The sequence below is a fragment of the Chenopodium quinoa genome, unplaced genomic scaffold (genome assembly GCF_001683475.1).
Source record: "Chenopodium quinoa cultivar QQ74 unplaced genomic scaffold, ASM168347v1, whole genome shotgun sequence".
NCBI classification, from domain to species: Eukaryota; Viridiplantae; Streptophyta; class Magnoliopsida; order Caryophyllales; family Amaranthaceae; genus Chenopodium; species Chenopodium quinoa.
The window spans coordinates 1,082,594-1,154,682 of NW_018744311.1; positions in this window are offsets into that span (position 1 = coordinate 1,082,594).

Genomic DNA, 72,089 nt, shown 5'->3' on the forward strand with positions numbered 1-72,089 from the left:
TCTCCCGGCCGTCTGCAAGGTGACACCTGTAACGGGCCGTCGCCTATCACCGTGCGACACCTGTCACAGGCGACACGTGACCAGTCGCGTGCCACCTGTGAGGGGCAAATGATTAGGGGATTTTTATCCACCAAGCGCCGTTTGACAAGTGGACCAACCAGGTTCCGCCACGCGTCCTCCACGGACCACTTAAGACACGCCACGTGTCCACCCATGCCAAATGGGACAACCGGCCATCAAGGCCCATTTCAGTCTAGAAGCCCGTTCGGCCCTAGGTTTACCTTAAACCTAGAGAGTTGCACGCTTCCCAAGGCTATAAATACTCGATTAATCCTCATTAATCAAGAGACCGAATACATTACGGAACACACTAATAACCGGCTGATCTCGCTAGCAAAGCAGATTACCTACATTAAATACTCTCACCTAGAGAGACCTTATTACTTTAATTTCTGTATTAATTACTCCTTAATCAGGTACTAACTTGACCGTTGGAGGCGGAGCTCTCAGGAGTCTCCGTTATTTTGCAGGTACAGGCGTCCGGTTCCAGTCTCGGAATTGTAACTCTCCCGCAGGACATCAGAAAACCCCGAAACATAATGCATTCTACAAAGCTAATTGAATCAAATGAATGTTAAATGCATTCTACAAAGCTAAACGAATCAAATGGAAGTCAAACACATTCAAACAAAGCTAATTGAATCAAATGAAAGTCAAACAAATTCAAACAAAGCTTTTTGAATCAAATTAAAGTCAAACACATTCAAAGAAAGCTTATTGAATCAAATGAAAGTCAAACACTTTCAAACAAAGCGTTTTAAATCAAATGAAAGTCAAATACATTCAACAAAGCTAATTTAATCAAATGAAAGTCATATGCATTCTACAAAGCTAAGTGAATCAAATGAAAGTTAAATACATTCAAGCAAAGCTAATTGAATTAAATGAAAGTCAAACACATTCAAATAAATCTTTTTGAATCAAATAAAAGTTAAATGCATTCAAAAAAAGCTGATTGAATCAAATGAAAGTCAAACACATTCAAACAAAGCTTTTTGAATCAAATGAAAGTCTAATGCATTAAACAAAGCTAATTGAATCAAATGAAAGTCAAACACATTCTAACAAAGCTAATTGAATCAAATGAAAGTTAAACACATTCAAACAAACCTAATTGAGTCAAATGAAAGTCAAACACATTCAAATAGAGCTTTTTGATTCAAATGAAACTCAAATGCATTCATCAAAGCTAATTGAATCGAATGAAAGTCAAAACACATTCAAACAAAGCTAATTGAATCAAATGAAAGTCAAACACATTCAAGCAAACCTAATTGAATTAATTGAAAGTCAAACACATTCAAACAAATCTTTTTGAATCAAATAAAAGTTAAATGCATTCAATAAAGCTAATTGAATCGAATGAAAGTCAAACACATTCAAACAACGCTTTTAGAATCAAATTAAAGTCTAATGCATTCTACAAAGCTAATTAAATCAAATAAAAGTCAAACACAATTAAACAAAGCTATTTAAATCAAATGAAAGTCAAACACATTCAAACAAACCTAATTGAATCAAATGAAATTCAAACACATTCAAACAAAGCTTTTTGAATCAAATGAAAGTCAAATGAATTCATTCAAGCTAATTGAATCAAATGAAAGTCGATAACATTAAAATTCAAATAAAGCTTTTTGAACCAAATTAAAGTCTAATGCATTCTACAAAGCTAATTGAATCAAATGAAAGTCAAACACAATTAAACAAAGCTATTTAAATCAAATGAAAGTCAAACACATTCAAACAAAGCTTTTTGAATCAAATGAAAGTCAAATGCATTCAACAAAGCTAATTGAATCAAATGAAAGTCAAACACATTCAAACAAAGTTAATTGAATCAAATGAAAGTCAAACAAATTCAAACAAAGCTTTTCGAATCAAATGAAAGTCAAATGCATTCTATAAAACTAATTGAATCAAATGAAAGTCAAATGCATTCAACAAAGCTAATTGAATAAAATGAAAGTCAAACACATTCAAACAAACCTAATTGAGTCAAATAAAACTCAAACACATTCAAACAGAGCTTTTTGAATCAAATGAAAGTTAAATGCATTCATCAAAGCTAATTGAATCGAATGAAAGTCAAACACATGCAAACAAAGCTTTTAGAATCAAATTAAAGTCTAATGCATTCTACAAAGCTAATTAAATCAAATAAAAGTCAAACACAATTAAACAAAGCTATTTAAATCAAATGAAAGTCAAACACATTCAAACAAAGCTTTTTGAATCAAATGAAAGTACATGCATTCAACAACGGTAATTGAAACAAATGAAAGTCAAACACATTCAAATAAACCTAATTGAGTCAAATGAAAGTCAAACACATTCAAACAGAGCTTTTTGAATCAAATGAAAGTCAAATGAATTCATTCAAGCTAATTGAATCATATGAAAGTCAAACACATTCAAATAAAGCTTTTTGCATCAAATTAAAGTCTAATGCATTCTACAAAGCTAATTGAATCAAATGAATGTTAAATGCATTCTACAAAGCTAAACGAATCAAATGGAAGTCAAACACATTCAAACAAAGCTAATTGAATCAAATGAAAGTCAAACAAATTCAAACAAAGCTTTTTGAATCAAATTAAAGTCAAACACATTCAAAGAAAGCTTATTAAATCAAATGAAAGTCAAACACTTTCAAACAAAGCGTTTTAAATCAAATGAAAGTCAAATGCATTCAACAAAGCTAATTTAATCAAATGAAAGTCATAAGCATTCTACAAAGCTAATTGAATCAAATGAAAGTTAAACACATTCAAGCAAAGCTAATTGAATTAAATGAAAGTCAAACACATTCAAACAAATCTTTTTGAATCAAATAAAAGTTAAATGCATTCAAAAAAAGCTGATTGAATCAAATGAAAGTCAAACACATTCACACAAAGCTTTTTGAATCAAATTAAAGACTAATGCATTAAACAAAGCTAATTGAATCAAATGAAAGTCAAACACATTCTAACAAAGCTAATTGAATCAAATGAAAGTGAAACACATTCAAACAAACCTAATTGAGTCAAATGAAAGTCAAACACATTCAAATAGAGCTTTTTGAATCAAATGAAACTCAAATGCATTCATCAAAGCTAATTCAATCGAATGAAAGTCAAACACATTCAAAAAAACCTAATTGAATCAAATGAAAGTCAAACACATTTAAACAAAGCTTTTTGAATCAAATGAAAGTTAAATGAATTCATTCAAGCTAATTGAATCAAATGAAAGTCAAACACATTCAAATAAAGCTTTTTGAATCAAATTAAAGTTTAATGCATTCTACAAAGCTAATTGAATCAAACGAAAGTCAAACACAATTATACAAAGCTATTTAAATAAAATGCAAGTCAAACACATTCAAACAAAGCTTTTTGAATCAAATGAAAGTCAAATGCATTCAACAAAGGGAATTGAAACAAATGAAAGTCAAACACATTCAAACAAACCTAATTGAGTCAAATGAAAGTCGAACACATTCAAACAGAGCTTTTTGAATCAAATGAAAGTCAAATGAATTGATTCAAGCTAATTGAATCATTTGAAAGTCAAACACATTTAAATAAAGCTTTTTGCATCAAATTAAAGTCTAATGTATTCTACAAAGCTAATTGAAGCAAATGAATGTTAAATGCATTCTACAAAGCTAAACGAATCAAATGGAAGTAAAACAAAGCTAATTGAATCAAATGAAAGTCAAACAAATTCAAACAAAGCTTTTTGAATCAAATTAAAGTCAAACACATTCAAAGAAAGCTTATTAAATCAAATGAAAGTCAAACACTTTCAAACAAAGCGTTTTAAATCAAATGAAAGTCAAATGCATTCAATAAAGCTAATTTAATCAAATGAAAGTCATATGCATTCTACAAAGCTAATTGAATCAAATGAAAGTTAAACACATTCAAGCAAAGCTAATTGAATTAAATGAAAGTCAAACACATTCAAACAAATCTTTTTGAATCAAATAAAAGTGAAATGCATTCAAAAAAAGCTGATTGAATCAAATGAAAGTCAAACACATTCAAACAAAGCTTTTAAAATCAAATTAAAGTCTAATGCATTAAACAAAGCTAATTGAATCAAATGAAAGTCAAACACATTCTAACAAAGCTAATTGAATCAAATGAAAGTGAAACACATTCAAACAAACCTAATTGAGTCAAATGAAAGTCAAACACATTCAAATAGAGCTTTTTGAATCAAATGAAACTCAAATGCATTCATCAAAGCTAATTGAATCGAATGAAAGTCAAACACATTCAAACAAACCTAATTGAATCAAATGAAAGTCAAACACATTTAAATTAAGCTTTTTGAATTAATTGAAAGTCAAACACATTCAAACAAATCTTTTTGAACCAAATAAAAGTTAAATGCATTCAATAAAGCTAATTGAATCGAATGAAAGTCAAACACATTCAAACAAAGCTTTTAGAATCAAATTAAAGTCTAATGTATTCTACAAAGCTACTTAAATCAAATAAAAGTCAAACACAATTAAACAAAGCTATTTAAATCAAATGAAAGTCAAACACATTCAAACAAACCTAATTGAATCAAATCAAATTCAAACGCATTCAAACAAGCTTTTTGAATCAAATGAAAGTCAAATGAATTCATTCAAGCTAATTGAATCAAATGAAAGTCAATAACATTAAAATTCAAATAAAGCTTTTTGAACCAAATTAAAGTCTAATGCATTCTACAAAGCTAATTGAATCAAATGAAAGTCAAACACAATTAAACAAAGCTATTTAAATCAAATGAAAGTCAAACACATTCAAACAAAGCTTTTTGAATCAAATGAAAGTCAAATGCATTCAACAAAGCTAATTGAATCAAATGAAAGTCAAACACATTCAAACAAAGTTAATTGAATCAAATGAAAGTCAAACAAATTCAAACAAAGATTTTCGAATCAAATGAAAGTCAAATGCATTCTATAAAACTAATTGAATCAAATGAAAGTCAAATGCATTCAACAAAGCTAATTGAATAAAATGAAAGTCAAACACATTCAAACAAACCTAATTGAGTCAAATAAAACTCAAACACATTCAAACAGAGCTTTTTGAATCAAATGAAAGTCAAATGCATTCATCAAAGCTAATTGAATCGAATGAAAGTCAAACACATTCAAACAAAGCTTTTAGAATCAAATTAAAGTCTAATGCATTCTACAAAGCTAATTAAATCAAATAAAAGTCAAACACAATTAATCAAAGCTATTTAAATCAAATAAAAATCAAACACATTCAAACAAAGCTTTTTGAATCAAATGAAAGTCAAATGCACTCAACAACGGTAATTGAAACAAATGAAAGTCAAACACATTCAAACAAACCTAATTGAGTCAAATGAAAGTCAAACACATTCAAATAGAGCTTTTTGAATCAAATGAAACTCAAATGCATTCATCAAAGCTAATTGAACCGAATGAAAGTCAATCACATTCAAACAAACCTAATTGAATCAAATGAATGTCAAACACATTTAAACAAAGCTTTTTGAATCAAATGAAAGTTAAATGAATTCATTCAAGCTAATTGAATCAAATGAAAGTCAAACACAATCAAATAAAGCTTTTTGAATCAAGTTAAAGTTTAATGCATTCTACAAAGCTAATTGAATCAAACGAAAGTCAAACACAATTATACAAAGCTGTTTAAATCAATTGGAAGTCAAACACATTCAAACAAAGCTTTTTGAATCAAATGAAAGTCAAATGCATTCAACAAAGGTAATTAAATCAAATGAAAGTCAAACACATTCAAACAAACCTAATTGAGTCAAATGAAAGTCAAACACATTCAAACAGAGTTTTTTGAATCAAATTAAAGTCAAATGCATTCATCAAAGCTAATTGAACCGAATGAAAGTCAAATACATTCTAACAAAGCTTTTTAAATCAAATGAAAGTCAAATGCATTCAACAAAGCTAATTGAATCTAATAAAAGTCAAACACATTCAAACAAAGTTAATTGAATCAAATGAAAGTCAAACACATTCAAACAAAGCTTTTAGAATCAAATTAAAGTCTAATGCATTCTACAAAGCTACTTAAATCAAATAAAAGTCAAACACAATTAAACAAAGCTATTTAAATCAAATGAAAGTCAAACACATTCAAACAAACCTAATTGAATCAAATGAAATTCAAACGCATTCAAACAAAATTTTTTGAATCAAATGAAAGTCAAATGAATTCATTCAAGCTAATTGAATCAAATGAAATTCAATAACATTAAAATTCAAATAAAGCTTTTTGAACCAAATTAAAGTCTAATGCATTCTACAAAGCTAATTAAATCAAATGAAAGTCAAACACAATTAAACAAAGCTATTTAAATCAAATGAAAGTCAAACACATTCAAACAAAGCTTTTTGAATCAAATGAAAGTCAAATGCATTCAACAAAGCTAATTGAATCAAATGAAAGTCAAACACATTCAAACAAAGTTAATTGAATCAAACGAAAGTCAAACAAATTCAAACAAAGCTTTTCGAATCAAATGAAAGTCAAATGTATTCTATAAAACTAATTGAATCAAATGAAAGTCAAATGCATTAAACAAAGCTAATTGAATAAAATGAAAGTCAAACACATTCAAACAAACCTAATTGAGTCAAATAAAACTCAAACACATTCAAACAGAGCTTTTTCAATCAAATGAAAGTCAAATGCATTCATCAAAGCTAATTGAATCGAATGAAAGTCAAACACATTCAAACAAAGCTTTTAGAATCAAATTAAAGTCTAATGCATTCTACAAAGCTAATTAAATCAAATAAAAGTCAAACACAATTAATCAAAGCTATTGAAATCAAATGAAAGTCAAACACATTCAAACAAAGCTTTTTGAATCAAATGAAACTCAAATGCATTCAACAACGGTAATTGAAACAAATGAAAGTCAAACACATTCAAACAAACCTAATTGAGTTAAATGAAAGTCAAACACATTCAAACAGAGCTTGTTGAATCAAATGAAAGTCAAATGAATTCATTCAAGCTAATTGAATCATACGAAAGTCAAACACATTCAAATAAAGCTTTTTGCATCAAATTAAAGTCTAATGCATTCTACAAAGCTAATTGAATGAAATGAATGTTAAATGCATTCTACAAAGCTAAACGAATCAAATGGAAGTCAAACACATTCAAACAAAGCTAATTGAATCAAATGAAAGTCAAACAAATTCAAACAAAGCTTTTTGAATCAAATTAAAGTCAAACACATTCAAAGAAAGCCTATTGAATCAAATGAAAGTCAAACACTTTCAAACAAAGCGTTTTAAATCAAATGAAAGTGAAATGCATTCAACAAAGGTAATTTAATCAAATGAAAGTCATATGCATTCTACAAAGCTAATTGAATCAAATGAAAGTTAAACACATTCAAGCAAAGCTAATTGAATTAAATGAAAGTCGAACACATTCAAACAAATCTTTTTTAATCAAATAAAAGTTAACTGCATTCAAAAAAAGCTGATTGAATCAAATGAAAGTCAAAAACATTCAAACAAAGCTTTTTGAATCAAATTAAAGTCTAATGCATTAAACAAAGCTAATTGAATCAAATATAAGTCAAACACATTCTAACAAAGCTAATTGAATCAAAAGAAAGTTAAACACATTCAAACAAACCTAATTGAGTCAAATGAAAGTCAAACACATTCAAATAGAGCTTTTTGAATCAAATGAAACTCAAATGCATTCATCAAAGCTAATTGAATCGAATGAAAGTCAATCACATTCAAACAAACCTAATTGAATCAAATGAATGTCAAACACATTTAAACAAAGCTTTTTGAATCAAATTAAAGTCAAACACATTCAAAGAAAGCTTATTGAATCAAATGAAAGTCAAACACTTTCAAACAAAGCGTTTTAAATCAAATGAAAGTCAAATACATTCAACAAAGCTAATTTAATCAAATGAAAGTCATATGCATTCTACAAAGCTAAGTGAATCAAATGAAAGTTAAATACATTCAAGCAAAGCTAATTGAATTAAATGAAAGTCAAACACATTCAAATAAATCTTTTTGAATCAAATAAAAGTTAAATGCATTCAAAAAAAGCTGATTGAATCAAATGAAAGTCAAACACATTCAAACAAAGCTTTTTGAATCAAATGAAAGTCTAATGCATTAAACAAAGCTAATTGAATCAAATGAAAGTCAAACACATTCTAACAAAGCTAATTGAATCAAATGAAAGTTAAACACATTCAAACAAACCTAATTGAGTCAAATGAAAGTCAAACACATTCAAATAGAGCTTTTTGATTCAAATGAAACTCAAATGCATTCATCAAAGCTAATTGAATCGAATGAAAGTCAAAACACATTCAAACAAAGCTAATTGAATCAAATGAAAGTCAAACACATTCAAGCAAACCTAATTGAATTAATTGAAAGTCAAACACATTCAAACAAATCTTTTTGAATCAAATAAAAGTTAAATGCATTCAATAAAGCTAATTGAATCGAATGAAAGTCAAACACATTCAAACAAAGCTTTTAGAATCAAATTAAAGTCTAATGCATTCTACAAAGCTAATTAAATCAAATAAAAGTCAAACACAATTAAACAAAGCTATTTAAATCAAATGAAAGTCAAACACATTTAAACAAACCTAATTGAATCAAATGAAATTCAAACACATTCAAACAAAGCTTTTTGAATCAAATGAAAGTCAAATGAATTCATTCAAGCTAATTGAATCAAATGAAAGTCGTTAACATTAAAATTCAAATAAAGCTTTTTGAACCAAATTAAAGTCTAATGCATTCTACAAAGCTAATTGAATCAAATGAAAGTCAAACACAATTAAACAAAGCTATTTAAATCAAATGAAAGTCAAACACATTCAAACAAAGCTTTTTGAATCAAATGAAAGTCAAATGCATTCAACAAAGCTAATTGAATCAAATAAAAGTCAAACACATTCAAACAAAGTTAATTGAATCAAATGAAAGTCAAACAAATTCAAACAAAGCTTTTCGAATCAAATGAAAGTCAAATGCATTCTATAAAACTAATTGAATCAAATGAAAGTCAAATGCATTCAACAAAGCTAATTGAATAAAATGAAAGTCAAACACATTCAAACAAACCTAATTGAGTCAAATAAAACTCAAACACATTCAAACAGAGCTTTTTGAATCAAATGAAAGTTAAATGCATTCATCAAAGCTAATTGAATCGAATGAAAGTCAAACACATTCAAACAAAGCTTTTAGAATCAAATTAAAGTCTAATGCATTCTACAAAGCTAATTAAATCAAATAAAAGTCAAACACAATTAAACAAAGCTATTTAAATCAAATGAAAGTCAAACACATTCAAACAAAGCTTTTTGAATCAAATGAAAGTAAATGCATTCAACAACGGTAATTGAAACAAATGAAAGTCAAACACATTCAAACAAACCTAATTGAGTTAAATGAAAGTCAAACACATTCAAACAGAGCTTTTTGAATCAAATGAAAGTCAAATGAATTCATTCAAGCTAATTGAATCATATGAAAGTCAAACACATTCAAATAAAGCTTTTTGCATCAAATTAAAGTCTAATGCATTCTACAAAGCTAATTGAATCAAATGAATGTTAAATGCATTCTACAAAGCTAAACGAATCAAATGGAAGTTAAACACATTCAAACAAAGCTAATTGAATCAAATGAAAGTCAAACAAATTCAAACAAAGCTTTTTGAATCAAATTAAATTCAAACACATTCAAAGAAAGCTTATTAAATCAAATGAAAGTCAAACACTTTCAAACAAAGCGTTTTAAATCAAATGAAAGTCAAATGAATTCAACAAAGCTAATTTAATCAAATGAAAGTCATAAGTATTCTACAAAGCTAATTGAATCAAATGAAAGTTAAACACATTCAAGCAAAGCTAATTGAATTAAATGAAAGTCAAACACATTCAAACAAATCTTTTTGAATCAAATAAAAGTTAAATGCATTCAAAAAAAGCTGATTGAATCAAATGAAAGTCAAACACATTCACACAAAGCTTTTTGAATCAAATTAAAGACTAATGCATTAAACAAAGCTAATTGAATCAAATGAAAGTCAAACACATTCTAACAAAGCTAATTGAATCAAATGAAAGTTAAACACATTCAAACAAACCTAATTGAGTCAAATGAAAGTCAAACACATTCAAATAGAGCTTTTTGAATCAAATGAAACTCAAATGCATTCATCAAAGCTAATTGAATCGAATGAAAGTCAAACACATTCAAAAAAACCTAATTGAATCAAATGAAAGTCAAACACATTTAAACAAAGCTTTTTGAATCAAATGAAAGTTAAATGAATTCATTCAAGCTAATTGAATCAAATGAAAGTCAAACACATTCAAATAAAGCTTTTTGAATCAAATTAAAGTTTAATGCATTCTACAAAGCTAATTGAATCAAACGAAAGTCAAACACAATTATACAAAGCTATTTAAATCAAATGAAAGTCAAACACATTCAAACAAAGCTTTTTGAATCAAATGAAAGTCAAATGCATTCAACAAAGGGAATTGAAACAAATGAAAGTCAAACACATTCAAACAAACCTAATTGAGTCAAATGAAAGTCAAATGAATTCATTCAAGCTAATTGAATCATTTGAAAGTCAAACACATTTAAATAAAGCTTTTTGCATCAAATTAAAGTCTAATGTATTCTACAAAGCTAATTGAAGCAAATGAATGTTAAATGCATTCTACAAAGCTAAACGAATCAAATGGAAGTAAAACAAAGCTAATTGAATCAAATGAAAGTCAAACAAATTCAAACAAAGCTTTTTGAATCAAATTAAAGTCAAACACATTCAAAGAAAGCTTATTAAATCAAATGAAAGTCAAACACTTTCAAACAAAGCGTTTTAAATCAAATGAAAGTCAAATGCATTCAACAGAGCTAATTTAATCAAATGAAAGTCATATGCATTCTACAAAGCTAATTGAATCAAATGAAAGTCAAACACATTCAAGCAAAGCTAATTGAATTAAATGAAAGTCAAACACATTCAAACAAATCTTTTTGAATCAAATAAAAGTGAAATGCATTCAAAAAAAGCTGATTGAATCAAATGAAAGTCAAACACATTCAAACAAAGCTTTTTAAATCAAATTAAAGTCTAATGCATTAAACAAAGCTAATTGAATCAAATGAAAGTCAAACACATTCTAACAAAGCTAATTGAATCAAATGAAAGTGAAACACATTCAAACAAACCTAATTGAGTCAAATGAAAGTCAAACACATTCAAATAGAGCTTTTTGAATCAAATGAAACTCAAATGCATTCATCAAAGCTAATTGAATCGAATGAAAGTCAAACACATTCAAACAAACCTAATTGAATCAAATGAAAGTCAAACACATTTAAACAAAGCTTTTTGAATTAATTGAAAGTCAAACACATTCAAACAAATCTTTTTGAACCAAATAAAAGTTAAATGCATTCAATAAAGCTAATTGAATCGAATGAAAGTCAAACACATTCAAACAAAGCTTTTAGAATCAAATTAAAGTCTAATGTATTCTACAAAGCTACTTAAATCAAATAAAAGTCAAACACAATTAAACAAAGCTATTTAAATCAAATGAAAGTCAAACACATTCAAACAAACCTAATTGAATCAAATCAAATTCAAACGCATTTAAACAAGCTTTTTGAATCAAATGAAAGTCAAATGAATTCATTCAAGCTAATTGAATCAAATGAAAGTCAATAACATTAAAATTCAAATAAAGCTTTTTGAACCAAATTAAAGTCTAATGCATTCTACAAAGCTAATTGAATCAAATGAAAGTCAAACACAATTAAACAAAGCTATTTAAATCAAATAAAAGTCAAACACATTCAAACAAAGCTTTTTGAATCAAATGAAAGTCAAATGCATTCAACAAAGCTAATTGAATCAAATGAAAGTCAAACACATTCAAACAAAGTTAATTGAATCAAACGAAAGTCAAACAAATTCAAACAAAGCTTTTCGAATCAAATGAAAGTCAAATGTATTCTATAAAACTAATTGAATCAAATAAAAGTCAAATGCATTCAACAAAGCTAATTGAATAAAATGAAAGTCAAACACATTCAAACAAACCTAATTGAGTCAAATAAAACTCAAACACATTCAAACAGAGCTTTTTCAATCAAATGAAAGTCAAATGCATTCATCAAACCTAATTGAATCGAATGAAAGTCAAACACATTCAAACAAAGCTTTTAGAATCATATTAAAGTCTAATGCATTCTACAAAGCTAATTAAATCAAATAAAAGTCAAACACAATTAATCAAAGCTATTGAAATCAAATGAAAGTCAAACACATTCAAACAAAGCTTTTTGAATCAAATGAAACTCAAATGCATTCAACAACGGTAATTGAAACAAATGAAAGTCAAACACATTCAAACAAACCTAATTGAGTTAAATGAAAGTCAAACACATTCAAACAGAGCTTGTTGAATCAAATGAAAGTCAAATGAATTCATTCAAGCTAATTGAATCATACGAAAGTCAAACACATTCAAATAAAGCTTTTTGCATCAAATTAAAGTCTAATGCATTCTACAAAGCTAATTGAATCAAATGAATGTTAAATGCATTCTACAAAGCTAAACGAATCAAATGGAAGTCAAACACATTCAAACAAAGCTAATTGAATCAAATGAAAGACAAACAAATTCAAACAAAGCTTTTTGAATCAAATTAAAGTCAAACACATTCAAAGAAAGCTTATTGAATCAAATGAAAGTCAAACACTTTCAAACAAAGCGTTTTAAATCAAATGAAAGTGAAATGCATTCAACAAAGCTAATTTAATCAAATGAAAGTCATATGCATTCTACAAAGCTAATTGAATCAAATGAAAGTTAAACACATTCAAGCAAAGCTAATTGAATTAAATGAAAGTCAAACACATTCAAACAAATCTTTTTGAATCAAATAAAAGTTAACTGCATTCAAAAAAACTGATTGAATCAAATGAAAGTCAAAAACATTCAAACAAAGCTTTTTGAATCAAATTAAAGTCTAATGCATTAAACAAAGCTAATTGAATCAAATATAAGTCAAACACATTCTAACAAAGCTAATTGAATCAAATGAAAGTTAAACACATTCAAACAAACCTAATTGAGTCAAATGAAAGTCAAACACATTCAAATAGAGCTTTTTGAATCAAATGAAACTCAAATGCATTCATCAAAGCTAATTGAATCGAATGAAAGTCAATCACATTCAAACAAACCTAATTGAATCAAATGAATGTCAAACACATTTAAACAAAGCTTTTTGAATCAAATGAAAGTTAAATGAATTCATTCAAGCTAATTGAATCAAATGAAAGTCAAACACAATCAAATAAAGCTTTTTGAATCAAATTAAAGTTTAATGCATTCTACAAAGCTAATTGAATCAAACGAAAGTCAAACACAATTATACAAAGCTATTTAAATCAATTGAAAGTCAAACACATTCAAACAAAGCTTTTTGAATCAAATGAAAGTCAAATGCATTCAACAAAGGTAACTGAATCAAATGAAAGTCAAACACATTCAAACAAACCTAATTGAGTCAAATGAAAGTCAAACACATTCAAACAGAGCTTTTTGAATCAAATTAAAGTCAAATGCATTCATCAAAGCTAATTGAACTGAATGAAAGTCAAATACATTCTAACAAAGCTTTTTGAATCAAATGAAAGTCAAATGCATTCAACAAAGCTAATTGAATCTAATGAAAGTCAAACACATTCAAACAAAGTTAATTGAATCAAATGAAAGTTAAACACATTCAAACAAAGCTTTTTGAATCAAATGAAAGTCAAATGCATTCTATAAAGCTAATTGAATCGAATGAAAGTCAAACACATTCAAGCAAAGCTTTCTGAATCTAATGAAAGTCAAATGCATTCAACAAAGCTAATTAATGAAATAGAAGTAAAATGCATTCTACAAAGCTAATTTAATTAAATAAAAGTCAAACACATTCAAGCAAAGGTAATTGAATCAAATGAAAGTGAAACACATTCAAACAAATCTATTTGAATCAAATGATAGTCAAAAGCATTTAATAAAGAAAATTGAATCAAATGAAAGTCAAACAAAGTCAACCAAAGCTTTTTGAATCAAATGAAAGTCAAATGAATTCATTCAAGCTAATTGAATCAAATGAAAGTCAATAACATTAAAATTCAAATAAAGCTTTTTGAACCAAATTAAAGTCTAATGCATTCTACAAAGCTAATTGAATCAAATGAAAGTCAAACACAATTAAAAAAAGCTATTTAAATCAAATGAAAGTCAAACACATTTAAACAAAACTTTTTGAATCAAATGAAAGTCAAACACATTCAAACACAGTTAATTGAATCAAATGAAAGTCAAACAAATTCAAACAAAGCTTTTCGAATCAAATGAAAGTCAAATGCATTCTATAAAACTAATTGAATCAAATGAAAGTCAAATGCATTCAACAAAGGTAATTGAATAAAATGAAAGTCAAACACATTCAAACAAACCTAATTGAGTCAAATAAAACTCAAACACATTCAAACAGAGCTTTTTGAATAAAATGAAAGTCAAATGCATTCATCAAAGCTAATTGAATCGAATGAAAGTCAAACACATTCAAACGAAGCTTTTAGAATCAAATTAAAGTCTAATGCATTCTACAAAGCTAATTAAATCAAATAAAAGTCAAACACAATTAAACAAAGCTATTTAAATCAAATGAAAGTCAAACACATTCAAACAAAGCTTTTTGAATCAAATGAAAGTCAAATGCATTCAACAACGGTAATTGAAACAAATGAAAGTCAAACACATTCAAACAAACGTAATTGAGTCAAATGAAAGTCAAACACATTCAAACAGAGCTTTTTGAATCAAATGAAAGTCGAATGAATTCATTCAAGCTAATTGAATCATATGAAAGTCAAACACATTTAAATAAAGCTTTTTGCATCAAATTAAAGTCTAATGCATTCTACAAACCTAATTCAATCAAGTGAATGTTAAATGCATTCTACAAAGCTAAACGAATCAAATGGAAGTCAAACACATTCAAACAAAGCTAATTGAATCAAATGAAAGTCAAACAAATTCAAACAAAGCTTTTTGAATCAAATTAAAGTCAAACACATTCAAAGAAAGCTTATTAAATCAAATGAAAGTCAAACACTTTCAAACAAAGCGTTATAAATCAAATGAAAGTCAAATGCATTAAACAAAGCTAATTTAATCAAATGAAAGTCATATGCATTCTACAAAGCTAATTGAATCAGATGAAAGTTAAACACATTCAAGCAAAGCTAATTGAATTAAATGAAAGTCAAACACATTCAAACAAATCTTTTTGAATAAAATAAAAGTTAAATGCATTCAAAAAAAGCTAATTGAATCAAATGAAAGTCAAACACATTCAAACAAAGCTTTTTGAATCAAATTAAAGTCTAATGCATTAAACAAAGCTAATTGAATCAAATGAAAGTCAAACACATTCTAACAAAGCTAATTGAATCAAATGAAAGTTAAACACATTCAAACAAACCTAATTGAGTCAAATGAAAGTCAAACACATTCAAATAGAGCTTTTTGAATCAAATAAAACTCAAATGCATTCATCAAAGCTAATTGAATCGAATGAAAGTCAAACACATTCAAACAAACCTAATTGAATCAAATGAAAGTCAAACACATTTAAACAAAGCTTTTTGAATCAAATGAAAGTTAAATGAATTCATTCAAGCTAATTGAATCAAATGAAAGTCAAACACAATCAAATAAAGCTTTTTGAATCAAATTAAAGTTTAATGCATTCTACAAAGCTAATTGAATCAAACGAAAGTCAAACACAATTATACAAAGCTATTTAAATCAATTGAAAGTCAAACACATTCAAACAAAGCTTTTTGAATCAAATGAAAGTCAAATGCATTCAACAAAGGTAATTGAATCAAATGAAAGTCAAACACATTCAAACAAACCTAATTGAATCAAATGAAAGTCTAACACATTCAAACAAAGCTTTTTGAATCAAATGAAAGTTAAATGAATTCATTCAAGCTAATTGAATCAAATGAAAGTCAAACACATTCAAATAAAGCTTTTTGAATCAAATTAAAGTTTAAAGCATTCTACAAAGCTAATTGAATCAAACGAAAGTCAAACACAATTATACAAAGCTATTTAAATCAAATGAAAGTCAAACATGTTTAGGGTGAAAATACCCTAAGACACGTGGCCCAATAAAGGCTTGACACGTGTCAATCTTTCAACGGTCTGCAAAGGCCCAATCCCTTTGCGACACGTGTCCCTTATACCCTAATTGAGGTACAGTTCTCCCTTACTATAAATAGTAAGGGTAGACCTCATTTATGAAGAACACACATTAATTGCAACCACACAAAAAACAAACAAAGCCCAAACCTACTGAAACGCTCTCGAACCGAGAAGCTTTTATTGTTCTTATTCCACTTCGAAAAGATACTAACTTAATCTTCGGAGGCGGAACTCCCACCCCCATCCGGAGTCTCCGTTACTTGTGCAGGTACAGGCGTAAGAAGGAAGTCTGCTAGGAAATTGTAACTCTCCCGAAGGACATAAAATACCCCCAAACATCTGGCGCCGTCTGTGGGGAGAGTACTTTCTAGATGACATCTGAGCCTATACTACCTGGTAAAGGCAATCTGCCTACTGGGGAGGTTGAGGTCCATTCGGACCAAGATACAGCCGATAACTATGACTTGGAAGCCTACACTGCTGCGGATGGCTCTTTAAGGACCAAGAACACCCGTTCCAAAGATAAGAGAGAACGGGAAGGGAACCAGGCGGCTCCTAGCAAGCCAACTAGGGGGCCGCTTGGGTTAACCTCTACCGCTGGAGACTCCCCAGTCTCCAGAGATGAGCTCATGAATATGATGATGAGCTTCAAAGGAGAGATCAAAGGCCTTCTGGACTATACAGCCGGCCCCCGTAAGGGTCAGGCGGAAGAAAGGCGTCACGGTAAAAAGACAGCCAAAACAGTAAAGGGTAGAGCATCTACCCCGCATCCGAAGTCAAACATGCCGGCTAGGCTCTTTGATTTCTCAAAGATGCACACTCCTATAGATGGAGTCAGAAAGCCCGTCCGGCACATTCAGCCGGATGGAACCAAGAAAGTCTATTTTGACGCCCGGACGCTCATCCAAGATAAAAAGACTCAGCGATTCGAGTCGGCATCAACATCGACCTTTCGAGACAGCTTTTTGAATCAAATGAAAGTTAAATGAATTCATTCAAGCTAATTGAATCAAATGAAAGTCAAACACATTCAAATAAAGCTTTTTGAATCAAATTAAAGTTTAATGCATTCTACAAAGCTAATTGAATAAAGCGAAAGTCAAACACAATTATACAAAGCTATTTAAATCAAATGAAAGTCAAACACATTCAAACAAAGCTTATTAAATCAAATGAAAGTCAATCACTTTAACAAAGCGTTTTAAATCAAATGAAAGTCAAATGCATTCAACAAAGCTAATTGATGTGGATCAAGAGGGAAATTCTTTTGAAGAGCCAATCATATTGGTTTTAAGGCCAATAGGGTTTGAGCTTGGAGTAAAGAATCAAGAATGGTTAACATGCGCAGCCATTGAAGAAGAAGTCAAGGTCCAGTTGGGTTCCGACGACGGCAGCGGCGGCGACGCGCCGATCTGGGTGCCACGCGCCGGCTCCCTAGCTCCGGCCTGAGTCCAGCTACACGGCGGTGGGGCGCGTGTCGATGATGGCGGCGCGTGAGACGGTGGTTCGGCGGCAGTACGAAAAGAAAGATTTTCCTAACTTAGTTTTTTCTAGAGTTTTTGCTTGCAAGTTTTTACCTTTCACTTGAAAGGGTTTTTCTTGGTTTAAGCAATTAGGAATCTTCTTTTATTTCTGTTTTTTTTGTCTTATAATTATGGAGGAAGCTTTGAGCAAACTCATGGATGAATTTGCAAGATTGCAAGATAATACGGAGGCACGTTTTAATGCTTTTTCACAATTATTGCTTGATAAAAAGAAAAAGAAGAAAAAACGGCATGATAGTGATAGTGATGCTTCTAGTAGTGATGATGACACTCATAATAAGAATAAGATCGATGATAAAGGTATCAAGCTTGATGATTTTACGGGTCTAGGAAGCCCCGAAGATTTTCTTGAGTGGGCGAGACACTTAGAGAAAATTTCAGATTATAAAGGTTTTGATGATTCTCAACGTTTCAAAATTGCTTATATACGACTCACTAAGAATGCGGGAATTTGGTTCGATAATTTAAAGGCTCGACGTGCTAGAGCAGGGAAGGATAAGATCAAGACATGGACAGTTTTGAAGAAGAAGATGCGTTCTAAATACCTTCCACATGATTTCGAACAAATTCTATATGTGAAACTCACTATGTTGACACAAGATACTAAGAGTGTTAATGAATATATTGCTGAATTTGATAAACTAACCTCTCTTTGTGATTTGGAGGAGAAAGAACCATTGCGGATTGCTCGATTCCTTAAGGGTCTTAATCGACTTATTGCTAAGAAGATTGAATTGAGTACTTATGAGTCATTCAATGATGTGTGCAAACTAGCTTTAAAAATTGAAAGTCATTGGCTCGAAGATAAGAAGAGCACAAGTACAAAGAGTTTTGGTACCAAGTCCTCACAAGGGACCGAAACAAGCAAAACTTTCAAACCTTCTAAACCGAGTTCCTACGAGTCTAAGGGAGAAAGCTCAACAAGTGGAGAAAAGAAATTTGTTAAGATATCTAAAGAAGAGTTCGAATCCCGAATTAGGTGTTTCAAATGTCAAGGAAAGGGACATAGGTCGGATCAATGTCCTTCCAAGAAAGCTCTCACAATAAGACAATACGAACAACAAGTAGAAGAAGAGAAACACATAGTTTTTGGGTGTGACGATGAGGAATCCGAAACTAAGGCAACAAGTAGTGAGGAAGAGAACGATGAGATTGATCCCGAAGATGATGAAAAAGTGCTTGTGTTAAGGAAGATCCTCCATGCCGAAGCAAACCCTAACAAATCTCAACGTGAAAACTTATTCCATACTCGTTGCAAAGTAGGAGATAGATCATGCAAGGTGATCATTGATAGTGGTTCATGTACCAATGTGGCGTCCACAGAGATGGTTACTAAGCTCAACCTTCCAACAAGAGTACATGAGAATCCTTACAAGTTGAGTTGGCTTGATGATTCTAAGGGACTTCATGTGAAGAAACAAGCCTTAGTAAGCTTTTCCATTGGCAAATACAAAGAAAAGTTATGGTGTGATATTATTCCTATGAGTGCTTGTCACCTTCTTTTAGGGAGACCTTGGCAATTTGATCGTCAAGTTACACATGATGGTGAGGCAAATACTTATTCGGTCAAAATAGGAAACAAAAGGTTCAAACTCAATCCTCTACCCCCTAATTCAAGCTACGGTCATACCAAAGATAAAGAGAAGCAAGTGCCGAATTTCTTTTTGAATGCTAAGGAACTTGAGAGTGAAGTAGAAAAGGGAGCCACGGTCTTTGCCTTAGTGATAAAAGAGGCGAAATCCACAAGTTCCTCAACAAACATGCACATAGAAGAGTTGCTAGATGAATTTAAGGATGTGTTCCCAGAGGAACTTCCTAAAGGTCTACCTCCTTTGCGTGGAATAGAGCATGCTATTGATCTTATTCCCGGAGCTCCTCTACCTAATAAACCAGCCTATAGGTGCGATCCTACGGCTTCCCAAGAGCTTCAAAGACAAATAGAGGAATTGATTGAAAGAGGCTATGTTCGTGAAAGCATGAGCCCTTGTGCGGTTCCAGCTTTACTAGTTCCAAAGAAAGATGGTACATGGAGAATGTGTATTGATTCAAGAGCGGTCAACAACATTACTATCAAGTATCGATTTCCTATGCCACGACTAGAAGATATGCTTGATGAGTTACATGGTTCTATCATATTTTCCAAGATCGATCTTAGAAGTGGCTACCATCAAATGCGAATTAGAGAAGGAGATGAATGGAAGACTGCTTTCAAAACTAAGCAAGGATTATATGAATGGATGGTCATGCCCTTTGGGCTATGCAATGCGCCAAGTTCATTCATGAGGCTCATGAACGAGGTACTTAGACCCTTCTTAAATAAGTTCATTGTCGTTTACCTTGATGATATATTAGTCTATAGTCGAGATAATATTGAACATATTGATCATCTTAGAAGATTATTTGAAACCTTAAGAGAACAACAACTATATGGCAAACTTGAAAAGTGCTCATTCATGGTTCCAAGTATTTCTTTTCTTGGCTATATTATTTCGGGAATGGGTATTGAAGTGGATCCCGAGAAGGTGGCTGCTATTTCTACTTGGGTGGCACCTAAAAACATTCGTGAAGCACGTAGTTTTCATGGTCTTGCATCGTTCTATAGAAGGTTCATTAGAAACTTTTCTAGTATCATGGCACCTTTCACGGAATTGATGAAGAAAGGGGACTTTGTGTGGACTAATTCGGCGCAACAAGCATTTGAGACAATCAAGGAAAGACTATGCAATACACCGGTTCTAGCTTTGCCTAACTTTGATAAATTGTTTGAAGTTGAATGTGATGCAAGTGGAGCAGGTATAGGTGCGGTTCTAATTCAAGAAGCACGACCTATCTCTTACTTTAGTGAGAAACTAAGTGGTGCAAAGTTGAACTACTCTAACTATGATCGTGAATTTTATGCTATTGTACGTGCTTTGGATCATTGGTCTCATTACTTAAGACCAAAACCTTTTGTGCTACATTCGGATCATGAAGCTTTGAAGTATATCCATGGACAACAAAAGTTGAATTATAGACACGCCAAGTGGGTTGAGTTCCTACAGTCTTTTACGTTTTCTTCAAAGTATAAGGAAGGCAAAGCAAATGTGGTTGCCGATGCACTATCAAGGAGATCTTATTTGCTAGCCATGGTGGATGCTAGGATCATTGGTTTTGACCATATACTTGATTTGTATGCAACCTGTCCGGATTTGGCAAAAGAGTACAAAGACCCTTCACGCAACTTTGTACTTCAAGATGGCTTCTTATTTCAAGGTAACAAACTTTGTATTCCCCAATGTGGTGTGCGTGAATTGCTTATTAGAGAAGTGCATAGTGGTGCAATTGCGGGGCACTTTGGTGTTCACAAAACAGTTGATATGCTTAGAGAATATTTCTATTGGCCAAAGATGATCAAGGATGTTCAAAGTGTGATTTCAAGATGTGCTACTTGTCAAAAGGCAAAGAGTTCTTTTTCAAAGGGCTTATACACACCTCTTCCAGTTCCAGATTGTCCTTGGGATAGTGTTAGCATGGACTTCATTGTTGGACTACCACGAACTCAAAGAGGGAAGGATGCTATTATGGTTGTAGTTGATAGATTCTCAAAGATGGCTCACTTTGTTCCAATGCACAAGACGGATGATGCGCAACATGTAGCTAATCTATACTTCAAGGAAATTGTTCGACTTCATGGAGTTCCTAGAAGCATAGTTTCGGATAGGGACTCAAAGTTCCTTAGTCACTTTTGGAAGTGTTTGTGGAAACTACTTGGAACAAAGCTCATGTTTAGTACTTCTCATCATCCTCAAACAGATGGTCAAACTGAGGTAACCAATCGAACCTTAGGTACTTTACTTAGAGGGTTGGTTAGTAAGACTCAAAAGGATTGGGATATGAGACTTTGCCATGCGGAGTTTGCTTATAATCGGTCACCTTCAGCAACTACACAACAAGCTCCATTTGAAGTTGTTTATGGTATTAATCCATTCTTGCCTATTGATTTGTTGCCATTGAACAAAGAGGACATCCATATTGATGCTAAGAAACGGCTTGAAGTTTTTAAGAGGACATGTGAACAAGTTAAAGTAAGGATTGAGAAGATGAATAACGTCTACAAAGAAAGGTCAAACAAAAAGCGCAAGCAACCTACATTCAAGCCGGGAGATCTTGTTTGGTTACACTTAAGGAAGGAAAGATTTCCAAACAAAAGGAAGAACAAGCTCATGCCTAGAGCTGACGGCCCTTTTGAGGTTTTGGAAGTTTATGGTGATAGTGCTTACAAACTTGATTTACCAAGCGAATATGGTAATGTAAGTGCTACTTTTAATGTTGGTGATTTGACTCCTTACCTAGATGATGTGAATTTGAGGACAAATTCTTTTGAAGAGGGGGAGAATGATGTGGATCAAGAGGGAAATTCTTTTGAAGAGCCAATCATATTGGTTTTAAGGCCAATAGGGTTTGAGCTTGGAGTAAAGAATCAAGAATGGTTAACATGCGCAGCCATTGAAGAAGAAGTCAAGGTCCAGTTGGGTTCCGACGACGGCAGCGGCGGCGACGCGCCGATCTGGGTGCCACGCGCCGGCTCCCTAGCTCCGGCCTGAGTCCAGCTACACGGCGGTGGGGCGCGTGTCGATGATGGCGGCGCGTGAGACGGTGGTTCGGCGGCAGTACGAAAAGAAAGATTTTCCTAACTTAGTTTTTTCTAGAGTTTTTGCTTGCAAGTTTTTACCTTTCACTTGAAAGGGTTTTTCTTGGTTTAAGCAATTAGGAATCTTCTTAATTTCTGTTATTTTAGTTTAAAATAATTTCTAAGTCAATTAGGAATTGTTTTAAGAAGTTTTAGGTTAATTAGAACTAGTCTTATTACTAGTTTCCTAGTTCCATTAGAATTGGTTCTCCTATTCTATCTAGGATACTTGGGGATCAAGGCTAGGGTTTTTTCCTAGTTCGAATAGACTTAGGAATAGTTAGTTTTAGTCTATAAATAAGGGATTTTTCGTGGCTTTGTATACACAACCAAAACCAGAAAATTCAATTCAAGTTTATTGTTTGTTTTGCTTAATTGCTTACAAATTCTTTTGCTAGTTTTCAATTCAAGGAGTTGTTTTGATAATTAGAACGTTCAATTCTTAGTTCTAGGAGTAGTCTAAGTTTTGTTCATCAAAGTATTTAGTTCCAGGAGTGGTCTAGGTAATTTGAGAGGCGTTGAATTCGTTCCAGGAGTGGTCGTTTTCAAAGTCATATCCGGTTCGTTATTCTTAAGTTGTTCGATTTTCTTAGGAAATTCGAAGGGCTTGTGTTACTTGTGTGATTTTAGATTCTTTATTAAGTTAAGGGGTTTAAATCCACATCACTAATTTAATCAAATGAAAGTCATATGCATTCTACAAACCTAATTGAATCAAATGAAAGTTAAACACATTCAAGCAAAGCTAATTGAATTAATTGAAAGTCAAACACATTCAAACAAATCTTTTTGAATCAAATAAAAGTTAAATGCATTCAATAAAGCTAATTGAATCAAATGAAAGTCAAACACAGTCAACCAAAGCTTTTTTATTCAAATTAAAGTCTAATGCATTCAACAAAGTTAATTTAATAAAATGAAAGTCAAATGCATTCTACAAAGCTAATTTAATCAAATAAAAGTCAAACACATTCAAAAAAAGCTGATTGAATCAAATGAAAGTCAAACACATTCAAACAAAGCTTTTTGAAACAAATGAAAGTCAAACACATTCAACCAAAGCTTTTTGAATCAAATGAAAGTCAAACACATTCAAACAAAGCTTTTTGAATCAAATTAAAGTCTAATGCATTCTACAAAGCTAATTGAATCAAATGAAAGTTAAACACAGTCAAGCAAAGCTAATTGAATTAAATGAAAGTCAAACACATTCAAACAAATCTTTTTGAATCAAATAAAAGTTAAATGCATTCAATAAAGCTAATTGAATCAAATGAAAGTCAAACACAGTCAACCAAAGCTTTTTTATTCAAATTAAAGTCTAATGCATTCAACAAAGCTAATTTAATGAAATAAAAGTAAAATGCGTTCTACAAAGCTAATTTAATTAAATGAAGGTCAAACACATTCAAGCAAAGGTAAGTGAATCAAATGAAAGTGAAATACATTCAAACAAACCTATTTGAATCAAATAGTAGTCAAATGCATTCAATAAAGCAAATTGAATCAAATGAAAGTCAAACACAGTCAACCAAAGCTTTTTGATTCAAATTAAAGTCTAATGCATTCAACAAAGCTAATTTAATAAAACGAAAGTCATATAAATTCTACAAAGCTAATTGAATCAAATGAAAGTTAAACACATTCAAGGAAAGCTAATTGAGTCAAATGAAAGTCAAACACATTCAAATAGAGCTTTTTGAATCAAATGAAAGTCAAACACATTCAAACAAATCTTTTTGAATCAAATAAAAGTTAAATGCATTCAAAAAAAGCTGATTGAATCAAATGAAAGTCAAACACATTCAAAAAAAGCTTTTTGAATCAAATTAAAGTCTAATGCATTAAACAAAGCTAATTGAATAAAATGAAAGTCAAACACATTCTAACACAGCTAATTGAATCAAATGAAAGTTAAACACATTCAAACAAACCGAATTTAGTCAAATGAAAGTCAAACACATTCAAATAGAGCTTTTTGAATTAAATGAAACTCAAATGCATTCATCAAAGCTAATTGAATCGAATGAAAGTCAAACACATTCAAACAAACCTAATTGAATCAAATGAAAGTCAAACACATTTAAACAAAGCTTTTTGAATCAAACGAAAGTCAAATGCATTCAACAACGGTAATTGAAACAAATGAAAGTCAAACACATTCAAACAAACCTAATTGAGTCAAATGAAAGTCAAACACATTCAAACAGAGCTTTTGCATCAAATTAAAGTCTAATGCATTCTACAAAGCTAATTGAATCAAATGAATGTTAAATGAATTCTATAAAGCTAAACGAATCAAATGGAAGTCAAACACATTCAAACAAAGCTAATTGAATCATATGAAAGTCAAACAAATTCAAACAAAGCTTTTTGAATCAAATTAAAGTCAAACACAATCAAAGAAAGCTTATTAAATAAAATGAAAGTCAAACACTTTCAAACAAAGCGTTTTAAATCAAATGAAAGTCAAATGCATTCAACAAAGCTAATTTAATCAAATGAAACTCATATGCATTCTACAAAGCTAATTGAATCAAATGAAAGTTAAACACATTCAAGCAAAGCTAATTGAATTAAATGAAAGTCAAACACATTCAAACAAATCTTTTTGAATCAAATAAAAGTTAAATGCATTCAAAAAAAGCTGATTGAATCAAATGAAAGTCAAACACATTCAAACAAAGCTTTTTGAATCAAATTAAAGTCTAATGCATTAAACAACGGTAATTGAAACAAATGAAAGTCAAACACATTCAAACAAACCTAATTGAGTCAAATGAAAGTCAAACACATTCAAACAGAGCTTTTTGAATCAAATGAAAGTCAAATGAATTCATTCAAGCCAATTGAATCATATGAAAGTCAAACACATTCAAATAAAGCTTTTTGCATCAAATTAAAGTCTAATGCATTCTACAAAGCTAATTGAATCAAATGAATGTTAAATGCATTTTACAAAGCTAAACGAATCAAATGGAAGTCAAACACATTCAAACAAAGCTAATTGAATCAAATGAAAGTCAAACAAATTCAAACAAAGCTTTTTGAATCAAATTAAAGTCAAACACATTCAAAGAAAGCTTATTAAATGAAATGAAAGTCTAACAATTTCAAACAAAGCGTTTTAAATCAAATGAAAGTGAAATGCATTCAACAAAGCTAATTTAATCAAATGAAAGTCATATGCATTCTACAAAGCTAATTGAATCAAATTAAAGTTAAACACATTCAAGCTAAGCTAATTGAATTAAATGAAAGTCAAACACATTCAAACAAATATTTTTGAATCAAATAAAAGTTAAATGCATTCAAAAAAAGCTGATTGAATCAAATGAAAGTCAAACACATTCAAACAAAGCTTTTTGAATCAAATTAAAGTCTAATGCATTAAACAACGGTAATTGAAACAAATGAAATTCAAACACATTCGAACAAACCTAATTGAGTCAAATGAAAGTCAAACACATTCAAACAGAGCTTTTTGAATCAAATGAAAGTCAAATGAATTCATTCAAGCCAATTGAATCATATGAAAGTCAAACACATTCAAATAAAGCTTTTTGCATCAAATTAAAGTCTAATGCATTCTACAAAGCTAATTGAATCAAATGAATGTTAAATGCATTCTACAAAGCTAAACGAATCAAATGGAAGTCAAACACATTCAAACAAAGCTAATTGACTCAAATGAAAGTCAAACAAATTCAAACAAAGCTTTTTGAATCAAATTAAAGTCAAACACATTCAAAGAAAGCTTATTAAATCAAATGAAAGTCAAACACTTTCAAACAAAGCGTTTTAAATTAAATGAAAGTCAAATGCATTCAACAAAGCTAATTTAATCAAATGAAAGTCATATGCATTCTACAAAGCTAATTGAATCAAATGAAAGTTAAACACATTCAAGCAAAGCTAATTGAATTAAAAGAAAGTCAAACACATTCAAACAAATCTTTTTGAATCAAATAAAAGTTAAATGCATTCAAAAAAAGCTGATTGAATCAAATGAAAGTCAAACACATTCAAACAAAGCTTTTTGAATCAAATTAAAGTCTAATGCATTAAACAAAGCTAATTGAATCAAATGAAAGTCAAACACATTCTAACAAAGCTAATTGAATCAAATGAAAGTTAAACACATTCAAACAAACCTAATTGAGTCAAATGAAAGTCAAACACATTCAAATAGAGCTTTTTGAATCAAATGAAACTCAAATGCATTCATCAAAGCTAATTGAATCGAATGAAAGTCAAACACATTCAAACAAACCTAATTGAATCAAATGAAAGTCAAACACATTCAAACAAAGCTTTTTGAATCAAATTAAAGTCTAATGCATTAAACAAAGCTAATTGAATCAAATGAAAGTCAAACACATTCTAACAAAGCTAATTGAATCAAATGAAAGTTAAACACATTCAAACAAACCTAATTGAGTCAAATGAAAGTCAAACACATTCAAATAGAGCTTTTTGAATCAAATGAAACTCAAATGCATTCATCAAAGCTAATTGAATCGAATGAAAGTCAAACACATTCAAACAAACCTAATTGAATCAAATGAAAGTCAAACACATTTAAACAAAGATTTTTGAATCAAATGAAAGTTAAATGAATTCATTCAAGCTAATTGAATCAAATGAAAGTCAAACACATTCAAATAAAGCTTTTTGAATCAAATTAAAGTTTAATGCATTCTACAAAGCTAATTGAATCAAGCGAAAGTCAAACACAATTATACAAAGCTATTTAAATCAAATGAAAGTCAAACACATTCAAACAAAGCTTTTTGAATCAAATGAAAGTCAAATGCATTCAACAATGGTAATTGAATCAAATGAAAGTCAAACACATTCAAACAGACCTAATTGAGTCAAATGAAAGTCAAACACATTCAAACAGAGCTTTTTGAATCAAATGAAAGTCAAATGAATTCATTCAAGCTAATTGAATCATATGAAGGTCAAACACATTCAAATAAAGCTTTTTGCATCAAATTAAAGTCTAATGCATTCTACAAAGCTAATTGAATCAAATGAATGGTAAATGCATTCTACAAAGCTAAACGAATCAAATGGAAGTCAAACACATTCAAACAAAGCTAATTGAATCAAATGAAAGTCAAACAAATTCAAACAAAGCTTTTTGAATCAAATTAAAGTCAAACACATTCAAAGAAAGCTTATTAAATGAAATGAAAGTCAAACAATTTCAAACAAAGCGTTTTAAATCAAATGAAAGTCAAATGCATTCAACAAAGCTAATTTATTCAAATGAAAGTCATATGCATTCTACAAAGCTAATTGAATCAAATGAAAGTTAAACACATTCAAGCAAAGCTAATTGAATTAAATGAAAGTCAAACACATTCAAACAAATCTTTTTAAATCAAATAAAAGTTAAATGCATTCAAAAAAAGCTGATTGAATCAAATGAAAGTCAAACACATTCAAACAAAGCTTTTTGAATCAAATTAAAGTCTAATGCATTAAAAAAAGCTAATTGAATCAAATGAAAGTCAAATGCATTCTACAAAGCTAATTTAATCAAATAAAAGTCAAACACATTCAAAAAAAGCTGATTGAATCAAATGAAAGTCAAACACATTCAAACAAAGCTTTTTGAATCAAATGAAAGTCAAACACATTCAAACAAAGCTTTTTGAATCAAATTAAAGTCAAACACATTCAGACAAACCTAATTGAATCAAATAAAAGTCAAACACATTTAAACAAAGCTTTTTGAGTCAAATGAAAGGGAAACACATTCAAATAGAGCTTTTTGAATCAAATGAAACTCAAATGCATTCATCAAAGCTAATTGAATCGAATGAAAGTCAAACACATTCAAACAAACTTAATTGAATCGAATGAAAGTCAAACACATTTAAACAAAGCTTTTTGAATCAAATGAAAGTTAAATGAATTCATTCAAGCTAATTGAATCAAATGAAAGTCAAACACATTCAAGGAAAGCTAATTGAGTCAAATGAAAGTCAAACACATTTAAATAGAGCTTTTTGAATCAAATGAAAGTCAAACACATTCAACCAAAGCTTTTTGAAACAAATGAAAGTCAAACACATTCAACCAAAGCTAATTGAATTAATTGAAAGTCAAACACATTCAAACAAATCTTTTTGAATCAAATAAGAGTTAAATGCATTCAATAAAGCTAATTGAATCAAATGAAAGTCAAACACAGTCAACCAAAGCTTTTTTATTCAAAATAAAGTCTAATGCATTCAACAAAGCTAATTTAATAAAATGAATGTCAAATGCATTCTACAAAGCTAATTTAATCAAATAAAAGTCAAACACATTCAAAAAAAGCTGATTGAATCAAATGAAAGTCAATCACATTCAAACAAAGCTTTTTGAAACAAATGAAAGTCAAACACATTCAACCAAAGCTTTTTGAATCAAATGAAAGTCAAACACATTCAAACAAAGCTTTTTGAATCAAATTAAAGTCTAATGCATTCTACAAAGCTAATTGAATCAAATGAAAGTTAAACACAGTCAAGCAAAGCTAATTGAATTAAATGAAAGTCAAACACATTCAAACAAATCTTTTTGAATCAAATAAAAGTTAAATGCATTCAATAAAGCTAATTGAATCAAATGAAAGTCAAACACAGTCAACCAAAGCTTTTTGATTCAAATTAAAGTCTAATGCATTCTACAAAGCTAATTTAATAAAATGAAAGTCAAATGCATTCTACAAAGCTAATTGAGTCAAATGAAAGTCAAACACATTCAAACAGAGCTTTTTGAATCAAATGAAAGTCAAATGAATTCATTCAAGCTAATTGAATCATATGAAGGTCAAACACATTCAAATAAAGCTTTTTGCATCAAATTAAAGTCTAATGCATTCTACAAAGCTAATTGAATCAAATGAATGGTAAATGCATTCTACAAAGCTAAACGAATCAAATGGAAGTCAAACACATTCAAACAAAGCTAATTGAATCAAATGAAAGTCAAACAAATTCAAACAAAGCTTTTTGAATCAAATTAAAGTCAAACACATTCAAAGAAAGCTTATTAAATGAAATGAAAGTCAAACAATTTCAAACAAAGCGTTTTAAATCAAATGAAAGTCAAATGCATTCAACAAAGCTAATTTATTCAAATGAAAGTCATATGCATTCTACAAAGCTAATTGAATCAAATGAAAGTTAAACACATTCAAGCAAAGCTAATTGAATTAAATGAAAGTCAAACACATTCAAACAAATCTTTTTAAATCAAATAAAAGTTAAATGCATTCAAAAAAAGCTGATGAATCAAATGAAAGTCAAACACATTCAAACAAAGCTTTTTGAATCAAATTAAAGTCTAATCATTAAAAAAAGCTAATTGAATCAAATGAAAGTCAAATGCATTCTACAAAGCTAATTTAATCAAATAAAAGTCAAACACATTCAAAAAAAGCTGATTGAATCAAATGAAAGTCAAACACATTCAAACAAAGCTTTTTGAATCAAATGAAAGTCAAACACATTCAAACAAAGCTTTTTGAATCAAATTAAAGTCAAACACATTCAGACAAACCTAATTGAATCAAATGAAAGTCAAACACATTTAAACAAAGCTTTTTGAGTCAAATGAAAGGGAAACACATTCAAATAGGGCTTTTTGAATCAAATGAAACTCAAATGCATTCATCAAAGCTAATTGAATCGAATGAAAGTCAAACACATTCAAACAAACTTAATTGAATCGAATGAAAGTCAAACACATTTAAACAAAGCTTTTTGAATCAAATGAAAGTTAAATGAATTCATTCAAGCTAATTGAATCAAATGAAAGTCAAACACATTCAAATAAAGCTTTTTGAATCAAATTAAAGTTTAATGCATTCTACAAAGCTAATTGAATCAAACGAAAGTCAAACACAATTATACAAAGCTATTTAAATCAAATGAAAGTCAAACACATTCAAACAAAGCTTTTTGAATCAAATGAAAGTCAAATGCATTCAAAAATGGTAATAGAATCAAATGAAAGTCAAACACATTCAAACAGACCTAATTGAGTCAAATGAAAGTCAAATGAATTCATTCAAGCTAATTGAATCAAATGAAATTTAAACACATTCAAATAAAGCTTTTTGAATCAAATTAAAGTCTAATGCATTCTACAAAGCTAATTGAATCAAATGAATGTTAAATGTATTCTACCAAGCTAAATGAATCAAATGGAAGTCAAACTCATTCAAACAAAGCTAATTGAATCAAATGAAAGTCAAACACATTCAAACAAATCTTTTTGAATCAAATTAAAGTCAAACACATTCAAACAAAGCTTATTAAATCAAATGAAAGTCAATCACTTTCAAACAAAGCGTTTTAAATCAAATGAAAGTCAAATGCATTCAACAAAGCTAATTTAATCAAATGAAAGTCATATGCATTCTACAAAGCTAATTGAATCAAATGAAAGTTAAACACATTCAAGCAAAGCTAATTGAATTAATTGAAAGTCAAACACATTCAAACAAATCTTTTTGAATCAAATGAAAGTTAAACACATTCAAGCAAAGCTAATTGAATTAAATGAAAGTCAAACACATTCAAACAAATCTTTTTGAATCAAATAAAAGTTAAATGCATTCAAAAAAAGCTGATTGAATAAAATGAAAGTCAAACACATTCAAACAAAGCTTTTTGAATCAAATTAAAGTCTAATGCATTAAACAAAGCTAATTGAATCAAATGAAAGTCAAACACATTCTAACACAGCTAATTGAATCAAATGAAAGTTAAACACATTCAAACAAACCGAATTTAGTCAAATGAAAGTCAAACACATTCAAATAGAGCTTTTTGAATTAAATGAAACTCAAATGCATTCATCAAAGCTAATTGAATCGAATGAAAGTCAAACACATTCAAACAAACCTAATTGAATCAAATGAAAGTCAAACACATTTAAACAAAGCTTTTTGAATCAAACGAAAGTCAAATGCATTCAACAACGGTAATTGAAACAAATGAAAGTCAAACACATTCAAACAAACCTAATTGAGTCAAATGAAAGTCAAACACATTCAAACAAAGCTTTTTGCATCAAATTAAAGTCTAATGCATTCTACAAAGCTAATTGAATCAAATGAATGTTAAATGAATTCTATAAAGCTAAACGAATCAAATGGAAGTCAAACACATTCAAACAAAGCTAATTGAATCAAATGAAAGTCAAACAAATTCAAACAAAGCTTTTTGAATCAAATTAAAGTCAAACACATTCAAAGAAAGCTTATTAAATGAAATGAAAGTCTAACAATTTCAAACAAAGCGTTTTAAATCAAATGAAAGTCAAATGCATTCAACAAAGCTAATTTAATCAAATGAAACTCATATGCTTCTACAAAGCTAATTGAATCAAATGAAAGTTAAACACATTCAAGCAAAGCTAATTGAATTAAATGAAAGTCAAACACATTCAAACAAATCTTTTTGAATCAAATAAAAGTTAAATGCATTCAAAAAAAGCTGATTGAATCAAATGAAAGTCAAACACATTCAAACAAAGCTTTTTGAATCAAATTAAAGTCTAATGCATTAAACAACGGTAATTGAAACAAATGAAAGTCAAACACATTCAAACAAACCTAATTGAGTCAAATGAAAGTCAAACACATTCAAACAGAGCTTTTTGAATCAAATGAAAGTCAAATGAATTCATTCAAGCCAATTGAATCATATGAAAGTCAAACACATTCAAATAAAGCTTTTTGCATCAAATTAAAGTCTAATGCATTCTACAAAGCTAATTGAATCAAATGAATGTTAAATGCATTTTACAAAGCTAAACGAATCAAATGGAAGTCAAACACATTCAAACAAAGCTAATTGAATCAAATGAAAGTCAAACAAATTCAAACAAAGCTTTTTGAATCAAATTAAAGTCAAACACATTCAAAGAAAGCTTATTAAATGAAATGAAAGTCTAACAATTTCAAACAAAGCGATTTAAATCAAATGAAAGTCAAATGCATTCAACAAAGCTAATTTAATCAAATGAAAGTCATATGCATTCTACAAAGCTAATTGAATCAAATGAAAGTTAAACACATTCAAGCAAAGCTAATTGAATTAAATGAAAGTCAAACACATTCAAACAAATATTTTTGAATCAAATAAAAGTTAAATGCATTCAAAAAAAGCTGATTGAATCAAATGAAAGTCAAACACATTCAAACAAAGCTTTTTGAATCAAATTAAAGTCTAATGCATTAAACAAAGCTAATTGAATCAAATGAAAGTCAAACACATTCTAACAAAGCTAATTGAATCAAATGAAAGTTAAGCACATTCAAACAAACCTAATTGAGTCAAATGAAAGTCAAACACATTCAAATAGAGCTTTTTGAATCAAATGAAACTCAAATGCATTCATCAAAGCTAATTGAATCGAATGAAAGTCAAACACATTCAAACAAACCTAATTGAATCAAATGAAAGTCAAACACATTTAAACAAAGCTTTTTGAATCAAATGAAAGTTAAATGAATTCATTCAAGCTAATTGAATCAAATGAAAGTCAAACACATTCAAATAAAGCTTTTTGAATCAAATTAAAGTTTAATGCATTCTACAAAGCTAATTGAATCAAGCGAAAGTCAAACACAATTATACAAAGCTATTTAAATCAAATGAAAGTCAAACACATTCAAACAAAGCTTTTTGAATCAAATGAAAGTCAAATGCATTCAACAATGGTAATTGAATCAAATGAAAGTCAAACACATTCAAACAGACCTAATTGAGTCAAATGAAAGTCAAACACATTCAAACAGAGCTTTTTGAATCAAATGAAAGTCAAATGAATTCATTCAAGCTAATTGAATCATATGAAGGTCAAACACATTCAAATAAAGCTTTTTGCATCAAATTAAAGTCTAATGCATTCTACAAAGCTAATTGAATCAAATGAATGGTAAATGCATTCTACAAAGCTAAACGAATCAAATGGAAGTCAAACACATTCAAACAAAGCTAATTGAATCAAATGAAAGTCAAACAAATTCAAACAAAGCTTTTTGAATCAAATTAAAGTCAAACACATTCAAAGAAATCTTATTAAATGAAATGAAAGTCAAACAATTTCAAACAAAGCGTTTTAAATCAAATGAAAGTCAAATGCATTCAACAAAGCTAATTTATTCAAATGAAAGTCATATGCATTCTACAAAGCTAATTGAATCAAATGAAAGTTAAACACATTCAAGCAAAGCTTATTGAATTAAATGAAAGTCAAACACATTCAAACAAATCTTTTTAAATCAAATAAAAGTTAAATGCATTCAAAAAAAGTTGATTGAATCAAATGAAAGTCAAACACATTCAAACAAAGCTTTTTGAATCAAATTAAAGTCTAATGCATTAAAAAAAGCTAATTGAATCAAATGAAAGTCAAATGCATTCTACAAAGCTAATTTAATCAAATAAAAGTCAAACACATTCAAAAAAAGCTGATTGAATCAAATGAAAGTCAAACACATTCAAACAAAGCTTTTTGAATCAAATGAAAGTCAAACACATTCAAACAAAGCTTTTTGAATCAAATTAAAGTCAAACACATTCAGACAAACCTAATTGAATCAAATGAAAGTCAAACACATTTAAACAAAGCTTTTTGAGTCAAATGAAAGGGAAACACATTCAAATAGAGCTTTTTGAATCAAATGAAACTCAAATGCATTCATCAAAGCTAATTGAATCGAATGAAAGTCAAACACATTCAAACAAACTTAATTGAATCGAATGAAAGTCAAACACATTTAAACAAAGCTTTTTGAATCAAATGAAAGTTAAATGAATTCATTCAAGCTAATTGAATCAAATGAAAGTCAAACACATTCAAGGAAAGCTAATTGAGTCAAATGAAAGTCAAACACATTCAAATAGAGCTTTTTGAATCAAATGAAAGTCAAACACATTCAAACAAAGCTTTTTGAATCAAATAAAAGTTAAATGCATTCAAAAAAAGCTGATTGAATCAAATGAAAGTCAAACACATTCAAAAAAAGCTTTTTGAATCAAATTAAAGTCTAATGCATTAAACAAAGCTAATTGAATCAAATGAAAGTCAAACACATTCTAACACAGCTAATTGAATCAAATGAAAGTTAAACACATTCAAACAAACCGAATTTAGTCAAATGAAAGTCAAACACATTCAAATAGAGCTTTTTGAATTAAATGAAACTCAAATGCATTCATCAAAGCTAATTGAATCGAATGAAAGTCAAACACATTCAAACAAACCTAATTGAATCAAATGAAAGTCAAACACATTTAAACAAAGCTTTTTGAATCAAACGAAAGTCAAATGCATTCAACAACGGTAATTGAAACAAATGAAAGTCAAACACATTCAAACAAACCTAATTGAGTCAAAAGAAAGTCAAACACATTCAAACAGAGCTTTTTGCATCAAATTAAAGTCTAATGCATTCTACAAAGCTAATTGAATCAAATGAATGTTAAATGAATTCTATAAAGCTAAACGAATCAAATGGAAGTCAAACACATTCAAACAAAGCTAATTGAATCATATGAAAGTCAAACAAATTCAAACAAAGCTTTTTGAATCAAATTAAAGTCAAACACAATCAAAGAAAGCTTATTAAATAAAATGAAAGTCAAACACTTTCAAACAAAGCGTTTTAAATCAAATGAAAGTCAAATGCATTCAACAAAGCTAATTTAATCAAATGAAACTCATATGCATTCTACAAAGCTAATTGAATCAAATGAAAGTTAAACACATTCAAGCAAAGCTAATTGAATTAAATGAAAGTCAAACACATTCAAACAAATCTTTTTGAATCAAATAAAAGTTAAATGCATTAAAAAAAAGCTGATTGAATCAAATGAAAGTCAAACACATTCAAACAAAGCTTTTTGAATCAAATTAAAGTCTAATGCATTAAACAACGGTAATTGAAACAAATGAAAGTCAAACACATTCAAACAAACCTAATTGAGTCAAATGAAAGTCAAACACATTCAAACAGAGCTTTTTGAATCAAATGAAAGTCAAATGAATTAATTCAAGCCAATTGAATCATATGAAAGTCAAACACATTCAAATAAAGCTTTTTGCATCAAATTAAAGTCTAATGCATTCTACTAAGCTAATTGAATCAAATGAATGTTAAATGCATTTTACAAAGCTAAACGAATCAAATGGAAGTCAAACACATTCAAACAAAGCTAATTGAATCAAATGAAAGTCAAACAAATTCAAACAAAGCTTTTTGAATCAAATTAAAGTCAAACACATTCAAAGAAAGCTTATTAAATGAAATGAAAGTCTAACAATTTCAAACAAAGCGTTTTAAATCAAATGAAAGTCAAATGCATTCAACAAAGCTAATTTAATCAAATGAAAGTCATATGCATTCTACAAAGCTAATTGAATCAAATGAAAGTTAAACACATTCAAGCAAAGCTAATTGAATTAAATGAAAGTCAAACACATTCAAACAAATATTTTTGAATCAAATAAAAGTTAAATGCATTCAAAAAAAGCTGATTGAATCAAATGAAAGTCAAACACATTCAAACAAAGCTATTTGAATCAAATTAAAGTCTAATGCATTAAACAACGGTAATTGAAACAAATGAAAGTCAAACACATTCAAACAAACCTAATTGAGTCAAATCAAAGTCAAACACATTCAAACAGAGCTTTTTTAATCAAATGAAAGTCAAATGAATTCATTCAAGCCAATTGAATCATATGAAAGTCAAACACATTCAAATAAAGCTTTTTGCATCAAATTAAAGTCTAATGCATTCTACAAAGCTAATTGAATCAAATGAATGTTAAATGCATTCTACAAAGCTAAACGAATCAAATGGAAGTCAAACACATTCAAACAAAGCTAATTGACTCAAATGAAAGTCAAACAAATTCAAACAAAGCTTTTTGAATCAAATTAAAGTCAAACACATTCAAAGAAAGCTTATTAAATCAAATGAAAGTCAAACACTTTCAAACAAAGCGTTTTAAATCAAATGAAAGTCAAATGCATTCAACAAAGCTAATTTAATCAAATGAAAGTCATATGCATTCTACAAAGCTAATTGAATCAAATGAAAGTTAAACACATTCAAGCAAAGCTAATTGAATTAAACGAAAGTCAAACACATTCAAACAAATCTTTTTGAATCAAATAAAAGTTAAATGCATTCAAAAAAAGCTGATTGAATCAAATGAAAGTCAAACACATTCAAACAAAGCTTTTTGAATCAAATTAAAGTCTAATGCATTAAACAAAGCTAATTGAATCAAATGAAAGTCAAACACATTCTAACAAAGCTAATTGAATCAAATGAAAGTTAAACACATTCAAACAAACCTAATTGAGTCAAATGAAAGTCAAACACATTCAAATAGAGCTTTTTGAATCAAATGAAACTCAAATGCATTCATCAAAGCTAATTGAATCGAATGAAAGTCAAACACATTCAAACAAACCTAATTGAATCAAATGAAAGTCAAACACATTTAAACAAAGATTTTTGAATCAAATGAAAGTTAAATGAATTCATTCAAGCTAATTGAATCAAATGAAAGTCAAACACATTCAAATAAAGCTTTTTGAATCAAATTAAAGTTTAATGCATTCTACAAAGCTAATTGAATCAAGCGAAAGTCAAACACAATTATACAAAGCTATTTAAATCAAATGAAAGTCAAACACATTCAAACAAAGCTTTTTGAATCAAATTAAAGTCTAATGCATTCTACAAAGCTAATTGAATCAAATGAAAGTTAAACACAGTCAAGCAAAGCTAATTGAATTAAATGAAAGTCAAACACATTCAAACAAATCTTTTTGAATCAAATAAAAGTTAAATGCATTCAATAAAACTAATTGAATCAAATGAAAGTCAAATGCATTCAACAAAGCTAATTTATTCAAATGAAAGTCATATGCATTCTACAAAGCTAATTGAATCAAATGAAAGTTAAACACATTCAAGCAAAGCTAATTGAATTAAATGAAAGTCAAACACATTCAAACAAATCTTTTTAAATCAAATAAAAGTTAAATGCATTCAAAAAAAGTTGATTGAATCAAATGAAAGTCAAACACATTCAAACAAAGCTTTTTGAATCAAATTAAAGTCTAATGCATTAAAAAAAGCTAATTGAATCAAATGAAAGTCAAATGCATTCTACAAAGCTAATTTAATCAAATAAAAGTCAAACACATTAAAAAAAAGCTGATTGAATCAAATGAAAGTCAAACACATTCAAACAAAGCTTTTTGAATCAAATGAAAGTCAAACACATTCAAACAAAGCTTTTTGAATCAAATTAAAGTCAAACACATTCAGACAAACCTAATTGAATCAAATGAAAGTCAAACACATTTAAACAAAGCTTTTTGAGTCAAATGAAAGGGAAACACATTCAAATAGAGCTTTTTGAATCAAATGAAACTCAAATGCATTCATCAAAGCTAATTGAATCGAATGAAAGTCAAACACATTCAAACAAACTTAATTGAATCGAATGAAAGTCAAACACATTTAAACAAAGCTTTTTGAATCAAATGAAAGTTAAATGAATTCATTCAAGCTAATTGAATCAAATGAAAGTCAAACACATTCAAGGAAAGCTAATTGAGTCAAATGAAAGTCAAACACATTCAAATAGAGCTTTTTGAATCAAATGAAAGTCAAACACATTCAACCAAAGCTTTTTGAAACAAATGAAAGTCAAACACATTCAACCAAAGCTAATTGAATTAATTGAAAGTCAAACACATTCAAACAAATCTTTTTAAATCAAATAAGAGTTAAATGCATTCAATAAAGCTAATTGAATCAAATGAAAGTCAAACACAGTCAACCAAAGCTTTTTTATTCAAATTAAAGTCTAATGCATTCAACAAAGCTAATTTCATAAAATGAATGTCAAATGCATTCTACAAAGCTAATTTAATCAAATAAAAGTCAAACACATTCAAAAAAAGCTGATTGAATCAAATGAAAGTCAATCACATTCAAACAAAGCTTTTTGAAACAAATGAAAGTCAAACACATTCAACCAAAGCTTTTTGAATCAAATGAAAGTCAAACACATTCAAACAAAGCTTTTTGAATCAAATTAAAGTCTAATGCATTCTACAAAGCTAATTGAATCAAATGAAAGTTAAACACAGTCAAGCAAAGCTAATTGAATTAAATGAAAGTCAAACACATTCAAACAAATCTTTTTGAATCAAATAAAAGTTAAATGCATTCAATAAAGCTAATTGAATCAAATGAAAGTCAAACACAGTCAACCAAAGCTTTTTGATTCAAATTAAAGTCTAATGCATTCTACAAAGCTAATTTAATAAAATGAAAGTCAAATGCATTCTACAAAGCTAATTGAGTCAAATGAAAGTCAAACACATTCAAACAGAGCTTTTTGAATCAAATGAAAGTCAAATGAATTCATTCAAGCTAATTGAATCATATGAAGGTCAAACACATTCAAATAAAGCTTTTTGCATCAAATTAAAGTCTAATGCATTCTACAAAGCTAATTGAATCAAATGAATGGTAAATGCATTCTACAAAGCTAAACGAATCAAATGGAAGTCAAACACATTCAAACAAAGCTAATTGAATCAAATGAAAGTCAAACAAATTCAAACAAAGCTTTTTGAATCAAATTAAAGTCAAACACATTCAAAGAAAGCTTATTAAATGAAATGAAAGTCAAACAATTTCAAACAAAGCGTTTTAAATCAAATGAAAGTCAAATGCATTCAACAAAGCTAATTTATTCAAATGAAAGTCATATGCATTCTACAAAGCTAATTGAATCAAATGAAAGTTAAACACATTCAAGCAAAGCTAATTGAATTAAATGAAAGTCAAACACATTCAAACAAATCTTTTTAAATCAAATAAAAGTTAAATGCATTCAAAAAAAGCTGATTGAATCAAATGAAAGTCAAACACATTCAAACAAAGCTTTTTGAATCAAATTAAAGTCTAATGCATTAAAAAAAGCTAATTGAATCAAATGAAAGTCAAATGCATTCTACAAAGCTAATTTAATCAAATAAAAGTCAAACACATTCAAAAAAAGCTGATTGAATCAAATGAAAGTCAAACACATTCAAACAAAGCTTTTTGAATCAAATGAAAGTCAAACACATTCAAACAAAGCTTTTTGAATCAAATTAAAGTCAAACACATTCAGACAAACCTAATTGAATCAAATGAAAGTCAAACACATTTAAACAAAGCTTTTTGAGTCAAATGAAAGGGAAACACATTCAAATAGAGCTTTTTGAATCAAATGAAACTCAAATGCATTCATCAAAGCTAATTGAATCGAATGAAAGTCAAACACATTCAAACAAACTTAATTGAATCGAATGAAAATCAAACACATTTAAACAAAGCTTTTTGAATCAAATGAAAGTTAAATGAATTCATTCAAGCTAATTGAATCAAATGAAAGTCAAACACATTCAAATAAAGCTTTTTGAATCAAATTAAAGTTTAATGCATTCTACAAAGCTAATTGAATCAAACGAAAGTCAAACACAATTATACAAAGCTATTTAAATCAAATGAAAGTCAAACACATTCAAACAAAGCTTTTTGAATCAAATGAAAGTCAAATGCATTCAAAAATGGTAATAGAATCAAATGAAAGTCAAACACATTCAAACAGACCTAATTGAGTCAAATGAAAGTCAAATGAATTCATACAAGCTAATTGAATCAAATGAAATTTAAACACATTCAAATAAAGCTTTTTGAATCAAATTAAAGTCTAATGCATTCTACAAAGCTAATTGAATCAAATGAATGTTAAATGTATTCTACCAAGCTAAACGAATCAAATGGAAGTCAAACTCATTCAAACAAAGCTAATTGAATCAAATGAAAGTCAAACACATTCAAACAAATCTTTTTGAATCAAATTAAAGTCAAACACATTCAAACAAAGCTTATTAAATCAAATGAAAGTCAATCACTTTCAAACAAAGCGTTTTAAATCAAATGAAAGTCAAATGCATTCAACAAAGCTAATTTAATCAAATGAAAGTCATATGCATTCTACAAAGCTAATTGAATCAAATGAAAGTTAAACACATTCAAGCAAAGCTAATTGAATTAATTGAAAGTCAAACACATTCAAACAAATCTTTTTGAATCAAATGAAAGTTAAACACATTCAAGCAAAGCTAATTGAATTAAATGAAAGTCAAACACATTCAAACAAATCTTTTTGAATCAAATAAAAGTTAAATGCATTCAAAAAAAGCTGATTGAATAAAATGAAAGTCAAACACATTCAAACAAAGCTTTTTGAATCAAATTAAAGTCTAATGCATTAAACAAAGCTAATTGAATCAAATGAAAGTCAAACACATTCAAACAAAGCTAGTTGAGTCAAATGAAAGTCAAACACATTCAAATAGAGCTTTTTGAATCAAATGAAACTCAAATGCATTCATCAAAGCTAATTGAATCGAATGAAAGTCAAACACATTCAAACAAACCTAATTGAATCAAATGAAAGTCAAACACATTTAAACAAAGATTTTTGAATCAAATGAAAGTTAAATGAATTCATTCAAGCTAATTGAATCAAATGAAAGTCAAACACATTCAAATAAAGCTTTTTGAATCAAATTAAAGTTTAATGCATTCTACAAAGCTAATTGAATCAAGCGAAAGTCAAACACAATTATACAAAGCTATTTAAATCAAATGAAAGTCAAACACATTCAAACAAAGCTTATTAAATCAAATGAAAGTCAATCACTTTCAAACAAAGCGTTTTAAATCAAATGAAAGTAAAATGCATTCAACAAAGCTAATTTAATCAAATGAAAGTCATATGCATTCTACAAAGCTAATTGAATCAAATGAAAGTTAAACACATTCAAGCAAAGCTAATTGAATTAATTGAAAGTCAAACACATTCAAACAAATCTTTTTGAATCAAATAAGAGTTAAATGCATTCAATAAAGCTAATTGAATCAAATGAAAGTCAAACACAGTCAACCAAAGCTTTTTTATTCAAATTAAAGTCTAATGCATTCAACAAAGCTAATTTAATAAAATGAATGTCAAATGCATTCTACAAAGCTAATTTAATCAAATAAAAGTCAAACACATTCAAAAAAAGCTGATTGAATCAAATGAAAGTCAATCACATTCAAACAAAGCTTTTTGAAACAAATGAAAGTCAAACACATTCAACCAAAGCTTTTTGAATCAAATGAAAGTCAAACACATTCAAACAAAGCTTTTTGAATCAAATTAAAGTCTAATGCATTCTACAAAGCTAATTGAATCAAATGAAAGTTAAACACAGTCAAGCAAAGCTAATTGAATTAAATGAAAGTCAAACACATTCAAACAAATCATTTTGAATCAAATAAAAGTTAAATGCATTCAATAAAGCTAATTGAATCAAATGAAAGTCAAACACAGTCAACCAAAGCTTTTTGATTCAAATTAAAGTCTAATGCATTCTACAAAGCTAATTTAATAAAATGAAAGTCAAATGCATTCTACAAAGCTAATTTAATCAAATAAAAGTCAAACACATTCAAAAAAAGCTGATTGAATCAAATGAAAGTCAAACACATTTAAACAAAGCTTTTTGAATCAAATGAAAGTCAAACACATTCAAACAAAGCTTTTTGAATCAAATTAAAGTCTAATGCATTAAACAAAGCTAATTGAATCAAATGAAAGTTAAACACATTCAAACAAACCTAATTGAGTCAAATGAAAGTCAAACACATTCAAATAGAGCTTTTTGAATCAAATGAAACTCAAATGCATTCATCAAAGCTAATTGAATCGAATGAAAGTCAAACACATTCAAACAAACCTAATTGAATCAAATGAAAGTCAAACACATTTAAACAAAGCTTTTTGAATCAAATGAAAGTTAAATGAATTCATTCAAGCTAATTGAATCAAATAAAAGTCAAACACATTCAAATAAAGCTTTTTAAATCAAATTAAAGTTTAATGCATTCTACAAAGCTAATTGAATCAAGCGAAAGTCAAATACAATTATACAAAGCTATTTAAATCAAATGAAAGTCAAACACATTCAAACAAAGCTTTTTGAATCAAATGAAAGTCAAATGCATTCAACAATGGTAATTGAATCAAATGAAAGTCAAACACATTCAAACAGACCTAATTGAGTCAAATGAAAGTCAAACACATTCAAACAAAGCTTTTTGAATCAAATGAAAGTCAAATGAATTCATTCAAGCTAATTGAATCATATGAAGGTCAAACACATTCAAATAAAGCTTTTTGCATCAAATTAAAGTCTAATGCATTCTACAAAGCTAATTGAATCAAATGAATGGTAAATGCATTCTACAAAGCTAAACGAACCAAATGGAAGTCAAACACATTCAAACAAAGCTAATTGAATCAAATGAAAGTCAAACAAATTCAAACAAAGCTTTTTGAATCAAATTAAAGTCAAACACATTCAAAGAAAGCTTATTAAATCAAATGAAAGTCAAACACTTTCAAACAAAGCGTTTTAAATCAAATGAAAGTCAAATGCATTCAACGAAGCTAATTTAATCAAATGAAAGTCATATGCATTTTACAAAGCTAATTGAATCAAATGAAAGTTAAACACATTCAAGCAAAGCTAATTGAATTAAATGAAAGTCAAACACATTCAAACAAATCTATTTGAATCAAATAAAATTTAAATGCATTCAATAAAGCTAATTGAATCAAATGAAAGTCAAACACAATCAACCAAAGCTTTTTGATTCAAATTAAAGTCTAATGCATTCTACAAAGCTAATTTAATAAAATGAAAGTCAAATGCATTCTACAAAGCTAATTTAATCAAATTAAAGTCAAACACATTCAAAAAAAGCTGATTGAATCAAATGAAAGTCAAACACATTCAAACAAAGCTTTTTGAATCAAATGAAAGTCAAACACATTCAAACAAAGCTTTTTGAATCAAATTAAAGTCTAATGCATTCAAACAAAGCTTTTTGAATCAAATTACAGTCATATGCATTCTACAAAGCTAATTGAATCAATGAAAGTTAAACACATTCAAGCAAAGCTAATTGAATTAAATGAAAGTCAAACACATTCAAACAAATCTTTTTGAATCAAATAAAAGTTAAATGCATTCAAAAAAAGCTGATTGAATCAAATGAAAGTCAAACAAATTCAAACAAAGCTTTTTGAATCAAATTAAAGTCTAATGCATTAAACAAAGCTAATAGAATCAAAAGAAAGTCAAACACATTCTAACAAAGCTAATTGAATCAAATGAAAGTTAAACACATTCAAACAAACCTAATTGAGTCAAATGAAAGTCAAACACATTCAAATAGAGCTTTTTGAATCAAATGAAACTCAAATGCATTCATCAAAGCTAATTGAATCGAATGAAAGTCAAACACATTCAAACAAACCTAATTGAATCAAATGAAAGTCAAACACATTTAAACAAAGCTTTTTGAATCAAATGAAAGTTAAATGAATTCATTCAAGCTAATTGAATCAAATGAAAGTCAATCACATTCAAATAAAGCTTTTTGAATCAAATTAAAGTTTAATGCATTCTACAGAGCTAATTGATTCAAACGAAAGTCAAACACAATTATACAAAGCTATTTAAATCAAATGAAAGTCAAACACATTCAAACAAAGCTTTTTGAATCAAATGAAAGTCAAATGCATTCAACAATGGTAATTGAATCAAATGAAAGTCAAACACATTCAAACAGACCTAATTGAGTCAAATGAAAGTCAAACACATTCAAACAGAGCTTTTTGAATCAAATGAAAGTCAAATGAATTCATTCAAGCTAATTGAATCATAAGAAGGTCAAACACATTCAAATAAAGCTTTTTGCATCAAATTAAAGTCTAATGCATTCTACAAAGCTTATTGAATCAAATGAATGTTAAATGTATTCTACCAAGCTAAACGAACCAAATGGAAGTCAAACTCATTCAAACAAAGCTAATTGAATCAAATGAAAGTCAAACACATTCAAACAAATCTTTTTGAATCAAATTAAAGTCAAACACATTCAAACAAAGCTTATTAAATCAAATGAAAGTCAATCACTTTCAAACAAAGCGTTTTAAATCAAATGAAAGTCAAATGCATTCAACGAAGCTAATTTAATCAAATGAAAGTCATATGCATTTTACAAAGCTAATTGAATCAAATGAAAGTTAAACACATTCAAGCAAAGCTAATTGAATTAATTGAAAGTCAAACACATTCAAACAAATCTTTTTGAATCAAATAAAAGTTAAATGCATTCAATAAAGCTAATTGAATCAAATGAAAGTCAAACATAGTCAACCAAAGCTTTTTTATTCAAATTAAAGTCTAATGCATTCAACAAAGCTAATTTAATAAAATGAAAGTCAAATGCATTCTACAAAGCTAATTTAATCAAATAAAAGTCAAACACATTCAAAAAAAGCTGATTGAATCAAATGAAAGTCAAACACATTCAAACAAAGCTTTTTGAAACAAATGAAAGTCAAACACATTCAAACAAAGCTTTTTGAATCAAATGAAAGTCAAACACATTCAAACAAAGCTTTTTGAATCAAATTTAAGTCATATGCATTCTACAAAGCTAATTGAATCAAATGAAAGTTAAACACATTCAAGCAAAGCTAATTGAATTAAATGAAAGTCAAACACATTCAAACAAATCTTTTTGAATCCAATAAAAGTTAAATGCATTCAAAAAAAGCTGATTGAATCAAATGAAAGTCAAACACATTCAAACAAAGCTTTTTGAATCAAATTAAAGTCTAATGCATTAAACAAAGCTAATTGAATCAAATGAAAGTTAAACACATTCTAACAAAGCTAATTGAATCAAATGAAAGTTAAACACATTCAAACAAACCTAATTGAGTCAAATGAAAGTCAAACACATTCAAATAGAGCTTTTTGAATCAAATGAAACTCAAATGCATTCATCAAAGCTAATTAAACGAATGAAAGTCAAACACATTCAAACAAACCTAATTGAATCAAATGAAAGTCAAACACATTTAAACAAAGCTTTTTGAATCAAATGAAATTTAAATGAATTCATTCAAGGTAATTGAATTAAATGAAAGTCAAACACATTCAAATAAAGCTTTTTGAATCAAATTAAAGTTTAATGCATTCTACAAAGCTAATTGAATCAAACGAAAGTCAAACACAATTATACAAAGCTATTTAAATCAAATGAAAGTCAAACACATTCAAACAAAGCTTTTTGAATCAAATGAAAGTCAAACACATTCAAGGAAAGCTAATTGAGTCAAATGAAAGTCAAACACATTCAAGGAAAGTGATGTGGATCAAGAGGGAAATTCTTTTGAAGAGCCAATCATATTGGTTTTAAGGCCAATAGGGTTCGAGCTTGGAGTAAAGAATCAAGAATGGTTAACATGCGCAGCCATTGAAGAAAAAGTCAAGGACCAGTTAGGTTCCAACGACAGCAGCGGCGGCGACGCGCCGATCTGGGTGCCACGCGCCGGCTCCCTAGCTCCGGCCTGAGTCCAGCTACACGTTGGTGGGGCGCGTGTCGATGATGGCAGCGCGTGAGACGGTGGTTCGGCGGCAGTACGAAAAGAAAGATTTTCCTAACTTAGTTTTTTCTAGAGTTTTTGCTTGCAAGTTTTTACCTTTCACTTGAAAGGGTTTTTCTTGGTTTAAGCAATTAGGAATCTTCTTAATTTCTGTTATTTTAGTTTAAAATAATTTCTAAGTCAATTAGGAATTGTTTTAAGAAGTTTTAGTTTAATTAGAACTAGTCTTATTACTAGTTTCCTAGTTCCATTAGAATTGGTTTTCCTATTCTATCTAGGATACTTGGGGATCAAGGCTAGGGTTTTTTTCCTAGTTCGAATAGACTTAGGAATAGTTAGTTTAGTCTATAAATAAGGGATTTTTCGTGGCTTTGTATACACAACCAAAACCAGAAAATTCAATACAAGTTTATTGTTTGTTTTGCTTAATTGCTTACAAATTCTTTTGCTAGTTTTCAATTCAAGGAGTTGTTTTGATAATTAGAACGTTCAATTCTTAGTTCTAGGAGTAGTCTAAGTTTTGTTCATCAAAGTACTTAGTTCCAGGAGTGGTCTAGGTAATTTGAGAGGCGTTGAATTCGTTCCAGGAGTGGTCGTTTTCAAAGTCATATCCGGTTCGTTATTCTTAAGTTGTTCGATTTTCTTAGGAAATTCGAAGGGCTTGTGTTACTTGTGTGATTTTAGATTCTTTATTAAGTTAAGGGGTTCAAATCCACATCAAATTGGTATCGGATTTCAGGGGTTTTTGATCGTTCAACAATTCGTTCATCAAATCGCACTTGTTCTCGGATAACCAGTTTTTCTGTCAACTTCAGAAGGCTCGTTCTCCTTCGTTACAAGGTCTTTTCAGGTGATTCTTTTTTTGATTTTGGGTGAAATTTTGTCTAATTTCTGCCTGTGAAATTTCGGAATTTTTCGAGTTCGTTTGCTATTAAACTGGACTGTTTTCCGAAACTGTGTCAGTTTTGGTCCGATTTAATACTTACTGCTCGTTGTGTGCGATTTTGTTCCAAGTTGTGTTGCGATTTTTGTGGGATATACCTGTGTGGATAAGGGTTCTTTTAAGTCTTTTTTTTGTCTTATAATTATGGAGGAAGCTTTGAGCAAACTCATGGATGAATTTGCAAGATTGCAAGATAATACGGAGGCACGTTTTAATGCTTTTTCACAATTATTGCTTGATAAAAAGAAAAAGAAGAAAAAACGGCATGATAGTGATAGTGATGCTTCTAGTAGTGATGATGACACTCATAATAAGAATAAGATCGATGATAAAGGTATCAAGCTTGATGATTTTACGGGTCTAGGAAGCCCCGAAGATTTTCTTGAGTGGGCGAGACACTTAGAGAAAATTTCAGATTATAAAGGTTTTGATGATTCTCAACGTTTCAAAATTGCTTATATACGACTCACTAAGAATGCGGGAATTTGGTTCGATAATTTAAAGACTCGACGTGCTAGAGCAGGGAAGGATAAGATCAAGACATGGACAGTTTTGAAGAAGAAGATGCGTTCTAAATACCTTCCACATGATTTCGAACAAATTCTATATGTGAAACTCACTATGTTGACACAAGATACTAAGAGTGTTAATGAATATATTGCTGAATTTGATAAACTAACCTCTCTTTGTGATTTGGAGGAGAAAGAACCATTGCGGATTGCTCGATTCCTTAAGGGTCTTAATCGACCTATTGCTAAGAAGATTGAATTGAGTACTTATGAGTCATTCAATGATGTGTGCAAATTAGCTTTGAAGATTGGAAGTCATTGGCTCGAGGATAAGAAAAAAACCGAGGCAAATAAAAGTTTTTCGAAACCTTTCAAGCCTAGTTCCACAAATTTTTCTAACGAGCACAAGGGAGAAAGTTCGACGAGTGGAAAAAAGAAGGTTGTCAAGGTGTCTAAAGAGGAATTTGAAAGTCGAATTAGGTGCTTCAAGTGTCAAGGAAAGGGACATAGGTCGGATCAATGTCCTACTAAGAAAGCTCTTACAATCAAACAATATCAACAAATGAAAGAAGAAGAGGAACACATAACCTTTGAGTGTGAAGAGGAGTCAATTCATAATAAGGAGGAAAAGGTTGTTGACTCGGAAGAAGAGGATGAGATTGATCCCGAAGATGATGAACAAGTGCTTGTGTTAAGGAAGATCCTCCATGCCGAAGCAAACCCTAACAAATCTCAACGTGAAAACTTATTCCATACTCGTTGCAAAGTAGGAGATAGATCATGCAAGGTGATCATTGATAGTGGTTCATGTACCAATGTGGCGTCCACAGAGATGGTTACTAAGCTCAACCTTCCAACAAGAGTACATGAGAATCCTTACAAGTTGAGTTGGCTTGATGATTCTAAGGGACTTCATGTGAAGAAACAAGCCTTAGTAAGCTTTTCCATTGGCAATTACAAGGAAGAATTATGGTGCGATGTGATTCCTATGAGTGCTTGTCACGTTCTTTTAGGAAGACCATGGCAATTTGATCGACATGTTAAACATGATGGTGTGGCCAACACATATTCGGTCAAGGTGGGAAACAAGAGGTTCAAACTTATTCCTTTAACTATTATTCCATGCCGCGTTAAAGTTAAAGAGATGGAGGAAGATTGTCAAAAGGATAAGGAAGAGGAACATGTAGGTGCTAAAGAGCTCGAAGAAAAGGTGAGTGAAACAATTGATGTTCCAATTGTGTGTGACGTTGTTCAAGATCAGATTATTCATAATGATCTACCAATGGTGGTGTCGGAAAAGGTTTTTGATACTATTGAGGAGCCATTCGTGAATCAAGATAATAATTTAATGGTTTCTTTAGAAGTGGTGGATTCATTAGGCATGCATAAAGAGAAGAAATTGTTAGTCATACATGAGAAAAATATCATGAAGCCTAAAGTGTTCTTATGGTCAACTTCGAAGACCAAGGACCAAATTGAGAATTGGTTGTTTCTAAAATATTGCCTTGCTCGTGGTGATGTTGTTACATTGCTTAAAATTGCTAGCGTTGATGTAATAGTTCTTTTGGCTTGTATTCGTCGAATTTGGATGGTTTCATGGAATTGTTCTCCTTACATGGATGATGCGAATTTGAGGACAAATTCTTTTGAAGAGGGGGAGAATGATGTGGATCAAGAGGGAAATTCTTTTGAAGAGCCAATCATATTGGTTTTAAGGCCAATAGGGTTCGAGCTTGGAGTAAAGAATCAAGAATGGTTAACATGCGCAGCCATTGAAGAAAAAGTCAAGGACCAGTTAGGTTCCAACGACAGCAGCGGCGGCGACGCGCCGATCTGGGTGCCACGCGCCGGCTCCCTAGCTCCGGCCTGAGTCCAGCTACACGTTGGTGGGGCGCGTGTCGATGATGGCAGCGCGTGAGACGGTGGTTCGGCGGCAGTACGAAAAGAAAGATTTTCCTAACTTAGTTTTTTCTAGAGTTTTTGCTTGCAAGTTTTTACCTTTCACTTGAAAGGGTTTTTCTTGGTTTAAGCAATTAGGAATCTTCTTAATTTCTGTTATTTTAGTTTAAAATAATTTCTAAGTCAATTAGGAATTGTTTTAAGAAGTTTTAGTTTAATTAGAACTAGTCTTATTACTAGTTTCCTAGTTCCATTAGAATTGGTTTTCCTATTCTATCTAGGATACTTGGGGATCAAGGCTAGGGTTTTTTTCCTAGTTCGAATAGACTTAGGAATAGTTAGTTTAGTCTATAAATAAGGGATTTTTCGTGGCTTTGTGTACACAACCAAAACCAGAAAATTCAATACAAGTTTATTGTTTGTTTTGCTTAATTGCTTACAAATTCTTTTGCTAGTTTTCAATTCAAGGAGTTGTTTTGATAATTAGAACGTTCAATTCTTAGTTCTAGGAGTAGTCTAAGTTTTGTTCATCAAAGTACTTAGTTCCAGGAGTGGTCTAGGTAATTTGAGAGGCGTTGAATTCGTTCCAGGAGTGGTCGTTTTCAAAGTCATATCCGGTTCGTTATTCTTAAGTTGTTCGATTTTCTTAGGAAATTCGAAGGGCTTGTGTTACTTGTGTGATTTTAGATTCTTTATTAAGTTAAGGGGTTCAAATCCACATCAGAAAGCTAATTGAGTCAAATGAAAGTCAAACACATTCAAATAGAGCTTTTTGAATCAAATGAAAGTCAAACACATTCAACCAAAGCTTTTTGAAACAAATGAAAGTCAAACACATTCAACCAAAGCTAATTGAATTAATTGAAAGTCAAACACATTCAAACAAATCTTTTTAAATCAAATAAGAGTTAAATGCATTCAATAAAGCTAATTGAATCAAATGAAAGTCAAACACAGTCAACCAAAGCTTTTTTATTCAAATTAAAGTCTAATGCATTCAACAAAGCTAATTTGAGTAAAATGAATGTCAAATGCATTCTACAAAGCTAATTTAATCAAATAAAAGTCAAACACATTCAAAAAAAGCTGATTGAATCAAATGAAAGTCAATCACATTCAAACAAAGCTTTTTGAAACAAATGAAAGTCAAACACATTCAACCAAAGCTTTTTGAATCAAATGAAAGTCAAACACATTCAAACAAAGCTTTTTGAATCAAATTAAAGTCTAATGCATTCTACAAAGCTAATTGAATCAAATGAAAGTTAAACACAGTCAAGCAAAGCTAATTGAATTAAATGAAAGTCAAACACATTCAAACAAATCTTTTTGAATCAAATAAAAGTTAAATGCATTCAATAAAGCTAATTGAATCAAATGAAAGTCAAACACAGTCAACCAAAGCTTTTTGATTCAAATTAAAGTCTAATGCATTCTACAAAGCTAATTTAATAAAATGAAAGTCAAATGCATTCTACAAAGCTAATTGAGTCAAATGAAAGTCAAACACATTCAAACAGAGCTTTTTGAATCAAATGAAAGTCAAATGAATTCATTCAAGCTAATTGAATCATATGAAGGTCAAACACATTCAAATAAAGCTTTTTGCATCAAATTAAAGTCTAATGCATTCTACAAAGCTAATTGAATCAAATGAATGGTAAATGCATTCTACAAAGCTAAACGAATCAAATGGAAGTCAAACACATTCAAACAAAGCTAATTGAATCAAATGAAAGTCAAACAAATTCAAACAAAGCTTTTTGAATCAAATTAAAGTCAAACACATTCAAAGAAAGCTTATTAAATGAAATGAAAGTCAAACAATTTCAAACAAAGCGTTTTAAATCAAATGAAAGTCAAATGCATTCAACAAAGCTAATTTATTCAAATGAAAGTCATATGCATTCTACAAAGCTAATTGAATCAAATGAAAGTTAAACACATTCAAGCAAAGCTAATTGAATTAAATGAAAGTCAAACACATTCAAACAAATCTTTTTAAATCAAATAAAAGTTAAATGCATTCAAAAAAAGCTGATTGAATCAAATGAAAGTCAAACACATTCAAACAAAGCTTTTTGAATCAAATTAAAGTCTAATGCATTAAAAAAAGCTAATTGAATCAAATGAAAGTCAAATGCATTCTACAAAGCTAATTTAATCAAATAAAAGTCAAACACATTCAAAAAAAGCTGATTGAATCAAATGAAAGTCAAACACATTCAAACAAAGCTTTTTGAATCAAATGAAAGTCAAACACATTCAAACAAAGCTTTTTGAATCAAATTAAAGTCAAACACATTCAGACAAACCTAATTGAATCAAATGAAAGTCAAACACATTTAAACAAAGCTTTTTGAGTCAAATGAAAGGGAAACACATTCAAATAGAGCTTTTTGAATCAAATGAAACTCAAATGCATTCATCAAAGCTAATTGAATCGAATGAAAGTCAAACACATTCAAACAAACTTAATTGAATCGAATGAAAATCAAACACATTTAAACAAAGCTTTTTGAATCAAATGAAAGTTAAATGAATTCATTCAAGCTAATTGAATCAAATGAAAGTCAAACACATTCAAATAAAGCTTTTTGAATCAAATTAAAGTTTAATGCATTCTACAAAGCTAATTGAATCAAACGAAAGTCAAACACAATTATACAAAGCTATTTAAATCAAATGAAAGTCAAACACATTCAAACAAAGCTTTTTGAATCAAATGAAAGTCAAATGCATTCAAAAATGGTAATAGAATCAAATGAAAGTCAAACACATTCAAACAGACCTAATTGAGTCAAATGAAAGTCAAATGAATTCATTCAAGCTAATTGAATCAAATGAAATTTAAACACATTCAAATAAAGCTTTTTGAATCAAATTAAAGTCTAATGCATTCTACAAAGCTAATTGAATCAAATGAATGTTAAATGTATTCTACCAAGCTAAACGAATCAAATGGAAGTCAAACTCATTCAAACAAAGCTAATTGAATCAAATGAAAGTCAAACACATTCAAACAAATCTTTTTGAATCAAATTAAAGTCAAACACATTCAAACAAAGCTTATTAAATCAAATGAAAGTCAATCACTTTCAAACAAAGCGTTTTAAATCAAATGAAAGTCAAATGCATTCAACAAAGCTAATTTAATCAAATGAAAGTCATATGCATTCTACAAAGCTAATTGAATCAAATGAAAGTTAAACACATTCAAGCAAAGCTAATTGAATTAATTGAAAGTCAAACACATTCAAACAAATCTTTTTGAATCAAATGAAAGTTAAACACATTCAAGCAAAGCTAATTGAATTAAATGAAAGTCAAACACATTCAAACAAATCTTTTTGAATCAAATAAAAGTTAAATGCATTCAAAAAAAGCTGATTGAATAAAATGAAAGTCAAACACATTCAAACAAAGCTTTTTGAATCAAATTAAAGTCTAATGCATTAAACAAAGCTAATTGAATCAAATGAAAGTCAAACACATTCTAACAAAGCTAATTGAATCAAATGAAAGTTAAACACATTCAAACAAACCTAATTGAGTCAAATGAAAGTCAAACACATTCAAATAGAGCTTTTTGAATCAAATGAAACTCAAATGCATTCATCAAAGCTAATTGAATCGAATGAAAGTCAAACACATTCAAACAAACCTAATTGAATCAAATGAAAGTCAAACACATTTAAACAAAGATTTTTGAATCAAATGAAAGTTAAATGAATTCATTCAAGCTAATTGAATCAAATGAAAGTGAAACACATTCAAATAAAGCTTTTTGAATCAAATTAAAGTTTAATGCATTCTACAAAGCTAATTGAATCAAGCGAAAGTCAAACACAATTATACAAAGCTATTTAAATCAAATGAAAGTCAAACACATTCAAACAAAGCTTATTAAATCAAATGAAAGTCAATCACTTTCAAACAAAGCGTTTTAAATCAAATGAAAGTAAAATGCATTCAACAAAGCTAATTTAATCAAATGAAAGTCATATGCATTCTACAAAGCTAATTGAATCAAATGAAAGTTAAACACATTCAAGCAAAGCTAATTGAATTAATTGAAAGTCAAACACATTCAAACAAATCTTTTTGAATCAAATAAGAGTTAAATGCATTCAATAAAGCTAATTGAATCAAATGAAAGTCAAACACAGTCAACCAAAGCTTTTTTATTCAAATTAAAGTCTAATGCATTCAACAAAGCTAATTTAATAAAATGAATGTCAAATGCATTCTACAAAGCTAATTTAATCAAATAAAAGTCAAACACATTCAAAAAAAGCTGATTGAATCAAATGAAAGTCAATCACATTCAAACAAAGCTTTTTGAAACAAATGAAAGTCAAACACATTCAACCAAAGCTTTTTGAATCAAATGAAAGTCAAACACATTCAAACAAAGCTTTTTGAATCAAATTAAAGTCTAATGCATTCTACAAAGCTAATTGAATCAAATGAAAGTTAAACACAGTCAAGCAAAGCTAATTGAATTAAATGAAAGTCAAACACATTCAAACAAATCATTTTGAATCAAATAAAAGTTAAATGCATTCAATAAAGCTAATTGAATCAAATGAAAGTCAAACACAGTCAACCAAAGCTTTTTGATTCAAATTAAAGTCTAATGCATTCTACAAAGCTAATTTAATAAAATGAAAGTAAAATGCATTCTACAAAGCTAATTTAATCAAATAAAAGTCAAACACATTCAAAAAAAGCTGATTGAATCAAATGAAAGTCAAACACATTCAAACAAAGCTTTTTGAATCAAATGAAAGTCAAACACATTCAAACAAAGCTTTTTGAATCAAATTAAAGTCTAATGCATTAAACAAAGCTAATTGAATCAAATGAAAGTTAAACACATTCAAACAAACCTAATTGAGTCAAATGAAAGTCAAACACATTCAAATAGAGCTTTTTGAATCAAATGAAACTCAAATGCATTCATCAAAGCTAATTGAATCGAATGAAAGTCAAACACATTCAAACAAACCTAATTGAATCAAATGAAAGTCAAACACATTTAAACAAAGCTTTTTGAATCAAATGAAAGTTAAATGAATTCATTCAAGCTAATTGAATCAAATAAAAGTCAAACACATTCAAATAAAGCTTTTTAAATCAAATTAAAGTTTAATGCATTCTACAAAGCTAATTGAATCAAGCGAAAGTCAAATACAATTATACAAAGCTATTTAAATCAAATGAAAGTCAAACACATTCAAACAAAGCTTTTTGAATCAAATGAAAGTCAAATGCATTCAACAATGGTAATTGAATCAAATGAAAGTCAAACACATTCAAACAGACCTAATTGAGTCAAATGAAAGTCAAACACATTCAAACAAAGCTTTTTGAATCAAATGAAAGTCAAATGAATTCATTCAAGCTAATTGAATCATATGAAGGTCAAACACATTCAAATAAAGCTTTTTGCATCAAATTAAAGTCTAATGCATTCTACAAAGCTAATTGAATCAAATGAATGGTAAATGCATTCTACAAAGCTAAACGAACCAAATGGAAGTCAAACACATTCAAACAAAGCTAATTGAATCAAATGAAAGTCAAACAAATTCAAACAAAGCTTTTTGAATCAAATTAAAGTCAAACACATTCAAAGAAAGCTTATTAAATCAAATGAAAGTCAAACACTTTCAAACAAAGCGTTTTAAATCAAATGAAAGTCAAATGCATTCAACGAAGCTAATTTAATCAAATGAAAGTCATATGCATTTTACAAAGCTAATTGAATCAAATGAAAGTTAAACACATTCAAGCAAAGCTAATTGAATTAAATGAAAGTCAAACACATTCAAACAAATCTATTTGAATCAAATAAAATTTAAATGCATTCAATAAAGCTAATTGAATCAAATGAAAGTCAAACACAATCAACCAAAGCTTTTTGATTCAAATTAAAGTCTAATGCATTCTACAAAGCTAATTTAATAAAATGAAAGTCAAATGCATTCTACAAAGCTAATTTAATCAAATTAAAGTCAAACACATTCAAAAAAAGCTGATTGAATCAAATGAAAGTCAAACACATTCAAACAAAGCTTTTTGAATCAAATGAAAGTCAAACACATTCAAACAAAGCTTTTTGAATCAAATTAAAGTCTAATGCATTCAAACAAAGCTTTTTGAATCAAATTACAGTCATATGCATTCTACAAAGCTAATTGAATCAATGAAAGTTAAACACATTCAAGCAAAGCTAATTGAATTAAATGAAAGTCAAACACATTCAAACAAATCTTTTTGAATCAAATAAAAGTTAAATGCATTCAAAAAAAGCTGATTGAATCAAATGAAAGTCAAACAAATTCAAACAAAGCTTTTTGAATCAAATTAAAGTCTAATGCATTAAACAAAGCTAATAGAATCAAAAGAAAGTCAAACACATTCTAACAAAGCTAATTGAATCAAATGAAAGTTAAACACATTCAAACAAACCTAATTGAGTCAAATGAAAGTCAAACACATTCAAATAGAGCTTTTTGAATCAAATGAAACTCAAATGCATTCATCAAAGCTAATTGAATCGAATGAAAGTCAAACACATTCAAACAAACCTAATTGAATCAAATGAAAGTCAAACACATTTAAACAAAGCTTTTTGAATCAAATGAAAGTTAAATGAATTCATTCAAGCTAATTGAATCAAATGAAAGTCAATCACATTCAAATAAAGCTTTTTGAATCAAATTAAAGTTTAATGCATTCTACAGAGCTAATTGATTCAAACGAAAGTCAAACACAATTATACAAAGCTATTTAAATCAAATGAAAGTCAAACACATTCAAACAAAGCTTTTTGAATCAAATGAAAGTCAAATGCATTCAACAATGGTAATTGAATCAAATGAAAGTCAAACACATTCAAACAGACCTAATTGAGTCAAATGAAAGTCAAACACATTCAAACAGAGCTTTTTGAATCAAATGAAAGTCAAATGAATTCATTCAAGCTAATTGAATCATAAGAAGGTCAAACACATTCAAATAAAGCTTTTTGCATCAAATTAAAGTCTAATGCATTCTACAAAGCTTATTGAATCAAATGAATGTTAAATGTATTCTACCAAGCTAAACGAACCAAATGGAAGTCAAACTCATTCAAACAAAGCTAATTGAATCAAATGAAAGTCAAACACATTCAAACAAATCTTTTTGAATCAAATTAAAGTCAAACACATTCAAACAAAGCTTATTAAATCAAATGAAAGTCAATCACTTTCAAACAAAGCGTTTTAAATCAAATGAAAGTCAAATGCATTCAACGAAGCTAATTTAATCAAATGAAAGTCATATGCATTTTACAAAGCTAATTGAATCAAATGAAAGTTAAACACATTCAAGCAAAGCTAATTGAATTAATTGAAAGTCAAACACATTCAAACAAATCTTTTTGAATCAAATAAAAGTTAAATGCATTCAATAAAGCTAATTGAATCAAATGAAAGTCAAACACAGTCAACCAAAGCTTTTTTATTCAAATTAAAGTCTAATGCATTCAACAAAGCTAATTTAATAAAATGAAAGTCAAATGCATTCTACAAAGCTAATTTAATCAAATAAAAGTCAAACACATTCAAAAAAAGCTGATTGAATCAAATGAAAGTCAAACACATTCAAACAAAGCTTTTTGAAACAAATGAAAGTCAAACACATTCAAACAAAGCTTTTTGAATCAAATGAAAGTCAAACACATTCAAACAAAGCTTTTTGAATCAAATTTAAGTCATATGCATTCTACAAAGCTAATTGAATCAAATGAAAGTTAAACACATTCAAGCAAAGCTAATTGAATTAAATGAAAGTCAAACACATTCAAACAAATCTTTTTGAATCCAATAAAAGTTAAATGCATTCAAAAAAAGCTGATTGAATCAAATGAAAGTCAAACACATTCAAACAAAGCTTTTTGAATCAAATTAAAGTCTAATGCATTAAACAAAGCTAATTGAATCAAATGAAAGTCAAACACATTCTAACAAAGCTAATTGAATCAAATGAAAGTTAAACACATTTAAACAAACCTAATTGAGTCAAATGAAAGTCAAACACATTCAAATAGAGCTTTTTGAATCAAATGAAACTCAAATGCATTCATCAAAGCTAATTAAACGAATGAAAGTCAAACACATTCAAACAAACCTAATTGAATCAAATGAAAGTCAAACACATTTAAACAAAGCTTTTTGAATCAAATGAAATTTAAATGAATTCATTCAAGGTAATTGAATTAAATGAAAGTCAAACACATTCAAATAAAGCTTTTTGAATCAAATTAAAGTTTAATGCATTCTACAAAGCTAATTGAATCAAACGAAAGTCAAACACAATTATACAAAGCTATTTAAATCAAATGAAAGTCAAACACATTCAAACAAAGCTTTTTGAATCAAATGAAAGTCAAACACATTCAAGGAAAGCTAATTGAGTCAAATGAAAGTCAAACACATTCAAGGAAAGCTAATTGAGTCAAATGAAAGTCAAACACATTCAAATAGAGCTTTTTGAATCAAATGAAAGTCAAACACATTCAACCAAAGCTTTTTGAAACAAATGAAAGTCAAACACATTCAACCAAAGCTAATTGAATTAATTGAAAGTCAAACACATTCAAACAAATCTTTTTAAATCAAATAAGAGTTAAATGCATTCAATAAAGCTAATTGAATCAAATGAAAGTCAAACACAGTCAACCAAAGCTTTTTTATTCAAATTAAAGTCTAATGCATTCAACAAAGCTAATTTGAGTAAAATGAATGTCAAATGCATTCTACAAAGCTAATTTAATCAAATAAAAGTCAAACACATTCAAAAAAAGCTGATTGAATCAAATGAAAGTCAATCACATTCAAACAAAGCTTTTTGAAACAAATGAAAGTCAAACACATTCAACCAAAGCTTTTTGAATCAAATGAAAGTCAAACACATTCAAACAAAGCTTTTTGAATCAAATTAAAGTCTAATGCATTCTACAAAGCTAATTGAATCAAATGAAAGTTAAACACAGTCAAGCAAAGCTAATTGAATTAAATGAAAGTCAAACACATTCAAACAAATCTTTTTGAATCAAATAAAAGTTAAATGCATTCAATAAAGCTAATTGAATCAAATGAAAGTCAAACACAGTCAACCAAAGCTTTTTGATTCAAATTAAAGTCTAATGCATTCTACAAAGCTAATTTAATAAAATGAAAGTCAAATGCATTCTACAAAGCTAATTGAGTCAAATGAAAGTCAAACACATTCAAACAGAGCTTTTTGAATCAAATGAAAGTCAAATGAATTCATTCAAGCTAATTGAATCATATGAAGGTCAAACACATTCAAATAAAGCTTTTTGCATCAAATTAAAGTCTAATGCATTCTACAAAGCTAATTGAATCAAATGAATGGTAAATGCATTCTACAAAGCTAAACGAATCAAATGGAAGTCAAACACATTCAAACAAAGCTAATTGAATCAAATGAAAGTCAAACAAATTCAAACAAAGCTTTTTGAATAAAATTAAAGTCAAACACATTCAAAGAAAGCTTATTAAATGAAATGAAAGTCAAACAATTTCAAACAAAGCGTTTTAAATCAAATGAAAGTCAAATGCATTCAACAAAGCTAATTTATTCAAATGAAAGTCATATGCATTCTACAAAGCTAATTGAATCAAATGAAAGTTAAACACATTCAAGCAAAGCTAATTGAATTAAATGAAAGTCAAACACATTCAAACAAATCTTTTTAAATCAAATAAAAGTTAAATGCATTCAAAAAAAGCTGATTGAATCAAATGAAAGTCAAACACATTCAAACAAAGCTTTTTGAATCAAATTAAAGTCTAATGCATTAAAAAAAGCTAATTGAATCAAATGAAAGTCAAATGCATTCTACAAAGCTAATTTAATCAAATAAAAGTCAAACACATTCAAAAAAAGCTGATTGAATCAAATGAAAGTCAAACACATTCAAACAAAGCTTTTTGAATCAAATGAAAGTCAAACACATTCAAACAAAGCTTTTTGAATCAAATTAAAGTCAAACACATTCAGACAAACCTAATTGAATCAAATGAAAGTCAAACACATTTAAACAAAGCTTTTTGAGTCAAATGAAAGGGAAACACATTCAAATAGAGCTTTTTGAATCAAATGAAACTCAAATGCATTCATCAAAGCTAATTGAATCGAATGAAAGTCAAACACATTCAAACAAACTTAATTGAATCGAATGAAAATCAAACACATTTAAACAAAGCTTTTTGAATCAAATGAAAGTTAAATGAATTCATTCAAGCTAATTGAATCAAATGAAAGTCAAACACATTCAAATAAAGCTTTTTGAATCAAATTAAAGTTTAATGCATTCTACAAAGCTAATTGAATCAAACGAAAGTCAAACACAATTATACAAAGCTATTTAAATCAAATGAAAGTCAAACACATTCAAACAAAGCTTTTTGAATCAAATGAAAGTCAAATGCATTCAAAAATGGTAATAGAATCAAATGAAAGTCAAACACATTCAAACAGACCTAATTGAGTCAAATGAAAGTCAAATGAATTCATTCAAGCTAATTGAATCAAATGAAATTTAAACACATTCAAATAAAGCTTTTTGAATCAAATTAAAGTCTAATGCATTCTACAAAGCTAATTGAATCAAATGAATGTTAAATGTATTCTACCAAGCTAAACGAATCAAATGGAAGTCAAACTCATTCAAACAAAGCTAATTGAATCAAATGAAAGTCAAACACATTCAAACAAATCTTTTTGAATCAAATTAAAGTCAAACACATTCAAACAAAGCTTATTAAATCAAATGAAAGTCAATCACTTTCAAACAAAGCGTTTTAAATCAAATGAAAGTCAAATGCATTCAACAAAGCTAATTTAATCAAATGAAAGTCATATGCATTCTACAAAGCTAATTGAATCAAATGAAAGTTAAACACATTCAAGCAAAGCTAATTGAATTAATTGAAAGTCAAACACATTCAAACAAATCTTTTTGAATCAAATGAAAGTTAAACACATTCAAGCAATGCTAATTGAATTAAATGAAAGTCAAACACATTCAAACAAATCTTTTTGAATCAAATAAAAGTTAAATGCATTCAAAAAAAGCTGATTGAATAAAATGAAAGTCAAACACATTCAAACAAAGCTTTTTGAATCAAATTAAAGTCTAATGCATTAAACAAAGCTAATTGAATCAAATGAAAGTCAAACACATTCTAACAAAGCTAATTGAATCAAATGAAAGTTAAACACATTCAAACAAACCTAATTGAGTCAAATGAAAGTCAAACACATTCAAATAGAGCTTTTTGAATCAAATGAAACTCAAATGCATTCATCAAAGCTAATTGAATCGAATGAAAGTCAAACACATTCAAACAAACCTAATTGAATCAAATGAAAGTCAAACACATTTAAACAAAGATTTTTGAATCAAATGAAAGTTAAATGAATTCATTCAAGCTAATTGAATCAAATGAAAGTCAAACACATTCAAATAAAGCTTTTTGAATCAAATTAAAGTTTAATGCATTCTACAAAGCTAATTGAATCAAGCGAAAGTCAAACACAATTATACAAAGCTATTTAAATCAAATGAAAGTCAAACACATTCAAACAAAGCTTATTAAATCAAATGAAAGTCAATCACTTTCAAACAAAGCGTTTTAAATCAAATGAAAGTAAAATGCATTCAACAAAGCTAATTTAATCAAATGAAAGTCATATGCATTCTACAAAGCTAATTGAATCAAATGAAAGTTAAACACATTCAAGCAAAGCTAATTGAATTAATTGAAAGTCAAACACATTCAAACAAATCTTTTTGAATCAAATAAGAGTTAAATGCATTCAATAAAGCTAATTGAATCAAATGAAAGTCAAACACAGTCAACCAAAGCTTTTTTATTCAAATTAAAGTCTAATGCATTCAACAAAGCTAATTTAATAAAATGAATGTCAAATGCATTCTACAAAGCTAATTTAATCAAATAAAAGTCAAACACATTCAAAAAAAGCTGATTGAATCAAATGAAAGTCAATCACATTCAAACAAAGCTTTTTGAAACAAATGAAAGTCAAACACATTCAACCAAAGCTTTTTGAATCAAATGAAAGTCAAACACATTCAAACAAAGCTTTTTGAATCAAATTAAAGTCTAATGCATTCTACAAAGCTAATTGAATCAAATGAAAGTTAAACACAGTCAAGCAAAGCTAATTGAATTAAATGAAAGTCAAACACATTCAAACAAATCATTTTGAATCAAATAAAAGTTAAATGCATTCAATAAAGCTAATTGAATCAAATGAAAGTCAAACACAGTCAACCAAAGCTTTTTGATTCAAATTAAAGTCTAATGCATTCTACAAAGCTAATTTAATAAAATGAAAGTAAAATGCATTCTACAAAGCTAATTTAATCAAATAAAAGTCAAACACATTCAAAAAAAGCTGATTGAATCAAATGAAAGTCAAACACATTCAAACAAAGCTTTTTGAATCAAATGAAAGTCAAACACATTCAAACAAAGCTTTTTGAATCAAATTAAAGTCTAATGCATTAAACAAAGCTAATTGAATCAAATGAAAGTTAAACACATTCAAACAAACCTAATTGAGTCAAATGAAAGTCAAACACATTCAAATAGAGCTTTTTGAATCAAATGAAACTCAAATGCATTCATCAAAGCTAATTGAATCGAATGAAAGTCAAACACATTCAAACAAACCTAATTGAATCAAATGAAAGTCAAACACATTTAAACAAAGCTTTTTGAATCAAATGAAAGTTAAATGAATTCATTCAAGCTAATTGAATCAAATAAAAGTCAAACACATTCAAATAAAGCTTTTTAAATCAAATTAAAGTTTAATGCATTCTACAAAGCTAATTGAATCAAGCGAAAGTCAAATACAATTATACAAAGCTATTTAAATCAAATGAAAGTCAAACACATTCAAACAAAGCTTTTTGAATCAAATGAAAGTCAAATGCATTCAACAATGGTAATTGAATCAAATGAAAGTCAAACACATTCAAACAGACCTAATTGAGTCAAATGAAAGTCAAACACATTCAAACAAAGCTTTTTGAATCAAATGAAAGTCAAATGAATTCATTCAAGCTAATTGAATCATATGAAGGTCAAACACATTCAAATAAAGCTTTTTGCATCAAATTAAAGTCTAATGCATTCTACAAAGCTAATTGAATCAAATGAATGGTAAATGCATTCTACAAAGCTAAACGAACCAAATGGAAGTCAAACACATTCAAACAAAGCTAATTGAATCAAATGAAAGTCAAACAAATTCAAACAAAGCTTTTTGAATCAAATTAAAGTCAAACACATTCAAAGAAAGCTTATTAAATCAAATGAAAGTCAAACACTTTCAAACAAAGCGTTTTAAATCAAATGAAAGTCAAATGCATTCAACGAAGCTAATTTAATCAAATGAAAGTCATATGCATTTTACAAAGCTAATTGAATCAAATGAAAGTTAAACACATTCAAGCAAAGCTAATTGAATTAAATGAAAGTCAAACACATTCAAACAAATCTATTTGAATCAAATAAAATTTAAATGCATTCAATAAAGCTAATTGAATCAAATGAAAGTCAAACACAATCAACCAAAGCTTTTTGATTCAAATTAAAGTCTAATGCATTCTACAAAGCTAATTTAATAAAATGAAAGTCAAATGCATTCTACAAAGCTAATTTAATCAAATTAAAGTCAAACACATTCAAAAAAAGCTGATTGAATCAAATGAAAGTCAAACACATTCAAACAAAGCTTTTTGAATCAAATGAAAGTCAAACACATTCAAACAAAGCTTTTTGAATCAAATTAAAGTCTAATGCATTCAAACAAAGCTTTTTGAATCAAATTACAGTCATATGCATTCTACAAAGCTAATTGAATCAATGAAAGTTAAACACATTCAAGCAAAGCTAATTGAATTAAATGAAAGTCAAACACATTCAAACAAATCTTTTTGAATCAAATAAAAGTTAAATGCATTCAAAAAAAGCTGATTGAATCAAATGAAAGTCAAACAAATTCAAACAAAGCTTTTTGAATCAAATTAAAGTCTAATGCATTAAACAAAGCTAATAGAATCAAAAGAAAGTCAAACACATTCTAACAAAGCTAATTGAATCAAATGAAAGTTAAACACATTCAAACAAACCTAATTGAGTCAAATGAAAGTCAAACACATTCAAATAGAGCTTTTTGAATCAAATGAAACTCAAATGCATTCATCAAAGCTAATTGAATCGAATGAAAGTCAAACACATTCAAACAAACCTAATTGAATCAAATGAAAGTCAAACACATTTAAACAAAGCTTTTTGAATCAAATGAAAGTTAAATGAATTCATTCAAGCTAATTGAATCAAATGAAAGTCAATCACATTCAAATAAAGCTTTTTGAATCAAATTAAAGTTTAATGCATTCTACAGAGCTAATTGATTCAAACGAAAGTCAAACACAATTATACAAAGCTATTTAAATCAAATGAAAGTCAAACACATTCAAACAAAGCTTTTTGAATCAAATGAAAGTCAAATGCATTCAACAATGGTAATTGAATCAAATGAAAGTCAAACACATTCAAACAGACCTAATTGAGTCAAATGAAAGTCAAACACATTCAAACAGAGCTTTTTGAATCAAATGAAAGTCAAATGAATTCATTCAAGCTAATTGAATCATAAGAAGGTCAAACACATTCAAATAAAGCTTTTTGCATCAAATTAAAGTCTAATGCATTCTACAAAGCTTATTGAATCAAATGAATGTTAAATGTATTCTACCAAGCTAAACGAACCAAATGGAAGTCAAACTCATTCAAACAAAGCTAATTGAATCAAATGAAAGTCAAACACATTCAAACAAATCTTTTTGAATCAAATTAAAGTCAAACACATTCAAACAAAGCTTATTAAATCAAATGAAAGTCAATCACTTTCAAACAAAGCGTTTTAAATCAAATGAAAGTCAAATGCATTCAACGAAGCTAATTTAATCAAATGAAAGTCATATGCATTTTACAAAGCTAATTGAATCAAATGAAAGTTAAACACATTCAAGCAAAGCTAATTGAATTAATTGAAAGTCAAACACATTCAAACAAATCTTTTTGAATCAAATAAAAGTTAAATGCATTCAATAAAGCTAATTGAATCAAATGAAAGTCAAACACAGTCAACCAAAGCTTTTTTATTCAAATTAAAGTCTAATGCATTCAACAAAGCTAATTTAATAAAATGAAAGTCAAATGCATTCTACAAAGCTAATTTAATCAAATAAAAGTCAAACACATTCAAAAAAAGCTGATTGAATCAAATGAAAGTCAAACACATTCAAACAAAGCTTTTTGAAACAAATGAAAGTCAAACACATTCAAACAAAGCTTTTTGAATCAAATGAAAGTCAAACACATTCAAACAAAGCTTTTTGAATCAAATTTAAGTCATATGCATTCTACAAAGCTAATTGAATCAAATGAAAGTTAAACACATTCAAGCAAAGCTAATTGAATTAAATGAAAGTCAAACACATTCAAACAAATCTTTTTGAATCCAATAAAAGTTAAATGCATTCAAAAAAAAGCTGATTGAATCAAATGAAAGTCAAACACATTCAAACAAAGCTTTTTGAATCAAATTAAAGTCTAATGCATTAAACAAAGCTAATTGAATCAAATGAAAGTCAAACACATTCTAACAAAGCTAATTGAATCAAATGAAAGTTAAACACATTCAAACAAACCTAATTGAGTCAAATGAAAGTCAAACACATTCAAATAGAGCTTTTTGAATCAAATGAAACTCAAATGCATTCATCAAAGCTAATTAAACGAATGAAAGTCAAACACATTCAAACAAACCTCAGAATCAAATGAAAGTCAAACACATTTAAACAAAGCTTTTTGAATCAAATGAAATTTAAATGAATTCATTCAAGGTAATTGAATTAAATGAAAGTCAAACACATTCAAATAAAGCTTTTTGAATCAAATTAAAGTTTAATGCATTCTACAAAGCTAATTGAATCAAACGAAAGTCAAACACAATTATACAAAGCTATTTAAATCAAATGAAAGTCAAACACATTCAAACAAAGCTTTTTGAATCAAATGAAAGTCAAATGCATTCAACAATGGTAATTGAATCAAATGAAAATCAAACACATTCAAACAGACCTAATTGAGTCAAATGAAAGTCAAAGACATTCAAACAGAGCTTTTTGAATCAAATGAAGGTCAAATGAATTCATTCAAGCTAATTGAATCATATGAAGGTCAAACACATTCAAAGAAAGCTTTTTGCATCAAATTAAAGTCTAATGCATTCTGCAAAGCTAATTGAATCAAATGAATGTTAAATGCATTCTACAAAGCTAAACGAATCAAATGGAAGTCAAACACATCCAAACAAAGCTAATTGAATCAAATGAAAGTCAAACAAATTCAAACAAAGCTTTTTGAATCAAACTAAAGTCAAACACATTCAAAGAAAGCTTATTAAATCAAATGAAAGTCAAACACTTTCAAACAAAGCGTTTTAAATCAAATGAAAGTCAAATGCATTCAACGAAGCTAATTTAATCAAATGAAAGTCATATGCATTCTACAAAGCTAATTGAATCAAATGAAAGTTAAACACATTCAAGCAAAGCTAATTGAATTAAATGAAAGTCAAACACATTCAAACAAATCTTTTTGAATCAAATAAAAGTTAAATGCATTCAATAAAGCTAATTGAATCAAATGAAAGTCAAACACAGTCAACCAAAGCTTTTTGATTCAAATTAAAGTCTAATGCATTCTACAAAGCTAATTTAATAAAATGAAAGTCAAATGCATTCTACAAAGCTAATTTAATCAAATAAAAGTCAAACACATTCAAAAAAAGCTGATTGAATCAAATGAAAGTCAAACACATTCAAACAAAGCTTTTTGAATCAAATGAAAGTCAAACACATTCAAACAAAGCTTTTTGAATCAAATTAAAGTCTAATGCATTAAACAAAGCTAATTGAATCAAATGAAAGTTAAACATATTCAAACAAACCTAATTGAGTCAAATGAAAGTCAAACACATTCAAATAGAGCTTTTTGAATCAAATGAAAGTCAAATGCATTCATCAAAGCTAATTGAATCTAATCAAAGTCAAACACATTCAAACAAACCTAATTGAATCAAATGAAAGTCAAACACATTTAAACAAAGCTTTTTGAATCAAATGAAAGTTAAATGAATTCATTCAAGCTAATTGAATCAAATGAAAGTCAAACACATTCAAATAAAGCTTTTTGAATCAAATTAAAGTTTAATGCATTCTACAAAGTTAATTGAATCAAATGAAAGTCAAACACATTCTAACAAAGCTAATTGAATCAAATGAAAGTTAAACACATTCAAGCAAAGCTAATTGAATTAAATGAAAGTCAAACACATTCAAACAAATCTTTTTGAATCCAATAAAAGTTAAATGCATTCAAAAAAAGCTGATTGAATCAAATGAAAGTCAAACACATTCAAACAAAGCTTTTTGAATCAAATTAAAGTTTAATGCATTAAACAAAGCTAATTGAATCAAATAAAAGTCAAACACATTCTAACAAAGCTAATTGAATCAAATGAAAGTTAAACACATTCAAACAAACCTAATTGAGTCAAATGAAAGTCAAACACATTTAAACAAAGCTTTTTGAATCAAATGAAAGTTAAATGAATTCATTCAAGCTAATTGAATTAAATGAAAGTCAAACACATTCAAATAAAGTTTTTTGAATCAAATTAAAGTTTAATGCGTTCTACAAAGCTAATTGAATCAAACGAAAGTCAAACACAATTATACAAAGCTATTTAAATCAAATGAAAGTCAAACACATTCAAACAAAGCTTTTTGAATCAAATGAAAGTCAAATGCATTTAACAATGGTAATTGAATCAAATGAAAGTCAAACACATTCAAACAGACCTAATTGAGTCAAATGAAAGTCAAACACATTCACACAGAGCTTTTTGAATCAAATGAAAGTCAAATGAATTCATTTAAGCTAATTGAATCATATGAAGGTCAAACACATTCAAATAAAGCTTTTTGCATCAAATTAAAGTCTAATGCATTCTACAAAGCTAATTGAATCAAATGAATGTTAAATGCATTCTACAAAGCTAAACGAATCAAATGGAAGTCAAACTCATTCAAACAAAGCTAATTGAATCAAATGAAAGTCAAACACATTCAAACAAATCTTTTTGAATCAAATTAAAGTCAAACACATTCAAACAAAGCTTATTAAATCAAATGAAAGTCAATCACTTTCAAACAAAGCGTTTTAAATCAAATGAAAGTCAAATGCATTCAACGAAGCTAATTTAATCAAATGAAAGTCATATGCATTTTACAAAGCTAATTGAATCAAATGAAAGTTAAACACATTCAAGCAAAGCTAATTGAATTAATTGAAAGTCAAACACATTCAAACAAATCTTTTTGAATCAAATAAAAGTTAAATGCATTCAATAAAGCTAATTGAATCAAATGAAAGTCAAACACAGTCAACCAAAGCTTTTTTATTCAAATTAAAGTCTAATGCATTCAACAAAGCTAATTTAATAAAATGAAAGTCAAATGCATTCTACAAAGCTAATTTAATCAAATAAAAGTCAAACACATTCAAAAAAAGCTGATTGAATCAAATGAAAGTCAAACACATTCAAACAAAGCTTTTTGAAACAAATGAAAGTCAAACACATTCAAACAAAGCTTTTTGAATCAAATGAAAGTCAAACACATTCAAACAAAGCTTTTTGAATCAAATTTAAGTCATATGCATTAAACAAAGCTAATTGAATCAAATGAAAGTTAAACACATTCAAACAAACCTAATTGAGTCAAATGAAAGTCAAACACATTCAAATAGAGCTTTTTGAATCAAATGAAAGTCAAATGCATTCATCAAAGCTAATTAAATCTAATCAAAGTCAAACACATTCAAACAAACCTAATTGAATCAAATGAAAGTCAAACACATTTAAACAAAGATTTTTGAATCAAATGAAAGTTAAATGAATTCATTCAAGCTAATTGAATCAAATGAAAGTCAAACACATTCAAAAAAAGTTTTTTGAATCAAATTAAAGTTTAATGCATTCTACAAAGCTAATTGAATCAAACAAAAGTCAAACACAATTATACAAAGCTATTTAAATCAAATGAAAGTCAAACACATTCAAACAAAGCTTTTTGAATCAAATGAAAGTCAAATGCATTCAACAAAGGTAATTGAATCAAATGAAAGTCAAACACATTCAAACAAACCTAATTGAGTCAAATGAAAGTCAAACACATTCAAACAGAGCTTTTTGAATCAAATGAAAGTCAAATGAATTCATTCAAGCTAATTGAATCAAATGAAAGTCAAACACATTCAAATAAAGCTTTTTGAATCAAATTAAAGTCTAATGCATTCTACAAAGCTAATTGAATCAAATGAATGTTAAATGTATTCTACCAAGCTAAACGAATCAAATGGAAGTTCAACTCATTCAAACAAAGCTAAGTGAATCAAATGAAAGTCAAACACATTCAAACAAAGCTTTTTGAATCAAATGAAAGTCAAACACATTCAAACAAAGCTTTTTGAATCAAATTAAAGTCTAATTCATTAAACAAAGCTAATTGAATCAAATGAAAGTTAAACACATTCAAACAAACCTAATTGAGTCAAATGAAAGTCAAACACATTCAAATAGAGCTTTTTGAATCAAATGAAAGTCAAATGCATTCATCAAAGCTAATTGAATCTAATGAAAGTCAAACACATTTAAACAAACCTAATTGAGTCAAATGAAAGTCAAACACATTCAAATAAAGCTTTTTGAATCAAATGAAAGTCAAATGAATTCATTCAAGCTAATTGAATCAAATGAAAGTCAAACACATTCAAATAAAGCTTTTTGAATCAAATTAAAGTCTAATGCATTCTACAAAGCTAATTGAATCAAATGAATGTTAAATGTATTCTACCAAGCTAAACAAATCAAATGGAAGTTCAACTCATTCAAACAAAGCTAATTGAATCAAATGAAAGTCAAACACATTCAAACAAAGCTTTTTTAATCAAATGAAAGTCAAACACATTCAAACAAAGCTTTTTGAATCAAATTAAAGTCTAATGCATTAAACAAAGCTAGTTGAATCAAATGAAAGTTAAACACATTCAAACAAACCTAATTGAGTCAAATGAAAGTCAAACACATTCAAATAGAGCTTTTTGAATCAAATGAAAGTCAAATGCATTCATCAAAGCTAATTGAATCTAATGAAAGTCAAACACATTCAAACAAACCTAATTGAATCAAATGAAAGTCAAACACATTTATACAAAGCTTTTTGAATCAAATGAAAGTTAAATGAATTCATTCAAGCTAATTGAATCAAATGAAAGTCAAACACATTCATAAAAAGCTTTTTGAATCAAATTAAAGTTTAATGCATTCTACAAAGCTAATTGAATCAAACGAAAGTCAAACACAATTATACAAAGCTATTTAAATCAAATGAAAGTCAAACACATTCAAACAAAGCTTTTTGAATCAAATGAAAGTCAAATGCATTCAACAAAGGTAATTGAATCTAATGAAAGTTAAACACATTCAAACAAACCTAATTGAGTCAAATGAAAGTCAAACACATTTAAACAGAGCTTTTTGAATCAAATGAAAGTCAAATGAATTCATTCAAGCTAATTGAATCAAATGAAAGTCAAACACATTCAAATAAAGCTTTTTGAATCAAATTAAAGTCTAATGCATTCTACAAAGCTAATTGAATCAAATGAATGTTAAATGTATTCTACCAAGATAAATGAATCAAATGGAAGGTCAACTCATTCAAACAAAGCTAATTGAATCAAATTAAAGTCAAACACATTCAAACAAATCTTTTTGAATCAAATTAAAGTCAAATGCATTCTACAAAGCTAATTGAATCAAATGAAAGACAAACACATTCATCCAAAGCTAATTGAATCAATTGAAATTCAAACACATTCAAACAAATCTTTTTGAATCAAATAAAAGTCAAATTTATTCTACAAAGCTAATTGAATCAAATTAAAGTCAAACACAATCAAACAAAGCTATTTAAATCAAATGAAAGTCAAACACATTCAAACAAAGCTTTTTGAATCAAATGAAAGTCAAATGCATTCAACAAAGGTAATTGAATCTAATGAAAGTTAAACACATTCAAACAAACCTAATTGAGTCAAATGAAAGTCAAACACATTTAAACAGAGCTTTTTGAATCAAATGAAAGTCAAATGAATTCATTCAAGCTAATTGAATCAAATGAAAGTCAAACACATTCAAATAAAGCTTTTTGAATCAAATTAAAGTCTAATGCATTCTACAAAGCTAATTGAATCAAATGAATGTTAAATGTATTCTACCAAGCTAAACGAATCAAATGGAAGGTCAACTCATTCAAACAAAGCTAATTGAATCAAATGAAAGTCAAACACATTCAAACAAATCTTTTTGAATCAAATTAAAGTCAAACACATTCAAACAAAGCTTATTAAATCAAATGAAAGTCAATCACTTTCAAACAAAGCGTTTTAAATCAAATGAAAGTCAAATGCATTCAACAAAGCTAATTTAATCAAATGAAAGTCATATGCATTCTACAAAGCTAATTGAATCAAATGAAAGTTAAACACATTCAAGCAAAGCTAATTGAATTAATTGAAAGTCAAACACATTCAAACAAATCTTTTTGAATCAAATAAAAGTTAAATGCATTCAATAAAGCTAATTGAATCAAATGAAAGTCAAACACAGTCAACCAAAGCTTTTTGACTCAAATTAAAGTCAAATACATTCAACAAAGCTAATTTAATCAAATAAAAGTCAATTGCATTCTACAAAGCTAATTGAATCTGAGGAAAGTCAAACACAATTAAACAAATGTATTTAAATCAAATGAAAGTCAAACATTTTCAAACAAAGCTTTTTGAATTAAATGAAAGTCAAATGAATTCATTCAAGCTAATTGAATCAAATGAAAGTCAAACACATTCAACCAAAGCTTTTTGATTCAAAATTAAAGTCTAATGCATTCTACAAAGCTAATTTAATAAAATGAAAGTCAAATGCATTCTACAAAGCTAATTTATTCAAATAAAAGTCAAACACATTCAAAAAAAGCTGATTGAATCAAATGAAAGTCAAACACATTCAAACAAAGCTTTTTGAATCAAATGAAAGTCAAACACATTCAAACAAAGCTTTTTGAATCAAATTAAAGTCTAATGCATTAAACAAAGCTAATTGAATCAAATGAAAGTTAAACACATTCAAACAAACCTAATTGAGTCAAATGAAAGTCAAACTCATTCAAAGAGAGCTTTTTGAATCAAAAGAAAGTCAAATGC